The sequence below is a fragment of the Anolis carolinensis genome, unplaced genomic scaffold, assembly GCF_035594765.1.
Source record: "Anolis carolinensis isolate JA03-04 unplaced genomic scaffold, rAnoCar3.1.pri scaffold_9, whole genome shotgun sequence".
NCBI lineage: Eukaryota > Metazoa > Chordata > Lepidosauria > Squamata > Dactyloidae > Anolis > Anolis carolinensis.
In genome coordinates, this window is record NW_026943820.1 from 9274758 (window position 1) to 9346846 (window position 72089).

Here is a 72089-nt window from a genome sequence, read left to right on the forward strand (position 1 = left end):
ATCCACGAAAAGTGAACTGCAAAGTAGTGTGGAAACACTGTATTTCTATCCTTCACCTTAGTGCCTCCTTCCCCTGAGCTACTTCATTTATATCTTCTCCATTCTGTACTCTTAAAATGCCTCTCTTAAGGTTTAGTTACAAGCAGTAAGATTTTCAAGTTAAAATAAACCAGTACTATTGGTCCCAACCTTGTTGCTTTTGGGTTCCAACCAGTATTGAAACCAACACTGAATTTGTTACTGAATATTTCCCATACTCTCTACTGAATAGGCCAGGGATTGAACCTTGGGCCATCTGCATGCAAAACATGCACCTTATCACCGAGGGACAGCCTCCTGTTCTTCTTTTGAGAACTAAGATAAAGGCTGCTATCCGTGCCTATAGAGGACTTCTTCAAAACCCTACCCAACAGCCTAAGTAAACAGGAAGAAAACCATGTTCCTGTTGCACCAAAAACATCTGGACCAGAAGAAATAGAGAATATACTCCATATAAAATTTGACCTAAAACCGGAGTACTACCTCTTAGGAATTACAGATTTCCAGATGGATTTAAATACGGAAAGGCTTTTCACATACATGATCACAAGGAGGGTAAAAACATCAAAACATCCGGGCGTCCCTTGGGCAACGTCCTTGCAGACAGCCAATTTATTTTATTTATTTATTTACAGTATTTATATTCTGCCCTTCTCACCCCGAAGGGGACTCAGGGCGGATCACATTATACACACATAGGGCAAACATTCAATGCCCATAAACACATCAAACAAAGACCAAGACAGACAGACATAGAGGCAATTTAACCTTCTCCTGAGGGGATGTTCGATTCTGGCCACAGGGGGAGCAGCTGCTTCATCATCCACTCTGACGGCACTTCCTCATTCCAGGTCATAAATTAGTTAAACTTGCCTCCCCACTTTTATAAGTGGTACCTTATTTCCTACTTGATACCCTGTTTCCCTGAAAATAAGACATCCCCAGAAAATAAGACCTAGTAGAGGTTTTGCTGAATTGCTAAATATAAGGCATCCTCCGAAAGTAAGACCTAGTAAAGTTTTTGTTTGGAAGCATGCAGGATCGGTAAATGTACATACCATAGATTGTTGTACATGGAAATAAAGGTAGTAACAAGAAATAATAATAATAACTTTATTCTTGTATCCCACCTCAATCTCCCAGAAGGGACTCAGGGCAGCTTGCACAGGGATAAGCCCAACAACAACAGAAATTTACATACGAACAAAAATTTAAAACAGTAATTTTAAAAAAGTATAGCAATAAAATATAATATAGAAATTCTTGAAAAGATTCACATTTAGGTTATGCTGTTTTGTGATGACAACTACTGTACAGTAGATAATAAATTTTCATTTTTAAAAATTCAACCATAAATGTGAATTTGTCTTTGTGGAAAAATAAGACATCCCCTGAAAATAAGACCTAGCGCATCTTTGGGAGCAAAAATTAATATAAGACACTGGCTTATTTTCGGGAAAACGGGGTAGATGCAACTATCTTTTGGGTTGCTAGGTCAGCAACGAGCAGGGGCTATTTTTTTATTTTTAATTGACGGGTGCTCACCCCACCATGGGCTGGCCTCGAACTCATGACCTCATGGCTGCTCAACAGCCTGCGCCACAGCCCAGCCCCAATTCTCTCACTCCAGAAGCAACTCTGGTTGCTCCTGACACAAAAAAAATGTATATTTAAAATCATAAATAAAATATTTTTTAAAAAAACATCTGGACCAGTACAAAGGTTCTTTCTTTATTTGTTTTTTTTACACCTGCTTCCCAGGAAATGGAATGAGTGTCCACACTTAAGCACATTGCACAACATCACCTGTCTCTTGTTTAACTCCAGACAGGCACATATATAAAAAAAAGTCAAGGCAAAGCAGAGCAAGAAAGGGGATTGCACAGAGACGTCGCACCTGCTACTTTTAGAAAGAAAAACTCTATAGGAGACGCCTCTTGTTTATTTTGTAAGTGCCTTGGGGAAGGGGGGGGAATAACTCCATTGATGCAAACAATACTAGCGATGATTAAGCAGGCTTTTCACATGAAGATTCACTAAGGCAGGGGCAGGGCAGGGAGGGGGAGAAGAGGAGGCATGGAGGGAGGGAATGTGTTGCAGATGTCCTTACTAAAAACTGTAGGGCTAGGAACCACTCCAAAAGCTTTGGTGATCGCAAACACCTTCCTTTCGCGCTCCCTGTCCTATCCAGGGCTGCCCAGGCCTTGGCAAGTGGCCAAGTTCGCTCTCGGCTTGAAAAGAATTCTATAGCTAGGGGCTTATTTTTTAAAAAAAGAAGGGAGAAGCTGCCATGATTTAAAAGAGAATTGGCTACAGTAGGGATGATAATGCACGCCATTTCGTTAAAATGCAACTGGCATCGCGCGCTCCCTACAGCTCTTGAAAATGTGCTTACTCTTCAACTATTTACCGAGAAAAAAGAGGTTGGAACAAATCAAAATCACAAGATAGATGGGAGTTGGAGGGGGTTCAATATATATATACACACACATACACATACACAAAGGTTCTGCCATGAGCTGCACTTTCAAAATCGTACACACCACAAGAGTCCAAGTATGGAAAACTCCCCAACTCTAGCCTTGACTTCCTTTACTCCAATTAAAACCCAGACCAAGTGAATTAATAATCAAGGTCAATAGATTCTAAAGCCTCAATGAGCCTCGCGATTTAAGCATACGGTGAACCGTCGGCAGCCCGAGAACGCTCCTGTTTCCATATTGTCAGCTATTTTTGTCGCCCCAAATGTTGCAAATGTGAAGGCTTTCAAAGGCTTTGATATGGAGGTTTTGGAACATGGCCTCTCTCCAGCATGGGATTCTTCTGAAGGAAGAAAGCTATAGCCTGAAATTAAATTTAAATCAGACATGTTGCTTATGAAACACAGAGTAGTAATGCCATAGTAATGATCTGACACTCCACAGGCATCGGCAGGGAGTTTTAGCTATATATCAGAGAACCAACATAATAGTTGAAAAGCAGAAAGGAAAGAAAGAATGAAGTTCAAGCGAGTTCTTCCTCTAATAATTTAGCTATGGCCATTAGCATTGTAAGTCCAGAGCTTGGGAAAGTTGTTTTATTGGAACTACAGCCACTGGCGTGAAAATACTCAGAGCGGTTGTCTATGACAACAATCACATTAAGTTCTGATCTTTAGTCTGAAAGCATGAAAACGTCTACTACTGTGAAGATATGCGTAGTTTTATTTCATTCCATCTCTTTTTTTTCTTGGTTTATAAGAGAATTCCCCAGAGATTGCATGTACTGAATTATAAATACAGTAATGTCATTTCTTGTTACTTATTACCTTTGGAGAGGCAGCAAGGTTGGAAAGATGTTACATTCCAAAAGCAATGGAAAGGATGAGAGGTAATTTACTTCATATGAGCAGGAGCAACTGTTGATCATTGCTTTTGTAAGTCAGTAGTTGTTTTAAGGGCATTCCCAAGTAGATATTGATAAGTGTTACTAATATCTGTTTAATCCATCAATAGCTAGGAACAGGAGAATCACGTCAGAAGGCTAACTAGTACCAGGATGCACATGGCACCACATCACACCAAAGGTGATGTCAAGCTCCAATGCCAATTTGCCTGTTCAGATTTTGTTAGTAGAGTTGTGCATGGAATCCATTTCTCCCATTTCCTTCATTTCTTTCGGTTCTTTCTGTACGGTACAAAAATCTGCTTGTCATGAAAGAAAGTGGGAGCTGATTCTGGCTCCTTACCTGCTTTTCGTGAGCAGATCAGCCTCCTTGCCTTGGAAAGTGCATGTGGTGTGCAGGCCCAGAAAGCCAGTGCCTATAGCTGAGCACCTTCTCTAGAGTAGAAATAAACAGCAGGTAAGAAGAAGCCTTCTTCAAGCATGCAGGAAGGGGAGCCTGGAATCTCTTGAATGTAGTCTCCTGTCATACCCCAGCCACCTTTGGCTTCTGAACCTGATCCAGAAATGAACTATGACCAGGATGAAGCTTATTCTGACTTTTTACCTAGTCCACAGAGCTCTTTCCAATTACAGCTGCCACCTGTTGATAGCTCGGATGATTCCTTAATTGGGAGAGAAAGTGAAAATATTACTCCCATGGCTGAACCAGTTGTTCTTAGTTCCCCAGAGAATGTTTCCTTCAACAGAAGGGAGTTTCTGCATCGCCAGAGATCAGAGAAACAAGAATTCCGCAGGAGTAACTGCTTGGCATCCTGAGGGGATAATGGATAGAAGGTTTTCCCTTGGGAACCTTTAGGGAGTTTGGCTTTCCTTGTTTGTGATCAAATCTAAGTTCCATAAAAGTGTTTTGCACCGTGGACACTTCGCGGTGTCAACGTCGCTATTTCCTGAAAAAGGTTCACCGACTCTGGCTCCTGTTTCTTCCAAGCCAAGTTTCCAGATCCTGGCGGCCAAGTCGAGCTGCGACTCCTGAGTAGATCCGAATTAAGTCTACTTCCTTGCCTTGTTCCTGAACCACAGCTTCATCACGTTCCTGCCTTGATATCAAAGACTTCCTAGTGACTTTGGACTTTGTTATTCAGTCTTGCTTCCTTGTTTTTCCCTGCTCAAGGACTTTCCAACAGTTCTGAGCATGTTTCGGTTTCTGGACTTTGGACAATAATATTAGACATTTCCCTTCAATTCTTTGGACTAATGCATACCTTTTCATAAAGGACTATTATCTGCTCAACCTTTCCACCTATTCATTCATGGATTTATAATTGTTTTAATAAAGATATTATATGATTATTGGTCTCTGTCTGGTTTTCAGTGCTCACGCTGCCCTGGGGTACAACAACTCCCGATTTCAGGAGGCTCCCAAAAAAATGGATTGGGGCCCCCACCAAAAGTCATGACATGAAACGGGTCAAAGTTTACCCTGAATGCACAACCCTATTTGCGAGTCCTCCAAAAAATAGAGTCCAACATCCCTTTTCATTTTCTTTGCTGCAAGAGAGACAATTTCAGTGTGATACATGTAATGCAGAGTAGTTAATACAAGACTTAGAAAGATTGACATGACACTTATCTAAATGGATAGTGAGATTCCCTGATACTGCTGCTTGCTCTCCAGTTGATAGGAACTTCAGAAGCTCAGAGTCAGAAAACGACTTCATAAAAAACCCCAACTACACACCTCACCTTTGCCAATAGACATTCTATAAGGTAGTTTTTAGTTCTGTGCCAAGGGCATATCATTCAGACTTTTCCATTTCAGCAGAGAGAGAGAGACAGAAAAAAAACACTAACTGATAAGCTAAGATGATGAATGTTCCAGAGACTGCACAAATAAGTAAAAAATACCCTAGAGTTTTGGAACAGGAGGGGGGGGGACTCTTTCCTGACTTGAATTTTCCAAACTTTAGCTGTTCATGTTTAAAATTCTATTAAACTCAGTGTTATCTAGATTCTAATTCTGTATGTTGCAAATGGCCAAACCTTTGAGACTTGAAAACCTATTAAAGAAAGCTTGATTTATGCCCAAATTAAGTGTTGGCTAAACCACATTATCATGTGTTAAATTATTTCAGCTCATAAAGGTAATACTAATGAAAAATGGGAAGCTACAGAAACAGCCATAAACATTCATGATTTCTCATGAAGAAGTTGGGATTTGCAAAATGTTGGGTGCATCTACACTTCAGAGTGAATGAAATTCAATGCCACTTTAGTTGCCATGGCTCAATGCTATGGAATCATGGGAACTGCAGTTTGGTGAGGCGCCAGTAACCTTTCACAAAGAAGGTTAAACTACAATTCCCATGATTCCATAGCATGAAGCCATAGCAGAGAAAGTTGAAGGCACATAACAAGATAAGCAGCAGCAAAAGTCACCCAAAATATTGTAACCAGAATCCACTGTTTTTTGTGGTGGAGAACCTCTAGCACCCGAAGAATCTGCAATGGTAAAATCCAGACTTGGCTTAACTATTTGACTATAATAAATTAATAAGCTGGTCCTTCTATGTGTCTCATTTCATTGACCAGCTGCATCTGCAAAATTCCAGAAAACAACAGACTCCAAAGCTGATTTTCTCAGTTTTATTTTTCATGTTGTTCAAACACCAGCTAAAATTTATAGAGAGTTGACATAAACAGGTACACCTGTTCTTTAAGGTAAACTTTGTGATGACTAGTTTCAAAACCCATTAAAATGAACGAGCAGCAGGTTTTATTGGCTCTGCAAGTTGTTTCATGACTCTCTGGGTAAGAACATTGTCAAAAATACAGGTGAGGCTAAAATATCTATCCATCTACCCACTACTCTATCTATACTAAAAAGACACTGGGTACTTTAAATCCATAACTCCTTTGATCATTTAATGGAAAAATTCTTTGACCATGTTTTACATTTATTATATTCTACTTATGGCTAAATGGAGCCATGCCAAAAAGCAAACATTTCTGGATCAGAATTTATTAGAAAACTTGAAATGATCTCAGCAAATGTAGTAGTTCCTTACTTATGATGGGAAAAGTTAATTTCAGGTCTGTACTTGTTGGGGGAATCTTGAAGCGATAGTCCATAAAAATAAATTTCTCTGTTTTGGTATCTTCTAGACTTGTGCATGTATCTGTTTTAGCTGTTTTACTTCAGCCAAATCAGCTTCTTCGGCTCTACCAGGTGGCCGTAAGGGCAAGAGCCAAGCTGTCACATTTTTTTGTCCATAACAGGACCTCGTGGCAGCTGATCACGACTCTTATTTCGCTATTTGACATCACAGTTGCATCTTGGTTTTAGTGTATTTAATTACCTGTCCTCTAGAGTAGAAAGTAGAAACAGCTTTAAGGAAGCATTAAATTTGAAGCAGAAAGTTGTGAGGAGGGAAAAAATAGGCAGGGTCTGCAGTGCAAATCAAGAGAAAAGAGAGAGCCTTTTTAAGGAAGCCCAGAGGATAGCTCCAAGTCATTGCTCTTCCTTCCTAATGGGAGCCTCCTTAAAATGCCCCCCCCCCCGGAAATATTGACGCCAATGGCCCGAATCTAGGCATATTTTTTGGCTGTGGTCCGAAAACTCCATCGGGCAGCTCAAAACTTTTAATTTCCCTGCATTTCTCAGGAAGAGGAAATAGAAGAAGGCACGAAGCAGCATGGTGCCATGGAGCCCATCACTATCACCCGCAAAGCCCCAAGGGCTCCACGGAGCACAGATTGAGAACCCTTGATTTATTTATTTATTTATTTATTTACAGTATTTATATTCCACCCTTCTCACCCCGAAGGGGATTCAGGGCGGATCACACTGCACACATATAAGGCAAACATTCAATGCCATATAACATAGAACAGAGACAGAGACAGACGCATAGGCAATTTAAACCTTCTCCAGCTTCCAGCTTCCTGAGGGTATGCTTGATTCCGGCCACAGGGGGAGCAGCTGCTTCATTATCCACTGCGACGGCAACTTATTCATTCCAACGGCAGCTGGTTGATTTTTTTATGGTGTCGTAAATTACCCTCCCCACATATAAGTGGTACCTAAATTTCCTACTTGATAGATGCAACTATCTTTCGGGTTGCTTAGGTCAACAATGAGCAGGGGCTATTTTTTATTTTAATTGTCAAGTGCTCACCCCGACAAGGGCTGGCCTCGAACTCATGACCTCTTGGTCAGAGTGATTTATTGAAACTGGCTGCTAACCAGCCTGCACCACAGCCCGGCCCCCTGCACCTGCAGTGGTGTTCTTTCTAGAAGTCTCTAGGTTTACTGGCACGACTTCCAGGAGAAGCTCACCCAAGAGTTGTGTTGGAGAATGTAGATCTTCCTACAGAGACATTCTCATTAATAAATTAAAATAGCAATTTTTTTATTTTTGGTTTATCACTTTTGTAGGTGTCTTGTACCCTAACCCCAGTGAACTTGGGGGGAGGATTATATTGTACATGGCAAAGAAAGGGGCAGACGTAGCTACAGCCTGAATACGAAACTTTGGCAGGTTTCATCTAACCTGCAGTCCTGTAGTTTGTCACCTAACAGCTAAACTACATGGTCTCTGCCCACTGTGAGCATTGGCACCCTCTCTTTTAAGTCATGTTTATCATTTGTGCACAAACCCAGCACGATCTGTGTGCAAATCTTTGCAACTGGCCCACTGTATTCTTTCACCTAGTAGCACAGCTTTGCATTCTCCACCTTGCAGCTTGCTAAAAAGCATAAAGTGATGCAGAAATAACCAATTGCTTTGTTCGAGTTCCACCTGACCTTCTGTGCATAACTTTACCAGGATGTTTGCAAATCTCAATTGGAGTGTCGTGTTTTATTAAAATGCCCATATATCTCAATGGCTGTATCCGCATGGCAAGCTCAGCTTTCCATTATCCAGCAATATTGGAAATATTTGGGACAGTATTTTTTTAAGGATAGTTTTAACCTGTTATTTCTCCTGCCTTTAGAAGGGGAAGGTAATGTGATAAACCAGAAAAGTCTTTGGCAGAGATGGGAACATTTCATTGCTAATTAAATGTCCCACAGAATCCAGTTTGTTGTGGGCCTGCATATAAAAAAAACTTACCACTTAAAGCTCTCCAAGAAAAATAATGGTGACCACCTTCCTGGGTAAAATATTATGTATAAAAGACTTTATACCATAGCATCATGCAGAGGGTATGGAAGATGCAGATTTTATTGGATAATACTATTGAAGAGGGACATACCGAAATGACTGTCTATAAAATCTTTCAGATTTTATAGGTATTTTGATATAAAGCATGAACATTAGAAGGTTACTTTATGAACCTTCTAATGCTCATGTACTCCTTTCTGGAGAACTTAGAAAATTATTTGTGATGATATATTTTTTAGGATGCAGTTGTGTGAAATTTGAGGTATTAATTCCACTGGTATGGGGATTTTACTCTATTCCAAAACAAAAGACTCATAGGCTTTAATACTGGGGTGTGGTTAAAGTGACTCCACATTTTGCAACCAGTTTAGATGTTTACTCGAATATTCTCCAATACCCAATGGGGTCCTTTGTATGTAGAATCAACACCACACTACTATCACTGGTTGCTGGAAATGAAAAACAAATTCTATTCCTGCTTCCAGTCTGCCCAAGGGAGAACTATATTCATAGAATGTTTTGTGGCAAGTTATAACAGCAGAATACAAAAGTAAAACACACATAGTGTTGTGTAGCGAAACAAAATTAAGACATTCCCCCGAGCAATTAAAGAGCAACAGCAAACATTAACCGAGTTTGCAAGAAAAACAGCATTCCATTAAAAGCATTCCATTAAAAGCACACTCAGTTGCCCAAACTCTCGTGGCAGTGTTTGGTAAGGTGAAACTAGATATTGTGTGAAAGAGCAACATGCTGTTATGAAAGCCAAGGACAAAATCAACAGCACTGCTTCATTCTTCCTCTTTCTTCAGAAAGAGAAAAATACAAGAACCGAGGTAACGTCCAAAGGCTGGGTCTTGGTTACCGTCTGTCCCCAAACCAACCTCAGTGGCCAATTACTAGTACACAATATGACATTATAACATATATAATATGGGAGTTCCACTGTAACATAGAGTTAGGGGAATAATAAGAACTTCCAGATGGTAAGAGCTATTTGATAGTAGAATACCCTGCCTCGTAGTGTGGTTGAGTTTCCTTTTCTGGAGTTTTTTAAACAGGGCCCAGGTGGGAGTGCTTAGATTCTTGCCTAGCAGAATGGGGTTAAACCAGATGGCCCTTATGATCTTTTCCAATTCTAGGAGTCTGTGTATAACATGGGTTTCATGCCATACCATGCATTTACAGAGCAGTGAGTCTATAACATGCAATTAAATAAATACCCATAACCAGGAACTGACTCTATAATATAGAGGGTGAGATTCTACATTGTGTCTGCACAGTATAAATCTCTGCCTGGGTTACATTTTCCTGGGATTTAAACAGCAATACTCTAGACCAGGGGTCCCCAAACTACGGCCCACGGGCCATATGTGGCCCATCGAAACCATTTATCCGGCCCCCACGGCACAAAGGCAGAAGGGGGTTGGGCTAAATGGCCCAAGGGGTCTCTTCCAACTCTTATTATTATTATTATTATTATTATTATTATTATTATTATTATTAACATTGAGGCTGGGAGGCCATCTGTCAGGGGTGCTTTGCTTTTGCCTTTGGTGCACAAAGGGAGAAGGGGATTGGACTAACCTTCCAACCTTTATTCTTCTTCTTCTTCTTCTTCTTCTTATTATTATTATTATTATTATTATTATTATTATTATTAACAATGAGGCTGCTTTGCTTGTGTTTTTGGTGCACAAAGGCAGAAGGGGGTTGGGTTAATGGCCCAAGAGGTGTCTTCCAAACATTATTATTATTATTATTATTATTATTATTATTATTATTATTATTATTATTATTGCTCAGTGGCCAGCTATAGTCTGGCCCTCCAACTGTCAGGAATTGTGAACTGGCCCCCAGTCTAAAAAGTTTGGGGACCCCTGCTCTAGACTTCACAAATATAATTCTCAGCCCTTCCTTTCCTGAAAGCTTTAACTATATTTCCTCAAAGAGGCTTCCTTTTTAAAACACAGTTCTCAGCTGACTGAATTCCAAACTCCAACTCCTAACACACTGATTTCCAAAACCAACTGCTAACTGCTTGAATTATCTGTGTTGGATGGCAACATCGTGCAATTGAACAGTCCATCAATGGCATGGACTGCACAGCTCTTCTTCCCCAATCCCAAATTGAATGTAGACATTCCTCACCAGACAAATTCTCCAAACATTTCCAAAGAGAAATTTGCATATGTGTACGATACCAAAACTATTCTGTCTATAATGTTGTTCTCATGCACTTTCTGCCCCAAGAAATAGGAAACACCTCCCGTACTAACAGACATCACTTTGACTATACAAAATAATGCCTTCCACCACCCACAACCAAATCCACACAACACTCAATCCCAAAATGTAAAGGTAGCTAAACTCACTCTGCAATGAATTAGTCTCCTCACAAAAGAGAAACAAGATACTTAGGTTCACGTCTACACTAGATATGCTTGTTCAGTAGCTGAAATTGTTCACAATGTTTACTTTTTCTTTTATGTATAATTCTTTGGATTATATATTTATTTTCATGGGTGACTCATGAAGACTCTGATCATTGCTTTCTATTCCCAGTAAAGAAAAAAAATAGGCACATTTGCACTGTAGCATTAATGGCACACTTTATCTGCCTTGACTCAATGCTATGGAATGTAAAACTACAACTCACATTATTGGAATGTGAGCTGGAATGTGTCCAGAGAAGGGCAACTAAAATGATCACGGGTCTGGAGAACAAGCCCTATGAGGAGCCGCTTAAAGAGCTAGACATATTTAGCCTGCAGAAGAGAAGGCTGAGATGATAGCCATGTATAAATGTGTGAGGGGAAGTCATAGAGAGGAGGGAGCAATGTGTTGTCGAAGGCTTTCATGGCCGGGATCACAGGGTTGTTGTATGTCTTTTGGGCTGTGTGGCCATGTTCCAGAAGTATTCTCTCCTGACGTTTCACCCACATCTATGGCAGGCATCCTCAGAGGTTGTGAGGTATGGATAAACTAAGTAAGGAAAGGAAAGAATATATATCTGTGTAGAGTCCAGGGTGTGGCAAGAGTCCTTTGTCACTGGGAAGCCAGCATTAATGTTTCAGTTAATCACCCTAATTACCTCATGGTTTCTTCCTTTCTGTTGAAGTTGTCCACATGCTTATGGATTTCAATGGCTTCTCTGTGTAGTCTGACATGATAGTTGTTGGAGTGGTCCATCATTTCTGTGTTCTCAAATAATATCCTGTGTCCAGGCTGGTTGATCAAGTGCTCTGCTATGGCTGATTTCTCTGGTTGAATTAGTCTATTTGAGAACACAGAAATGCTGGACCATTCCAACAACTATCATGTCAGACTACACAGAGAAGCCATTGAAATCCACAAGCATGTGGACAACTTCAACAGAAAGGAAGAAACCATGAAAATGAACAAAATCTGGCTACCAGTATTACAAAACTCTAAAATCAAAACAGTAGATGGGAACCAACACTCTGAGGGCAGAGGGCAGCTAATGACTGAACAAAGGATGCCCCCAGGCAAGAGACAAAACCTTTCCAATGCTAATTAGGGTGATTAACTGAAACATTAATGCTGACTTCCCAGTGACAAAGGACTCTTGCCACACCCTGGACTCTACATAGATATATATTCTTTCCTTTCCTTACTTAGTTTATCCATACCTCACAACCTCTGAGGATGCCTGCCATAGATGTGGGCGAAACGTCAGGAGAGAATACCTCTGGAATATGGCCACACAGCCCGAAAGACATACAACAACCCAGGAGGGAGCAAGCTTGTTTTCTGCTGCTTCAAAGACTAGGACACAGAACAATGGCTTCAAACTACAGGAAAGAAGATTCCACCTGAACCATTAGGAAGAGCTTCTTAACTGTGAGACCTGTTCATCAGTGGAACTCTCTGCCCCAGAGTGTGGTGGAGGCTCCTTCTTGGGAGGCTTTTAAGCAGAGGCTGGATGGTCATCTGTTGGGGGTGCTATGAATATGATTTTCCTGCTTCTTGGTAGAGTGTTGGACAGGATGGCCCATGAGGTCTCGTCCAACTCTATGATTCTAAGGTTCTACTCCATTGCATTGAGCCATGTCAGTTAAAGTGATGCAAAACTGCATTGATTGTACAGTGCAGATACACCTTTAGTGATCAATTAGCTTGGTATTGAGCATGTTATAGTGGTTTGAGTGTTGGACTATGACTCTGTAGACCAGGGTTTGAATCATGGCCATGGAAACCCATTGGATGATCTTGTGCAAGTGTTATTCTATCAACCTCAAAGGAAGATTTTAGGAACTTAGGGCATATTTGCTGAATCAAGTGGGGAAGGTTGCCCTTTTCAGTGTCATTTACAGTGCATGTTGTTACTGTGCATTATTCAAGTGCGGGTTGGAGAAAGAATGGGAGTCAAGGAATGATCAACTACAAGAGAGGGACAAAGCCTTTACTTTGCACACATCAGGAGACAAAAAAGGGAGATCCCCACCCACTGGTAGCAGCTGGGATGGAAATGGCTGAGAGCAATAAAAAAAATCCATTTTACCATTTAGTACAGTTTGTCAGCCTTGAGAAAAGGGACCGGGTTTCAAAGCCATGGGCAATCTGGCAGCAATCTGTGGCTATGCAGTTGATAGGCCATTCCTCCCTCCCTCCTTCGTCTTGTCCTCCCTCCGTCTTTCTCTCTTCTTCTTTCTTTATTTACAACCCTTTTGATAAGCCTTCAGCGACTTATATAGGTTTGTCCTAGTTGTATCTCGTTTGACTGGATTAGAATACTTGATGACAGTTTGGAGAAGTTTGAGGCAGATGGTTCTTGACATTTTTCATGCCATCAGTTACAAACCACGCAAGGAAGCTCTTTCATCCTTTGTTTATCCTTCACTTAGAAGCCACTATAGTCGATCGTTAAACTTTCATTTTTCACAGTGCTGATTAAGGCATACCACAAGGCAGATGTTATTCAGTGCTGGGTGGCGTGTTGTTGTTTCTTTTTTTCCCCTTTCTTTTCCCCCTATTTTTCCCCTTCTCTTAACAATTTACATTTAGCACCAAAAGCTGGCTTTGTACTTGTTCCAGTGGATCAATTCACATTTCTAAAGCACCAAGGTCAGCCCCTGAGCGTTGCTCGGCTGTCGAACAACTAAATGTTTCATAAAGTTTGCTTTGTGCTTTTGGTTCCTGATAACAGGGACCCGTCCACCTTGTTTACATGTTTGCAACGGCCAACATGAATGCAAGTACTTCTTGTTACTCGCCAGCTGCAACGAGATGAGAGATATGGTGATTTTATACCCAGCGATATTTTTTTCCTTGTAAAAAAATGAATAGAAAAGAGGAGGAGAGAAATTACAGTTTTGGCAGATGACGCAAAAGGAGAAGGACATTATTTTTCCATATCAACGTTTCAAAAACGAGCAAATAATTACCATTCCTAGAAGCGGTTGGCCTTATTTACAAGACATCAAGCACTAGTGTTGAATGCATCGAAATGTATGTTTTCCTCTCTCCCATGTCCTCCTGGGACGGCGGAAGGCTCTATTTGTGATTAAGTAAATTATATATTTCTCCAAAGAAATCCAGATGTAAACAAAGAAGGCACAAAAGCTCAGCTAAGATACTGCAAACATGAAACAGGGAAATGAACACAATTTCGGTTTTGCTGTCAGCGTTCGGGTTCTGGTTTAATCCAGACTAGATGTTTTCATATGTATAACTAAAAGGCACTTCTGTATTTAAATGTCAATGTTCTTTGTTGTTGTTATGATTGCCGTTTTCCTTTCAGCTCCATTATCACAAATACTAAACTCATGTGATGAATGTTGCCCAGTTTAAAGTACAGTTACACTATAGAATTAATGCAGTTTGACCTCATGCGAACTGCCATGACTCACAGATGTGGAATATATTATGGATTGATGATAATAAATGGAAGCTCTTATATGTGCCCACAATCCAGCGTCACCCGCAGAACAATAACATGCCACTCAGGTTTGCAGAATAAAAATACAGGAACTTTACTGTTTCCAAGAGATCAAGAAAACAGTAGTACGAGGGTTATCCAGAAAGTAGATTACGTTTTGGAATTAAAAATGAACAAAGCATAGGAGAAAACATTTACCATATGCAGTTGAAAGCCACACCCAAATACCACTTCTCAACATAGTCGCCATTCAAATCTAGGCACTTATCATAGCGATGAATGAGCTTGGCAACTCCTTCCCCACAAAACTCTGCCGCTTGCGTCCTCAACGCAGCATTTTGGCAACAATGCGCAGCTGCGGAAGGGATGACCGGTTGGTTGAGGACGCAAGCGGCAGAATTTTGTGGGGAAGGAGTTGCCAAGCTCATTCATTGCTATGATAAGTGCCTAGATTTGAATAGTGATTATGTTGAGAAGTGGGTGTGGCTTTCAACTGCATATGGTAAATGTTTTCTCTTATACTTTGTTCATTTTTAATTCCAAAATGTAATCTACTTTCTGGATAACCCTCGTATTTACAATGGTCCCCCTGATCACTTACAGAAGTCCACAGTCATAAACAGTCCTTTCTCAGTCCATAAATCTGCTTCAGAGAAGAATACAGTCCTGATTCTTCAACAGCAGTACTCAGTCAGTACTGAAAAATTTGTCCAAACTGGTTCTGCAGTAGCAGAACAGAAAACAGTATCAAATCAATCCCCATATCTTTGCAGGCTCAGCCAAATCGGGTTCATGCACTTCATTTTCCAGTTAACACACACAGGCAGCACAGTGCTTTTGCAAACCATGACAGAATCCTAGGAGTAGTAATTTTACAAGGCCTTTCACCTTCTCTGCCAGTGAGCATTAGTGCCTCACCAAACTACAACTTCCATGATTCCATAGCATTGAGCCATGACAGTAAAAGTGGAGTCAAGCTGCATTAATACTACAGTGTAGATGTAATTTTAGTGTCAAAATACATGGAGCCACTGGTGGCGTAGTTGGTTAAAACTTTGTGCAGGCAGAACTGATGACTTGAAAGTTGAGTTGCTGACTTGAAGGTTGCTGGTTTGAATCCAACCTGGGGAGAGCGCAGATGAGCTCCCTCTATCAGCTCCAGCTCCATGCGGGGACATGAGAGAAGCCTCCCACAAGGATAGTAAATATCAAAACATCCGGGTGTCCCCTGGGCAACATCCTTGCATATGACTAATTTTCTCACACCAGAAGTGACTTGCAGTTTCTCAAGTTGTTCCTGACACAAAAAAGGTGTCAAAATGATGGCAATAAGAGGGAAAAACAAGAAAGGCCAAGGACCTGAATAAGATGGAGAGAGTATTTACAATTGTTTGATCCGGCACTGACTTCACTCCTACCTCAATGCTATCTATATTAAATAAGGAAAAGTCTATCCAAGGGTAATGAATTGATGCATTCTTACTGTTTGAATGGGAGGAGGGGATTGTACAGGTGGCAGGGACCAAAAAAAGAGAAAGTGATTGTGTTTAATTACTCTTGCCATATCTTGTGCTGTAGAGTCTCGGAGATAATCGTCAACACACTGCTGCAAAGCTTGCTGATATGAGCAACTGGGGTTGAGATAACATTTGAAATGATGAATAGGAAGATTCCTGTGCAGCTGTTCATGGAAGTTTTAAACAACAAAAGGAGGGCAGGAAGCACAACTCAGAATGTGAAATCCTATAAGATCTACACAGAGATATTTTTCATTAAGCATGCATTTACACTGTAGAGCAGGGGTCCCCAAACTAAGGCCCGGGGGCCGGATGCGGCCCTCCAAGGTCATTTACCTGGCCCACGCTTTCAGTTGTAGACTTAGGCTTGCCCAAAGTCTGAAATGACTTGAAGGCACACAACAACAATAATCCTAATTAACTTGACTGTCTCATTGGGCAGAAGCAGGCCCACACTTCCCATTGAAATCCTGATAGGTTTATGCTGGTTAAAATTGTTTTTATTTTTAAATATTGTATTTTTCATTCATTTACTAATTTTGTGCTATGATAATAATATAATATATTGTGTATACATATAATATTGATAATAATATTATAATGTAATACAATATAATATTTATTTATTTATTACAGTATTTCTACCCCGCCCTTCTCACCTAGTAGGGGACTCAGGGCGGCTAATAATACTACAATGTATTCATATTGTATTTTATATATTAAGCACCAAAACATCATGTTATATAACAAATTTGACAGAAAAAGTAGTTCAATACGCAGTAATATTATGTTGTAATTACTGCATTTACGAATTTAGCACCAAAATATCACAATGCATTGAAAACATTGACTAGAAAAATGTGTTGGATAATCCAGAACGTTGGATAAGTGAGACTCTACTGTATTAGCATAGCACAATATTAGCATTATATATTACTATATTTTACTATACCACTATACCATATTATTATTAGTAATATTACATTATATATATATATATATATATATATATATATATATATATATATAATGTAATATTACTAATAATAATATGGTATAGTGGTATAGTAAAATATAGTAATATATAATGCTAATATTGTGCTATGCTAATACAGTAGAGTCTCACTTATCCAACGTTCTGGATTATCCAACACATTTTTCTAGTCAATGTTTTCAATGCATTGTGATATTTTGGTGCTAAATTCGTAAATGCAGTAATTACAACATAATATTACTGCGTATTGAACTACTTTTTCTGTCAAATTTGTTATATAACATGATGTTTTGGTGCTTAATTTGTAAAATCATAACCTATTTTGATGTTTAATAGGCTTTTTCTTAATCTCTCCTTATTTTCCAACATATTCGCTTATCCAACGTTCTGCCAGCCCGTTTATGTTGGATAAGTGATACTCTACTGTAATATAATATATTGTATGTACATACAATTTGTAAGCTGCTCTAAGTTCCCTTCGGGGTGAGTATAAATGTAGAAAATAAATAAATAAATAAATGATTGTTGTTGGGGGGTTTTTTGCACTACAAATAAGACATGTGCAGTATGCATAGGATTTTTTTTTTTTTCAAATGATAATTCGGCCCCTCAACAATCTGAGGGACCATGAACCGGCCCTCCACTTTAAAAGTTTGAGGACCCCTGCTGTAGAGTTAATGCAGTTTGACACCAACGGCTCAATACTATAGAACAGGGGTCCTCAAACTTTTTAAGCAGAGGGCCAGTCCACAATCCTTCAAACTATTGAGGGGCCAAATTATCATTTGGAAAAAAAATACAAACAAATTCGTACGCACACTGCATATGTCTTATTTGTAGTGCAATACAACAATACCAATTAAAGAACAATACAATATTTAAAAATGAAAACAATTTTAACCAACATAAGCCTATCAGGATTTCAATGGGAAGTGTATGCCTGCTACTGGCCAATGAAATAGTCAGGTTAATTAGGATTGTTGTTGTTGTTGTTGTTGTGTGCCTTCAAGTCATTTCAGACTTTGGTTGAGCATAAATCTAAAATTAATTAATTATTTATTTACTACATTTATTTACTACATTTATATCCCACCCTTCTCACCCCGAAGGGGACTCGGAGCAGCTGTATGTACATACAATATATTATTAGCATAGCACAATATTAGCATTATATATTACTATATTGAACTATACCACTATATTGTAATATTATATGTAATATATAACATATAATAAACAGTGTTATATGGTATTATTATTACTATTATATTGTACAACATTATAATATTTTTATCAATAATATATGTATATACAATATATTATATTATTAAAACTGATATAATAATATTATATTATAAAACTGATGGCGGGGGCCAGGCAAATGACCTTGGAGGGCCGCATCCGGCCCCCGGGCCTTAGTTTGGGGACCCCTGCTATAGAATCATGAGATGTTACCGTTCTACAAGGTCCTTAATCTTCTCTGCCAAGGACTGCTGGTGTCCATGATTCCATAGCATTAAGCTATGGAGGTCAAAGCGGTGTCAAACTGCATTAATTCTACAGTGTAGATGCATCTTAAGTTTCATCAAATGTACTTGAAAGCAATAGCTTCAAGACTGAGGTCTTCATGAATTATTGATAGAACCACTAGGTTTCAAGGCAATGAGTTAATAAAAATCCCAAACCTTAAGACTGCATCAGTCAAACAAGTATGTGTTGACTATAAGAATGGATCAGCCAGGATTAGGAATCCAAAATAATTTTCTTGGAATCAACAAAAGTAGCCTTTTGCCATTTCCCAAAGGTCACTGAGCTGGCATGTTTATGAAGCTTGCAGGACATTTCAGTGAAAGGAAGTGCTCACAAAAGAAAGAAAGCATACAATATGATCAAACAGAACTAAATCAAGTGAATTAAATTAGCGAAATGTACAAAAACATGTTCAAATTCCTCTAATGGAAGAAATGTTTACATGGATAGGTTGGAAGTGGATAGAGATGAAAGGAAGTTGAATAATAGCAGTATAATTGTGTAGTGCTTTGGTTGTAATGTGGGTTGTATGCTGTATGTGTATGCATTAAATGTGTTGGTTAAATGTTTTCTTATGGCCGATGGGCTAGTCAATAAAAAAGTATTGTATTGTGTAGTGTGAAAATCTGGCAATTCAGAATCTCAACCCAAATCTTTGTTTTCCTCGTTGGTCAAGTAATAGCATATGGGTGGTTCTCTAAGCTTTTGTCAACATCATAGGTACCACAAAAATGAATTGTGTTGCCACTATGGTAGTGAAGTCTGTGCTTTGTTCTGCTTTGCTGTGGACTTTAATTTATGACAACAATAAGGAAATCCACAGCTATCACGGGATCTCTTGGGTTGTTGCTTAACCAGTATGCTTGAACAAATTGCAAAATCTGTGTAGGGGAGGTTATAATTCACACAGCTAGATTCATTCTTTCTAGCATGACTTTGTGACTTGATGACACAAGATCACATTTAGTTGACCTTTGAGATGTTTAGATTGGAATAGAAAAGGTTGAGAGGTAATGGATAGCCATCTTCAAATATCAGAGTGTTGAGTACAAGTTGGAACATAATTCTTTTCTCCTACTCCAGAGATTAGAACATAAATCAATGGGTCTAACAAATTATAAGAAGAGTGATTCCTCCAAAACATTAGAAAGAACTATTAGACAGTGACATAGACTTCCATGAATTCTCTATCTTGTAGGGGTCTTTTAGATGTATTTTCTTGCATGTTAGAAGATTAGACTCAATAGTCCTTGTGATCCCTTCCAATATTAACACTCTTGAGTTCTATAATTTTATGATTGTCCAAGAAACTAGTATCTTTCAGATCTTTGGGGCCAGATTTCCCACCAACCAAATTCATGCTAGATGATGTGTAGCTCAATGGATCTAGAGAATTGGGTTGAAGAAGGGCCATCTGAAAGCATTTCACATTCACATTATGAACCAAACACTGACCAGTATGGTTTGTCCAAATGACCTTCTTTACAAAACTAGTCTTCTCGGCACCAATTGTAAAAACAACTAAAGTAAAACTTCCCTCCCCACACTTTCCTGATAAAAATCAGTATTTCTCAGTTCATTTAATCTAAGATATTGAAAAGAACTGCCAATATTCAGGTAGGTGATTTCAAGCTCCAATGTCTATTGCTTTTTCTATGAAGAATTAGCTATGTTTGGAAAGGAACAAATGCATCCAGCTGAGATTTCTTTTAAACCTAAAAAGCACTGTCCCAGGTTTTCTGATTCCATTTTCCCCGAGATTATGATAAAAGCAGTGAGGAGTGAAGTTCATCTCAGATGCTGCTGTGGATTCACATCTTCCACCAGAGAGTTGGGAATCAAATGTTACAGCTGAACTCTTACATGTATTAATCCTGCTGAGTTTTGTAAAAGCCTGCTCCCTATGTAAGCACTTCAGAAAGATTATATGAGTTTTTAAAAGTATATAAAAACAGGGGTAGAAAACACCCAATTTTCTTGGACATGTGGTCCGGCAATCACACACCAACCGAATGGAAGGCAACATGCTTGTTATACAACCATTCATGCTCTAAAATCAGTAGATCTGGGAAGCTTTGAAGACTGGCTGGCAGTCCATGTTGAAGGCAATGTTGAGTTAGATCAGGACTTCATCAGACAGGAGGAAGAGAAGCGGGGGGAGCATTGGGAAGAGTTGGGTCTCATCTTACCCTGTTTCTCCTGTCTGTGTGTATTGGACCCAGGAATCATGTGACCCAGTCCCTGGGTCCAATCCACACAGGGCCCACACCTGGTAAGACCCAGATCTTACCATAAGATCCAAATCTTACCAGGTTTTTAATTAATTAAGTTTTACTTCAGCCGTCGTTTGGACGCCTCTGGTAAAACCGAGACAGGTCCCAGTTTTTGGGCCTGTCTGGATGGGATCCTTCACATTCTCCATGCCTGCTGGTAACCAACTCATGTTCATACTCCTTTATTGCTTATGCTCCTCTATAAGCTTATTGGAGGGTTACAGATTTATATAACAGACTTGGTAGCTTTGAAGAACCATGAGTAGAATGGGAAAATAGGAATCAACGAGTTTTACTGATGGTGTAGAAAATGATGCTTCATCTGGATCAGAGTTTCCTTCAGAATGATGATGCCAATCATCATTTATTTATTTATTTATTTATTTACAGTATTTATATTCCGCCCTTCTCACCCCGAAGGGGACTCAGGGCGGATCACATTATGCACACATAGGGCAAACATTCAATGCCCATAAACACCTAACAGAGACCAAGACAGAGACAGACGCAGAGGCAATTTAACCTTCTTCTGAGGGGATGTTCGATTCTGGCCACAGGGGGGAGCAGCTGCTTCATCATCCACTCTGATGGCACTTCCTCATTCCAGGTCATAAATTAGTTAAACTTGCCTCCCCACTTTTTTATAAGTGGTACCTTATTTCCTACTTGATAGATGCAACTATCTTTCTGGTTGCTAGGTCAGCAACGAGCAGGGGCTATTTTTTATTTTTAATTGACGGGTGCTCACTCCGCCACGGGCTGGCCTCAAACTCATGACCTCATGGTCAGAGTGATTTATTGCAGTTGCTCAACAGCCTGCTCCACAGCCCGGCCCAATAACCCATTACTCACTTTGGAGAGCCTCTACCCATCAATTTAGACTTGGTGGCAAAACTTCGGTCAACAACTCCCATAATCCTTGACCATTGGCCATATTGTCTAGAACTTTCTAAAGTGGAATTTCAAAATTCAAGCTGGGGTTCTCCATGCCTGGTGCAAATTTTATTGAGCTACACAAGCTGTCTTGGAATACAGTGTTCCCTCACTTATCGCTGGGGTTAGGTTTCGGGACTACCCGCAATAAGTGAAAATCTGCCAAGTAGGGACACTATATTTATTTTAATATTTATCCATTATTTTAGTAGTTATACACTATTTTAAGTCTTTATCAACCAATAGTGTGTTGATAAATCGCCTCCTTCTCCTCCCGTTGCCGCTTGGGCTCCTTTTCTCTTCCTTTGGCTTCTCCTTCCTCCCTTCCTTAGGCTGTAAATTGTAATTTTTTATGATTTATAATAGTCTTTTAGAGTTCATTGAAAAACCGCAAAACAGCGAATCCACGAAAAGTGAACCGTGAAGTAATGAGAGAACACTGTAATATGTAATGTTGTCACATTTGCTGTATAAAATGCAGTAAGGTTTTTCTGTTTAGTGAAAAGACAGGGAACTAAATCTCAGCAAGTCAGTATGAGGAGCCCATGAGGCAAGGCATTTTTCTTTAAAAGGTGCAGGTGTTTCAAAAATGACAAGGGTTCTACGCTGAAGCCTAACTAGACCTGTGTGTTTCCTTCATTACACTGATTGCTATTCATGAAATAGTAAAGTTGGGTACTTCACTTTCATGCTGACTGTCAATCCACTCCAAAACAGATCATTGGATTCAAGCAAAAACAATGCGCTGAATGCAAGCTATAACCATGGTGATAAATTTCTTCTATAAAAAGCAAGTTAGTTTCTGAGCCAGCTTCCCCCTGTGTGAGAGAGTAGAATTCATCTGCTCTGAAATGAAATCATCACTGGAAGGAGGCGAAAAACCCTATGGTTACAACCTTTGCTAAATTGTCTGCCAATAAACATATACAGTAATTTGTATTGTAAATGGGACTTTATAAACCTGTGTCATATCACTGGACCATCTACCTCCATGCTTTCTCTCCAATTACTTTCTACAAAACATAACTACTTCTCAGCTCTTTGGATAGAGAGTTGGCTTAGTTCCATTACAGTATAGATTCACACATAAAAATTGTGGAGGCACAGTCCCTCCCGTCCCTGAATCTTCCAACCTCCATAGGTGTGTTGGACCACAAATCTCATCATCCCCAGGTCAGCAAGCATTTTGATTCTATTCAAGCCAGTTTCGACATTTAAAACAAGGTTTGGCGAAAAGCAAACACAATATTTAATACTTAAAGCAATCTCCTAAAAGCAGTTAGGGAAATTTACTGAGTTGAAGATAGGTTGTCCTTGCCATTGGTGACAGTGTAACTGTATCTTATATTTGTCATTTTATTTGCTTAGAGACAATAGCAGGGAAATGTTTGTTTTCACAGAGCACTTTATACAGTCTTCAAAATATTATGTTACCCATGGAACTGTATTTACAAAGAGTGCAAACATTTCATCTCAGTACCTGTTACAGAGAGGGAAGAAAATGAACAATATGTGGTTTCTTTCTGTCTGCCTCTTCCGTAAACCATAGTAGATTCAGGTGCTGGCTAGGGCAATTCTGGAAATTGCATACCAAAAAACAGATATTTCCAAGCTCTTGGTGAGCATGTTTTAGAAAAAGGATGGGGAACCTGTGGCTCTCCAGAAAAAGCTGATCATGCTGTCAAAAATGGAGCCTTGGACACCCAGGTGTCTAAAGGGAAGCACAATTGGAAAGCAAGTAAAACTCTCTGCAACCCTTCCTTTCTTTCTTTCTTTCTTTCTTTCTTTCTTTCTTTCTTTCTTTCTTTCTTTCTTTCTTTCTTTCTTTCTTACTTATAATATTAAAGAAAGCTTGAATTAACAGCTGGGTGAATAGAGAGGTAAGACATCTGCTTGTGTGTAGATTGGGATCTCCATATATGCTCCTATGAGGTCCAGTGCATCTTGGAGAGATCTTTTTATAAATAAATAAATAAATAAATAAATAAATAAAACCTTCTACTTGATGTCCCCCGTCTTCCCTCCATCTTGACCTGTGTGAAAGGAAGGTGTGAGGGTAGTGGGGAAACATTTCCCAGGACTGACAGGTCTGTGTGTGGACTTGCTGTCAGGTCCTCGGATTTTTTGCCTCACTTTTAAAACCTGCATTTTGGTGCGGTCTGGAAGCACCCTTGGAGGTGGTTTTGCCAGTTCCGTCCTCTGAAATACATCCTACAGTATCTGATATTCATTGGCAGCCCTTCTAAGTAGTTACCAGTGTGCATCTACACTACAGAATGAATGCAGTTGGAGACCACTTTAACCACTGTGACTCAATGCTGTGGAATCATGGGAGCTGTAGTTTTACATTTTTAGCCTTCCCTGCCAAAAAAAATACTTAGCTTGACTAAGTATCTCTTTGTTTCTTTAGCAGAGTTGAAATTATAGTTTACTTTGGAGCTTCTCTTTCCCCAAGGAAATGTTATTATTTGGCTATTCAAAAACATAACCCAAGTCCTGCCGGACCAACAGTGACTTGTCTTGGCTTCTAGTGGCGTTACACTTGACTCACACACTCTTGCAATTTACAAGACTGTTTTGACTGAAGCTGCATGTGCCCACATGGACTATTTGCAATGCACACTATCTATTATGCAGAGGCAGAGGTCAAACACAGAGCAATTCTATACCTCTGAACAGAGGCATTGTGCTTGGCGGTGATGGGATGGGGAGGGAAGCTCAGCGCCACATCCAAATTACTGAAAGCTTTCTCAGGACAGGAGAAAAAGCTGTCAGATTAACAGCTGAATACAGAACATTCGACCATCATATATCCTTCTCATTCAAGTAACATGAAACCCTGGAAAGGTGGGAAGGGGGGAAATTGGGTTACAGAGAAGGGAGGGGGGAGACAAGGGCTGGAGTTGGAACTGTGTCAGATTTTTTAGAGCCATAAAAAGGACTTGTCAGTTCAGAACAAAGAAAAACCGGCCATTTATACTGCTCTGGCAGTGCCAGTGAAATGAAAAAAAGAAAGAAAAAGAAAATGGAGAGGGGAAACAGGGGCCTCTCTCTCTCTCTCTCTCTCTCTCTCTCTCTCTCTCTCTCTCTCTCTCTCTCATTCTCTCAAAGATATAGACAATTTCAAAAGCTTTCCATGTTTTTTAAAAATAGAGAATTTCAGCTATGGAGAGTTTACTTTTTTTGCACAGAGCTACAAATGCCAGTCAGATAATCAATTCTTCTGTGATTTGGTTCTGACAATTAATTCTGTGATTCCTCTGGATGAGCTGTAATCAATTCTAATTAATTAATTAGAATCAATTAATTTCTAATTAATTAATTAGGATCAATTCATTTTGATTCATTAATTAGAATCAATTAATTGTGTTTAATCAATTAGGATCAATTACTCCTCATTAGTTAATTGGTTGCATTCTATTGCAGTCTGGTGGATTAATTTAAGTTATTTAATTCGCTGATTTGTCAAACAAATTAAAATATGGGCCTGTATCCTTATGATATGGCTGTCGGTATTGCAATAGTGGTAGCTACTCCCTCGGATGCAACCTGGTTTTCATCAACATGAAAACATCCTCAGCATCAGCAACTATTGCATGTAACATCTTTTCCAAGCCTTTCTGCCAGAAACTGTGGATATTATAACTACTACCAGTCAGTGTAGACATAACTGAGCAATATGGACCAGTAGTTTGAACCAGAGTTCATCTACACCAGTGGTTCTCAGATGTTTTTGGCTTTCAACTCCCAGAAATACTAACAGCTGGTAAACTGGCTGAGATTTCTGGGAGTTGTAAGCCAAAAACATCTGGGGACCCAAGGCTGAGAACCACTGATCTACACTGTAGAATTAATGCAGGTTGCACATGTGGATCATTATGTTCCAGATCCTCTAGATCTCAGCCAATATATCTTGTTCCCAGTGCTCATGATAATGAAATGTTTTTCCTTCCAGGAGTCAAAGTATTGTGTCCCATCTGCTTAATAAACAAGTAACTTTTTTAAAAAATGTATCAGGTGATACCATCTTCTTTGTTTGCCAGGGAGGAAGCGATGGAGGGCTCGGGCTGTGGCGCAGGCTGGAGAGCAAGCCAGTTGCAACCAGCTGCAATGAATCACTCTAACCAGGAGGTCATGAGTTCGAGGCCTGCTCGGAGCCTATGTTTGTCTTGTCTTTGTTCTATGTTAAAAGGCATTGAATGTTTGCCTATATGTGTAATGTGAATCCGCCCTGAGTCCCCTTCAGGGTGAGAAGGGCGGAATATAAATGCTGTAAATAAATAATAAATAATGGAGTCAATAAAAAGTCAGCATTGATATTTACCTTACCATCAAGTGGAAATGAGGTGGACACCACTATTTTATAATTTATTTCGGGAATTTCTATGCCGCTTTTCTCCGAAAGGACCCAAGGTGACTCACAACATCAATAAAATAAGCAAATAACATAAAACATTCATTAAAATGAACTATAAAACAATAAAAGTTACATGGATGCACTGTTGTAAAGCTATTAGTTTGGGAAACGGAGGCTTAGCTCTTGATAGGATCAAAGAAGTTCTTTCTAAGTTACTTTTGAACCTTGAACCCTTTTTATTTTTGACTTCAGAAACAACAAAATCTTACATCTTTTTCTAAAATATGTGCTGTTTTGAGTAACTAATATTTTGTAGAAAACACAATACTAGTAACAGGCTGAAGAGCAGATTGCTATTGATTACCCAATTGATTGATCGACTAATTCATTGATTTCTTTGCAGCCCAGTTACCAAATATCTTTTGCTAGGAAAGAGATCCATTAGGCAACCAATCTGGATTTTAATTATTCCAGAAGTATACTTTTCTCTTCTAATTTGTTGGTCTTCCAAAGGAATAGACATAACCAGAATAAAATTTACAGCCATCTCTGGTTTCATTTAACGTTGCAAAAAATACTGATGGAATAACCAGCTTTCAGCTTGTGTCCATGCTCACGGGATGCATTGTTGCTTATGCTACATTTTCAGTGATTTGTGTGATCAACTGAATATGCATATAGCTCTTAATCTTCCCTGTTTCTGGCTTGCTAATGTATCCAAAGCACCTGCAACACGAGATCTCCCAATTCTCATGGGCTGCCAAACTCTTTGGCATTGGGCAAAACAACAACAGATGCACCCAGTTTCATCAACGTCACCATTACTGGGTATGAAAGAAAGAGCAGAAAATGATGTTTCTTTCCTTTATAGATTTCCTATCAGGTGGTGGAATTAGATGAAAAGCCAACATGTTTCCTAGAGTCCGAAGGAGCAGGAGCTCTCCGAGGTGAAAGTGGTAGTTAAAACCGTTTGTCTCAGCACCAAGCTAGAGACAACAGCCAATCGGAATTCTGGCTCCTGGCTGTCTCAGCCAATCAGCTGTCGACACATGCCCTTTCCAGTCAACTCACCACATCATGGTGCCTCTTTTACAAATCCTCAAGGAAGACCACAAAACAGATGGATTGACTCAATGAGTTTGAAAGATCTGAGCAGGGCAGTTGATGACTGAAGATCCCAGAGGTCTCTCATTCATAGCTTGACATCAACCTGATTGCATATACCCCCTCGATGGATTGTCACCTTGACGTGGTGAGGGGGCTTGCTTGTTCCAATGAACCTGCGGGCACAACCACTGGAGTCATGCACTCCCAGGAGTGGCCACAAGGGAGGATCCAGACCAAGAACAATCCGAAGACCCAAAGACCTCGACAGCGGAGCAGGCGGAGGATAACATGGTACATGTTAAACAGGCTGGTAAACAGCTGCTGCAATAAATCACTCTGACCATGAGGTCATGAGTTTGAGGCCAGCCCGTGGCGGGGTGAGCACACATCAATTAAAAATAAAATATAGCCCTTGCTCGTTGCTGACCTAGGAACCCGAAAGATAGTTGCATCTATCAAGTAGGAAATAAGGTACCACTTATAAAAGTGGGGAGGCAAGTTTAAATAATTTACAATGTTGGAATGAGGAAGTGAGGAAGTGACATCAGAGTGGATGAATAAGCAGCTGCTCCCCCCTGTGGCCAGAATTGAACATCCCGTCAGGAGAAGGTTAAATTGCCTCTGCATCTGTCTGTCTGTTGTCTCTGTCTCGGTTCAATGTGTTTATGGGCATTGAATGTTTGCCCAAATGTACATAATGTGATCCGCCCTGAGTCCCCTTCAGGGTGAGATGGGCGGAATATAAATGCTGTAAATGAATAAATACATGTTACAACGGCTGTGAAGGCGGAAGAAGGCTACAATAGACTGAGAAGCCACTCTCGTTGTGTTAATCACACCACTGCTGGGACCTCAATCTGTGAAGACTGTGTGTTGACCGGCCGTGCACCGACTTCCCCACATTAAAAAAAATCATGCACAGGCACCTTCGAAGAAATGGAGGACCATCATCCTTGAACTACGAGGGATCACCTAAGTAAGTAAGATTGCATATAATAAGAGATTTATATTTATGAAATATATAAATTGAAGCAAAAACAAATCTGATGATCTTGCAAAGGAAAACTAAGTAAAGGGCTTAAGAAATCCTCAAAATTTGGAGTGAACTCTCTGTCACCAGACTAACATGATCCTGATGATATCTCTCCAAAGCCCTGCCTTTGTAATGACTTATAAAGGGATTATGAAGAAAAATGCAAGTGGATAAAGGACCAGGACCTGCCTTTCAAGCAGAAATGAGTCAGCAGGAATGTATATATCTCAGGCACTGGAGGGAATGACTCAGTACCTCTATCGTTTAGAAAAGGTTAGCAACAAATGTGTAAACCTCCTACAACATTTAACACTTTTAGTCATGATGATGGAGGTGTTTGCTTACCCTTCTCCTGATGCGTCAGAGCTCCTCGGCAATTCTGCCTCTTCGACATGGCATATGGAAAGTTAGAATATCACCCTTTTTAACGGAGTGGGGGAGAGATACATATACTACATTTGTCTAGACATGTTGTATAGATCTACAACTCAAAGGAGCAGGAAAATGATACCTCTGAAGTAGGCATATAAATCCTTACATATTTCATCCTCATATTGGACAGATTTCGCCCTACTGCCAGAAACTCTGAAATGTCTTCCCCAGTTTTCTTTATCTTTTAAGACACCCTGAAACATTGTAGAATTTATTCTGCCTTGAAATACATGAGAGAGGTTTTGGATTTTGTAATTTTGTGTGGGTTCTTTTGGCATCAAAATCTGTTTTCTATGTAAAAAGAAAAAAGCTTCCTCTGCAAGAAACATTTTTCCATAAATACTTTACATATTTTTTCTATGCACAACCATTCTATGGAGAAAAATGTTTGCTGCAGAGAAAATTGTTTCTTTGCTCAAATATTACACTTGTTTTGAGATACAGAATAATTCCTTTGCAATTCACTGTGAATAGGTTAGACCAAATACCAGGGGTGTGCAATTTGGCAAAAAAAACCATACTGTTTTCAGTGTCTAGTTTTCGGCTGCCCCGATCCCTGTTCCATTATTAGGGAGCTTCTTGAATTCAGGAGGGGTTTCTGTTTTCATGCCAAAAAGATTCAATCCATTGCAACCAATGTGGAAACTTTAGAGCAGGGGTCCTCAAACTAAGGCCCGGGGGCCACATGCGGCCCATCGAAGCCATTTATCTGGCCCCCACGGCACAAAGGCAGAAGGGGATTGGGCTAAATGACCCAAGGGTTCTCTTCTTCTCTTCCAACTATTATTATTATTATTATTATTATTATTATTATTATTATTATTATTATTATTATTAACATTGAGGCTGGGAGGCCATCTGTCAAGGGTGCTTTGCTTGTGCTTTTGGTGCCCAAAAGCAGAAGGGGATTGGACTCAATGGCCCAAAGGGTCTCTTCCAATCCTCTTTTTTATTATTATTATTATTATTATTATTATTATTATTATTATTATTATCAACACAACGACGTTGTATGGCACAGCAAACAAGATAGATATGCTGGATTTCGTTTCGCAAAACCACAAGTCGAACACTTCCCAAGTGTCTAGGACTGTGTGATGTATTTTCTGATGATGTGTGCAGATCCCAGTAGGGTGGCCTTTTGCAGTTGGCAGATGGTGATTTTGTCAATGTCTATTGTTTCCAAATGCCGGCTGAGATCTTTTGGCACAGCACCCAGTGTGCCCATCACCACCGGGACCACCTGTACTGGTTTCTGCCAGAGTCTTTGAAGTTCAATCTTGAGGTCCTGATAGCGGCTGAGTTTTTCCTGTTGTTTTTCATCTATGCGACTGTCACCTGGGATGGCAACATCAATGATCCAAACCTTGTTCTTTTCCACAACTGTGATGTCTGGTGTGTTGTGTTCCAGAACTTTGTCAGTCTGGATTCGGAAGTCCCACAGTATCTTTGCGTGTTCATTTTCCATGACCTTTGCAGGTTTGTGATCCCACCAGTTCTTTGCTGCTGGGAGGTGGTACTTGAGGCATAAGTTCCAATGAATCATTTGGGCCACATAGTTGTGCCTCTGTTTGTAGTCTGTCTGTGCGATTTTCTTACAGCAGCTGAGGATATGATCAATGGTTTCGTCGGTTTCCTTGCACAGTCTGCATTTTGGGTCATCAGCTGATTTTTCAATCTTAGCCTTAATTGCATTTGTTCTGATGTCTTGCTCCTGGGCTGCAAGGATCAGGCCTTCTGTCTCCTTCTTCAGGGTCCCATTCGTGAGCCAGAGCCAGGTCTTCTCCTTATCAGCTTTTCCTTCAATTTTGTCAAGGAACTTTCCATGCAGTGTTTTGTTGTGCCAGCTGTCAGCTCTAGTTTGTAGTGCGGTTTTCTTGTACTGGTTTTTTGTCTGCTGTGTTTTGAGGAGTTTCTGATTTTTGACTTCAATCAAAGCAGGTTCTTCACTTTGCTTGACATATTCTGCCAGGGCATGTTCTTCTTCTTTGACTGCTTGCTTTACTTGTTATTATTATTATTATTATTATTGCTTGGTGGCCAACTATACTCCGGCCCTCCAACAGTCTGAAGGATCGTGAACTGGCCCCCAGTTTAAAAAGTTTGGGGACCCCTGCTTTAGAGGCTAATTTCTCTGTCATTTTTAGGCCTATCAACATGGCACTTGTCTCACTTATAGGTCGCATTTACTTCTGCAAGCCTGCCAACTTTAAGAAAGTTTTACCAATCCACTAATTTTTTTTGAAGTTTTTAAAGATTTACCATAATCTTTTAAAAAAACACAAGAGGGGCTTCTGGGAATTTAAGTCCCATGTGCAAGCTACAAGAGGGAAGAAGAATTGACACTTGTTAGCCAGGCTTCTGATTAGCTGATAAAAAGCGAGAAACACACACAGAGAAAAACTTCAACTCCCATCATGCCTCGGGAGGGAGCACAAGGCTCCTTCAATGCTTGCGTAGCAGAAAGTGCTGCTGGGAAAGCGAGTTCCTGTTTGCCTTAGGAGGGAGCATGGGGCTTTTTCAATGCTTGCATAGCACAAAGTGCTGCTGGGAAAGTGAGTTTTCATTGGTGTCAGAAGGGAGCACAAGGCTCCTTCAATGGTTATGTAGCACAAAGTGCTGCTGGGAAAGCGAGTTCCCATTTGCCTCAAGCGGCTCCATTGGCGGGACCTTCGGGAAGGGATGGAGGAAGCTGCTGGGGAAGAAAGTAAAGGAGGAGGAGTTTTCTTGGTTAGCAAGCCTGCTCTGCCCACACACCGCCGAGTCTGCCTCTAGTAGAGTGCAGCTCGCTCCGCCCCATTGGTTCCCTATTAGCCCTCATTAGCCAAAAAGATCCGGGTGCTATGATCTGTTCCAGGTAAGGCTGCCCCTCACCTGGCTCGTTTTTATGGATTCAGCAGCCAAATCCTCCAAACCATCCAGAGCCCCTTTTAATAAAATGGAAATGTGCACAGCCCTACCAAATACCCTATTTGAGATCATCCAATACTGGGAGAAAAGTGCTCAAGATTTTCACTCATCTGCTGTTTTTCCCAACTTAAAATTGGGAAAATAAGGACCACTTTATTTGACTTAACCTGTTCAAAGTGCATTGGCCTGGAAAGAAGCAAGAGAGAGAAGCAACATGATTCAGGTCCAGCTGAAGCTAGGTATCAACCCTAGATATCCTCTTCAGCTTTCTCTTGGATTGTTCCAAGGCCAAATATTTGGCTTGCTCCCCATCTAGTCATAACACTGATTAACACACATTTTGGTCCTTCAAATGTTAGACCTGTTTCTGGGTATATTTGATCTGCTGATTACAAAAAGGGCAAGTTTCCCTCTATGAGGTTTATTTTGAGATACAGAATACATGTCATATACCAGTCTTCATCTGTTCTTCCATGAGAAATAGTGATAACCATATCTAAGGAACTAGATCTGATGTGGTCTATCCAATGTAATTTTCTGAATCAACACGCCACAGAATCCCTAGGAACAGGCCTGAAAACCAAGATATCAAGATTTTTGTTTGTGTTTGTTGGGCTCTGAAATCGGAAGGAAACCCAAGTGGATTCCCACCCGAATCTCAGAACTCTACAAATGAGAGTACAGATCTCAGATGATCCTCAAGAGTAGCTTCCTTCCCCAGCTCCTTGAGCTTCAGAATGCTACAAGAAGAGGTTTCAAAACCTTACCCTAAACCAGTGGTTCTCAACCTGTAGGTCCCCAGGTGTTTTGGCCTACAACTCCCAGAAATCCCTGCCAATTTACCAGCTGTTAGGACAGTGATTCCCAAAGTGGGCACTACCGCCCCCTGGTGGGCGCTGCAGTGATCCAGGGGGGTGGTGATGGCACCTATTAAGACATGGGGCGGGACCAGGGGAGGGGCGTGGCTTCTTCCCAATAGCCCAAGACAGGGCTGAGAATCTATACCTCTCCTGAGGCGCTTGTTGGGACACAGAGGGCGGAGCTAGGGAAGGGGGAGGGGCCTCTTTCCAAGAGCCAGAGACAGGGCTGAGCCTCTATACCTCTCCTGAGAGGCCTTTTAGGACAAAAGGGTGGGGCTGGGGTGGAGTGGGGGCGGGACCTCTTCTCACGAGCGCGAGACAGGGCTGAGCCTCTGTATACCTCCCCTGAGGCGCTTGTTAGAACATGGGGGCGGGGTATAGAGGTTCAGCCCTGTCAGGCACTTGGGAAGAGGCCCCGCCCCCTCCTCTAGCCCCGCCCCCTGTATCCTGGCAGGCACTGCAGGACAGGGATAGAAGCTCAGCCCTGCCTCAGAGCTCGCAACTCCACCCATCCCAGTCCTGGCCGCCCATTTGTGGCCCCGCCCACCCCCCCTCCCCCTCCCAACCCTGCATCTTTGACTAGGGGAGAAAGAGCCATGCCCACCCCTATAAGCCATGCCCCCCCTTTCCAGGGGGCACTGAGTAATATTTTTTCTGGAAAGTGGACGGTAGGCTAAATAGTTTGGGAACCACTGTGTTAGGATTTCTGGGAGTTGAAGGCCTAAACATCTGGGAACCCACAGGTTGAGAACCACTGTTCTAAACCAAAAGGGTGCCAAAGTTCATCCCCAAAGAGTTACTTTCTCAACCCCAATAACAGCCAGGTGAAAGGCTATTTAATGACACCACCCAAAACTAATTGTCCAAGTCCTACAAACACAGTATAGGGAAAAGGAGAAGGTATGCTACCCAGCCCCAAACCAAACAGGCAAGAGGGTGGGCACTGTGAAAATCCACAGAGATATGTTGAGGGTCTGAACATGCCTTATATAGCTTCCACCTCCATCACTTTGTGCCAGACGTAAGACACACTGGTTTTGACCATGGATATCAAAGTCTGATCCTCCACCAGAGCCTCCGGTGGCTTAGGAGATAAAAGCCTCGTGACTTGAAGGTTGGGTTGCTGACCTGAAGGCTGCCAGGTTCTAATCCCACCCGGGGAGAGTGTGGATGAGCTCCTTCTATCAGCTCCAGCTCCATGCGGGGACATGAGAGAAGCCTCCCACAAGGATGGTAAAATATCAAAACATCCAGGTGTCCCTTGGGCAACGTCCTTGTAGACAGCCAATTCTCTCACTCCAGAAGCAGCTCCAGTTGCTCCTGACACGAAAGAAAAAAAAATCCTCCACTATAAGATATTCGCTTATCCAACGTTCTGCCGGCCCGTTTACTTTGGATAGGCGAGACTCTACTGTATTGTGCTATGTTAATAATATAATATTATATGTAAATATAACTTGTAAGCTGCCCTGAGTCCCCTTCGGGGTGAGAAGGATGGGATATAAATGTTGATAATAATAATAATAATAATAATAATAATAATAATAATAATAATAATAATAATGTAGAGTCTCACTTATCCAGGCTAGGCGGGCCGGCAGAACGTTGGATGGGCGAATATGTTGGATAATAAGGAGACACAGACATAGTTACTCCTCACCTTCACCTTGTTATAATGTTTTTATTTCTCTGTTTTATATTACTGTTTATACACATCTGTACTATGTATGTACCTAGGATGTTTATTTTTATATTTTAACTATGTTGACTGGGCTCGTCCTCTTGTAAGCCGCCCTGAGTCCCTTCGGGGAGATGGAAGCGGGGTACAAAAAGAAAGTTGTTGTTGTTGTTGTTGTTGTTGTTGTTGTTGTTGTTATAAGTAATTCACCATGAGACACCATGTAGGCATTCACTGACCTCTAGAATCAAACTGAGAAGAAAAAGCAGGACGAGAAGGGAATATCATTGAAACTGATGTGTGACAAATGTTAGAAGGCAGCAAGATAAAAAAAAATATATTTTGGGGGGAATTAAATACTCTTTCCTAGTTTTCCTTGGCTAATTACCATCCCTTCTTAGCAGTTTAAGTAACTACTCATTTAGATCAGTGAATGATTGCTCTGAGATTAGGGCATGGGGTAAATCTTTCTGCTGGGAATAATCTACTTATGCTACTGTTTATCCGAAGCAGTGATAAACATAGAGATTCGGCTTCCATATGTGTTCAGCAACAAGAGGAGGAGGACAACAACCACGGAAGGAATAATTAACAGCGTCTCTCACTTTCGCCAATAAATTATTAACTTCACTGGCAAATTCATGATTGCCATTAATACAAGACTTCAGGAGAGAAAAAACAACAACAGTCGTGGCATCACAATCCATTTAAATCAGTTGTGTTGAACATCCTTCTTGTCTCTTTAGGGCTGTTTAATATTATTGCCATTTGATCCATTGGGAATGGCATTTTGTGTCCCATTATTTGTAATTCACGGAAATTAATTATGCTTCTAATTAACAGCATGCAAACAAATTATTGCTCAAGGAGTTATTTATTCCACTGCAAGACATAAGCTTTTACTCGCTTATGTAGATGCATTTGAAACGAGCCTTTTGTTTTTAGAAAGAGCACCCTCCCCCCCCCCCCCCGCACCTCCCCTTCTTTGCCTCCCCCTCCCCTTCCCTCTCTTGTTATTCATCTCTTTCCCCGGGATTCTAAGGTTCATTAAAATTTGGTTCCAAAATACATCTCCAGGAGTCGGGAATTATTCATCTGGCAGTTATTCAATTATTTAATAAAAATGCAATATCAACAACTTTATATGTGCATTAAACCGGCATCCTGTACAGAGCGAAACAAAATGCAAGAAAAGTTTAATCTGAATTAATTCACTGATTCATCCCAACTATTCCAGTAATCAGTAAATTTGACATTTGCAAATTATGTCAAACTATTAACTTTGAAATAATTAAGGAATTTGGGGAAGGCTATATTGCAGACAAGTCTAACGAACACAACCTTTTTTCACAACATCCAGTGGTGTGTCATTTCCCCAAAACCCCATTGTTTCCATATTAGAGCAGATATATTATGACCTGAATATCCATGAGGCTATTATTTGTAGTTTTACCTACCAAATATGTTCTCTCTAGGAATGTTCTAGGTCTTCCAGGTATGCTTCTATGGTAAGAGTTTGCTGAACATTACCATGAAGTTTCCATTAAAGGGACTAGAAAATTCCTAGAGACAATGTCTGGAGATACAAGGGTCATATTATACATTTTATTTTTATTTTGGGGTAATATGATCTTGGACTAATCTAAGATATTACAATTTAGCAGGAAAAATCAAACACACAAATATAGGATGGGTAACACTAAGCTTGATAACAGTGTAGACCAGTGGTTCCCAACATTTGGGTCTCCAGGTGTTTTGGACTTCATCTCCCACAGTTCCTAACAGCTGGTAAGATGGCTGGGATTTCTGGGACTTGAGGTCCAAAACACCTGGAGGCCCAAAGGTTGGGAACCACTGGTGTATTTATTTATTTATTTACAGTATTTATATTCCGCCCTTCTCACCCCAAAGGGGACTCAGGGCGGATTACAATGAACACATATATGGCAAATATTCAATGCCAACAGACAAACAACATATATAGACAGACACAGAGGCATTTAACATTTTTTCCAGCTTCATGATTCTGGCCACAGGGGGAGCTGTTGCTTCACTGTCCACTAGTGGCTGTACTTCCTCATTCCTTTCCTCGTGTTTTGCTGGCAGTTTTATGATGTTGTAAATTAGTTAAATTAGCCTCCCGCATAAAGCGTACCTAAATTTCCCTAATTGACAGATGCAACTGTCTTTCAGGGCTGCATAGGTCAACAGCAAGCCGGGCTATTTAATGGTCGGGGGCTTAACCCGACCCGGGCTTCGAACTCATGACCTCTCGGTCAGTAGTGATTTATTGCAGCTGGTTACTAGCCAGCTGCGCCACAGCCCGTAGACCATAGATCAGTGGTTCTCAACCTGTGGGTCCCCAGATATTTTGACTTTCAACTCCCAATTCTTGTCTTAGTTTATTAAAAGAGAATATATGCATCCAAACTGAGGCTAGGACCTCTAAGTAGCAAAGAGCAAAGCACGTTGGTTTATTGATTTGAACCATGCCACCCATTTTTTCAGCTTTCATTTTTTTGCTTAAGGTATATTGCAGGAAAGATTTCCGCACCTTAAAATAAAATCCAATCTTTTCAATGGTTATTAGAAAAGCGTCCGAAGAAGGATGAATATCTCATCTTCACATAAAACAAAAAATAAAATAGATGGATTCTGGTGTACAGCCGTCTCCGTGGAAGAGTTACAACAGAATCAGAAAAGGGTTTTTTTTTAAAGGACCCACTCTGTTCTGATTTTGTAATTATCATGATCTGCTCTTATGATCCATCACTGCTGGAGCAGTAGCTGAAACCAGAATAAATCATCGTTATTTATATTCCAGCAAATCATTGGAGAAAGTATCACAAGGAGTTATAATTCACATTCACATCAGAACATAATTATACATGCATTGCATTACATTTTTAGCAGAGGGGCTAACAGGAGGGTAGTGATTCATTATCCAATGAGAGGAATCAAAACAAATGTGTGCATGTCTTTCGGCTCTCAGGATATTGGCAATGTCATTTCAGTTACTAGAATGAGCACACTGTGTAAAACTACCTGTAAATTAACCTAATACATTTTAATACATCTTTGGCATAAAAGTCTCTTAGGAAATGGCTTTTAAATTCATGAGCTTGTTAAAAACGCATCTGACATGCTTGAAGAACAGGCATTTACTGAGCTTCCTCTGTTTTACCTGGAATAATATCAGCTTTTTAGTTTGTTGGTGAGATATTATTGGTGGGTTTTGGTTTTATTTTGATTTGTTTTTCATTTCTTGAGATTAAAGGTCCACATCGTGGGGTGGGTAAATAAAGGCTGGTGCTAGAGGGAAAATGACATGTACATTTGGTGACCTAAAACAAGTGATGGGTGATACATTTAATTTCCTTCCTATTTATATCAGCTTCTCTAGTGTTTAATGTTAAACCAACTCTAACCAAATAGAGGGCATCACAGCTGTTGTAGTTCAGTCTGATGATGAAGGGGGATTTGGGTTTCAACAGGTTGACCAAGGAAATGTTGAAGGCTCTGAACTGTCAGAAATGCAGGCTGACCAAGGAAATGTTGAAGGCTCTGAATTGTTAGAAAGGCTGCAGGCTAGCAGGGAAGCTGAAGTTAGTGATAAGGGTGACCGTTCACAGGATTTTGAACATCAACAAAGTCCAGGTGGTTCTGGCAGTGAACCAGAGGAGTCTTCCTTAGATCGAGATACAAGGTTAAGTTTAAGGGTTCATCATCCCAGGCGTTCTCTGAGAATAGCTGAGAAATGTGTGGGAACTCAAGGACAGAGAAATGCTTTCTTAGCCTGTAAGCATTGTTAAATAGAAAGAAACAGGGAAAGATTTTCAGATGAAGCAACGTTGATTTTGGAAGCTTAACTCCTGCCTGTCTCTGCTTATGGAAAATGCTTAGTTCCTAAGTTTTCAATTGTATTTTGGAGTTCACGCTGCCTTGTTATTCAGGACTGAGTTGCTATATTCTACAGAGGCTTTGAACTATATTCTGCAGATTGCCTTTGCAATTGGATTACTGCTTTCTTTACTGCTTTTTATTAAGACTTTGCTATCTTTTATCAATAAACTGTAAAAACCAAGTCTGCTGTGGTGGAGTGTGTGTTAAGAGCAAGGTGAACCAGTGCTGAGATGCAAGAACAGCATGGTGGGCTCTCCTACTTTAAACAAAGGTTGGTTGAGCATCTTTCATGAGTGCTTTAGCTGCATGTTCTTTCATGGCAGGAGGTTGGCCTACTTGGTTCTTCCCACCTCTTCTAACTTTGTGAAATCTGTGGGGTTTCCATAATTCAATAGCTGATATGAAGGCATATATACATACATCATATATACAACTGAGTAAAGTCGTTTTCTGTTCTTCCAGAGGATAATATCCAAACCATTCAACTCAAGACATCTTAGAAGTTCTGCAATCCACATCCAAAGAAGAACACCATGAGAAAGAGGAGAATAATATGGTCACCTATTGACCAGAAAAGGAACAAATTGGTCAATTGACCTCATCCAGTCCAACTTCCTGTCAAGAAGCAGGAAAATCACATTCAAAGCACCCCCAACAGATAGCCATCCAGTCTCTGGAGCCTCCACTACTTCTTTCAAGCATCTCCTACTGATGGTGCTCCTACCTGGAATTGCCATCAGTCAGATGACCAAAGGCCTCTGCTTTCCAAATGGTACATCATAACAAGGAGGAGAGCAACTTGCACCAATATATCATCCCCAAAAGTAGCAAACTCTCAAGTACGATAGGAAAATAAGAACATATTTTAATATAAATATAAGTCAGTACATACGCTTTGGAAAGCGCCTTTCAAGGACAGAACTACAGGGGTTTGTTTTTATGGGCATTTCTTTTACATGTTGTCATTTTTCACCCATTTACACCCCTGTGGATCTGGCCCCAAATCTGTAGCTTTGAGATGCCTCCTCTCCCCCGCCTCCTTCACTCTCCTCTTCCGCCCCCTCCACCAACTTTCCTCTGATAAATAGCTCATTTTGCAATCACTATCATATAATTTAGCATGTTGACAGGTGCATAAACTACCCATGAGCTTTATATAAATATTAAACAGCTTTTTTTTCCTCCAAATGAAAGCCCTGAAATGAAACACGGTTCTTTCGGCTCGGTCTTAATAGCGATGCTCAAAAGGGAAAGTTGCTGGGGAAGAAAAGGAGGAGATTTCTCTAGTGGCAGAGGCACAGGGCAATTTGGCTAGATTGTATTTGGTCTCCATGACTATCACTGTCAGGTGTTATCAAGCTGCATCTGTGATGATGGAGCAGTACTGAGCTATAATTTCGACTTTCTGACTGTCTTTTCTGTTTCCTTTCTTCATAAGGAAATCAGATGAGTAATACCAGATCAAAATGAAGGCCCAGCTTGTCCAGTATTCTGCTAATCCAGTAGCCAACTGGGTTGGCCAGGAGAAGGATTTCAGTGCAAATGATCCATCCATCTCACTTGCCTCATTAATTCTTCCTCTTATATTATAGATGGCATGTTCTGTTCATAGCATGTGTATGTTCGTGAGTTTCAGGTTGTGTGCCTTCAGGTTGCCTGTGGACTTAAGATAAACCCGTTCATTTGATAGGGTTAACTTAAGCAAGGAATACACAGAAGTGATTCTGCCCATTTCATCTTCTGAAATATAGCTACAGTACCTGGGTCTTCTATCCAAGTACTTACCAGGGCTGATCCTACATAGTTTCCATGAACTGTTGGAACCTGGTGTGTTTAGGATATTTAGGTCCCATAGGGCATCATAATGTTAAAAAAGTGGACTACAAAAATAACTTAATTTGTTATATGTGCAAAAATATCATGTCTGAATTTTGTACGTAATCTGTATCAAACTGTGAAATTTCTCCCCTGTTCTGCAGTCATCAAGGTATAGATATTGCAATTGTTACCAAAAAATTTCTGATATTCTTCCCATCCTTAAGATTTACATGACTCAATAGCCATCTAGCAGGGGAATGTTGTTTTGGTGCTTGGGGAACAATAGGCTGCATGTGGAATATGTACTTGAGCAATCTCTGAAAAAAACCCAATAATTTATTTTATTTATTTTATTTACAGTATTTATATTCTGCCCTTCTCACCCCAAAGGGCAAATTACAATGTACAGTAGAGTCTCACTTATCCAACATAAATGGGCCGGCTGAACGTTGGATAAGCGAATATGTTGGATAATAAGGAGAGATTAAGGAAAAATCTATTAAACATCAAATTAGATTATGATTTCACAAATTAAGCAGCAAAACATCATGTTATACAACAAATTTGACAGAAAAAGTAGTTCAATGCACAGTAATGCTATGTAGTAATTACTGTATTTACGAATTTAGCACCAAAATATCACGAGGTATTGAAAACATTGACTACAAAAATGTGTTGGATAATCCAGAACGTTGGATAAGTGAGTGTTGGATAAGTGAGACTCTACTGTACATATATATGGCAAATATTCAATGCCATTAGACAAACAACATATAGACAGACACAGAGGCAGTTTAACATTTTCCAGCTTTCCAGCTTCATGAGGGTATGCTCGATTACAGCCACAGGGGGAGCTGTTGCTTCACTATCCACTAATGACACCGAGTGCTGTACTTCCTCATTCCTTCCACGAGCTGCTGGCAGTTTTATGGTATTGTAAATTAGTTAAATTACCCCCCTCCCCCCGCATAAAGCGTACCTAAATTTCCTAGTTGACAGATGCAACTGTCTTTCAGGCTGCTTAGGTGAACAACAAGCTAGGCTATTTAATGGTCGGGGGCTTAACCCAACCCGGGCTTCGAACTCATGACCTCTCGGTCAGTAGTGATTTATTGCAACTAGCACTAACCAGCTGCGCAACTAGCACAACCTTTTAAAGACTAGCATAGCTCTACGGAAATACCTTTGAATTTTGGAACATCTGCAGTCTAGAATGACACCACTTCAATCACCATGGATATAAGCTATGGAATCATGAGAGTTGTAGTTTTATAAGATCTTTAGCCTTCTCTGCCAAAGAAAACTGGTGCCTCACCAAGCTACAACTTCCAGGATTATGTAGGATTGAGCCATGGCTGTTAACGTGGTGTCAAACTTCATTTATTCTACAGCAGAGATGCAAGGCTATATGCAATGCAGCTCTTGAGTTTCTTCTCAGGTTTGGTTTGCTTACTGAAGATACTGGGAAGTCATTGAATCTTGAACCTTTTGCTTACAAAGGAAGTCCTCCATCACAGGTTTGACTTGGCATAAGATCGCTTGCTATATATGCTAGACTAAGAAAATATTTGTAGAGTTTGCACTCAGTTATGATTTTTTTACTCCCTTAAGAAAATGAAGGCACTCATAAAACAACATAAAACTCTAAAGCTAAGAAGTGGTGTTGAGTTATTTTTTTAAAATTCTTTCTCTCTAGAAAGAACTTCTGAATTTCATGGCCAGGTTTTATCATGGGTGATTTTCCTTCTATTTCATTCATCTCTGTTATAACATAAAATTTCATCAACTGTAAATGTCAAATCTCTTCTTTGTTATTTGCTAATGTCATAAAAAAAACCCGGTTTGTTTGCTTTGTTAAAGGGCTTACCGAGCACTGACTATTCTTTATTTGTATTTTACTACCAGAAATGGTTTTCTTTTTTCTCTTTTTCTTTTTTTAAGGTAAAATAATAATAATAAAAAAATCCCAACTGAAATGGGATTTAAACAACGGAGCGAAGTTTGCCATTATCATAAATGTGTGAAGTGCTTTGTGAATAATAAAATGGATCATGGATTCAGGATAATTCAAACTGAAATGTTATGTTCAGCATCAGAATTAGATTACATTAATGTAGTTCATTTGAAATGGTTTAAAGGCCGTCGGATATATGAGTAAGGAATCTGTATCATAAGTTAGAATAAATAGACTGCGGCATTTGTTTATAATGTTACTGCTAAACAAATCTATTATTACATTTCTGCATGCAGAATTATATTACTGGGGCTATTAAGGCAGCTTGCGTGTGAGTTACAAATGATAATTACAAACATTACCTGGATGTATATATTAATTTAAGCTGAAACAATGTTTAAGTAACCTCAGGTTATTTATATACCCAGATGTTCTAATTAGTTATGTTTAATTTAGTATGATTCATATTAGAGTGGGGTATGGGACAACAGCTATGGATGTAGTAGAAAGAGATTTGTCCTTGGATTGAAAAGTACATGAGATTCACACTCACTTTCATACACTCACATTCTGCTACAATTTTTCCTTCAGAAATTTACTCCTAGAATGGTCAAAGCTGTCCATTTCTCTTTGGTTCAGTTAGAAATTGAACAGACTATCCTTTTATACTATGGAATTATAAATAATAATAATAACATGCCCTGGCAGAATATGTAAAGCAAAGTGAAGAACCTGCTTTGATTGAAGTCAAAAATCAGAAACTCCTCAAAACACAGCAGACAAAAAACCAGTTCAAGAAAGCCACACTACAAACTAGAGCTGACAGCTGGCACAACAAAACATTGCATGGAAAGTTCTTTGACAAAATTGAAGGAAAAGCTGATAAGGAGAAGACCTGGCTCTGGCTCACGAATCGGACCCTGAAGAAGGAGACAGAAGGCCTGATCCTTGCAGCCCAGGAGCAAGACATCAGAACAAATGCAATTCAGGCCAAGATCGAAAAATCAGCTGATGACCCAAAATGCAGACTGTGCAAGGAAGCTGACGAAACCATTGATCATATCCTCAGCTGCTGTAAGAAAATTGCACAGACAGACTACAAACAGAGGCACAACTATGTGGCCCAAATGATTCATTGGAACTTATGCCTCAAGTACCACCTTCCAGCAGCAAAGAACTGGTGGGATCACAAACCTGCAAAAATATTGGAAAATGAGCACGCAAAGATACTGTGGGACTTCCGAATCCAGACTGACAAAGTTCTGGAACACAACACACCAGACATCACAGTTGTGGAAAAGAAAAAGGTTTGGATCATTGATGTTGCCATCCCAGATGACAGTCGCATTGACAAAAAACAACAGGATAAACTCAGCCGCTATCAGGACCTCAAGATTGAACTTCAAAGACTCTGGCAGAAACCAGTGCAGGTGGTCCTGGTGGTGATGGGCACATTGGGTGCCATGCCAAAAGATCTCAGCCGGCATTTGGAAACAATAGACATTGACAAAATTACGATCTGCCAGCTGCAAAAGGCCACCCTACTGGGATCTGCGCGCATCATCCGAAAATACATCACACAGTCCTAGACACTTGGGAAGTGTTCGACTTGTGATTTTGTGATATGAAATCCAGCATATCTATCTTGTTTGCTGTGTCATAATAAAATAATAATAATCATCATCATCATCATCATCATCATCATCATCTTTATTTATATCCTGCCACCATCTCCTATAGGGACCCGGAATGGTTTACAAAATAATACACAGTGGTGCCATACAATACATAAAATGCAATACAACAACATATAAAATCAATAACACATTAAATGAAACCTAACATATAAAATTGATAAAAAGCAACCACTATTAAACAAAATCAGTAAAATATGGCTACAGCCATTATTAAAGATCCAAACAATGATTTAGCAATTATAATTCTATGATCCCAAGTTCATTGCCCTGGCTTCATCCCATGGAAGCATGGAATTTGTGGTTTATTTAGAAGACCCATTCAGAGAGCTCTAATGCTTCACTAAACTCCAAAGCCTGGAGGACAGTTAAAGTGGACTCAAAATGCTATTATTGTGTAGTATCGACGGGCACCCAGTTAAACTACAACTCTGGAGCCTTGTGGTCTGTTTCAGACAAAAAAAGATGGAAGCAGAGCCTGTGCCATAATGGGCATCCAAATACACCAAATTAGCCAAAATAGTCGAACATCATGCACAACCCTATTGACCATGCCTGATATATACACATAGTATATTATATACAATATAATATATAAACATTTCCACAATAAACTTTTTCTTCAAAAAGGTGTTAGATCCCAGCCAGCCATGGCACCAGGCCCTGCAGTGTTTCAGAACTTGCACAGATAATTCTGAGGATTATACTGATATTTCACCCTCCACGGAGGGGCCTTTGCAGCTGCAGGTGCCCGAAGATATTGGCTCTGGAGACTTGCTAATTGGGGAAGATTCTTCTATTCCTCCCTCGCAGATAGAGCCAGATGTTGCGGAGACTCCTGGGAACAGGGTTTTTAATCATAGAGATTTTGTAACCAGGGAGAGAAGTGCAAAACAAGGGGTCCGGCAGAGCCAGACACTGGCAAATAGATGGGATAATGGTTAGTGTTCCCATGGGAAAGTTTTGGGAGTTTGTACTCCCTAAATTGTGAACAGTTCAGAATCTGTTAAAAGTGTTTCGCTGAGTAGATTTTCTTGCGGTGTCAACGTAGCTCTTCCTTGAGAGAGGTTCTCCATCTCCAGCTCTTGTTTGTTTCCAAGCCAAGTTTATCCAGTCCCAGTCGGACCATGCCGTGCCGCGACTCTCGAGTAGACCTTGACTTTACTCCAGTTGTTTCCTTGTTCCTTATTCAAGTTTGCCTCAGCTTTGACAACCTTGCTGCCTTGATTGCTATGAAGTATTTCCAGTGGGTTGAACTCTGTTTCTGCCAGCCTTGTTTCTCTGTTTCAACTCATGGACACTTTGGTTTCTTTGGAGAGCTATCGAGTTCTCATTGTGGATTATAATATTGGACCTTTTCCTTTACCCATTTGGAACTGCCATTGACTTTCTTAAAAGAACTATTCCTTACTCAGACTCTATACTTAATTTCCTTTGGATATATAATTGCTTTAATAAAAATATAGTGTGTTATATTGGCTGTTTTCTGGTTTTCGTGTGCTCATGCTGCCTTGGGGTGCAACAAAAGGGCTTCACTGCTGAAAAGGTTTACTGCTCTTCACTGACTATATAATGCAGTTTGAAACTGCATTATATTACAGTGTAAATGGGCCCTTAGAAGACAGCAATGGCAAATCTACTCTGAAATATTTTGTCAAAAAAACCCAACCATGACAGGTATAACCTAGGGTCACTATAAGAAACAACTTGAAGAGCCATAACAATTAAAGTTCCCTGTGTCCTTTGCTGTAGATTGCTTTAATGTTTGTTTGTATGATATATTAACTTTCAAAATATTGTGCTGCCTTTGTTTCTTCTTTTCCAGGCTGCGGCTTCTCTTTTTTGGATCCGTATTCTGCATCTTCTCTTTTGAAGTTGGGATACTTTCAGGTGACATTTTATTATTATTTTTCTTGTTTACTGTCTCTCCCCATTATCAACCAAATGCTTCTTGAGTTTATCTTTCAGTTCCGGTTCTGTCACCTTCTACACATTCTCAACTTTCAAGTTGTTTCTTCTTAACTGTCATCTCTTTCACTTTAAGGAAACACTTCTAAAAATAAACTACTTCTTCTTCCCCTTTCATCCACTATTTCTCCATCTCTTTTGTTGTGGCTTGACTCTGTTGTAATCGATCCGTCTTTTTTAGTGAGTAGTCTTGATATTATGATAGATACTTCCTTCTCTCTTGACTGATCCTTTTATTTTGGCAACTGTCAGTTGTTGTCATGATCAACGTTTTCTGTGTGTTCATTTAGAAGTAAGTCTCCTGGATTTCTAAAGTCTTATTTCCTAGTGAAATGGTTGCATCTTAATCTTGTGGTCTTACCGAAATCTATTTAAACATAACTCCAGTTGAGTTTAATGAGGCCTATTGTCAGGTAAATGTGTCCAGGAGTGCAAAATAATTCTTTCATTTGTTGATTGTTGCTATGTCCTTCTTCTAGCTTGGCATTGTCAATCAAGTCAATGGTGATGATGATCATAATTTATATAATGTACACTATTATAATTTATAAGTATACACAGTAAAACAAGCAAAGACATACAATCTAAAACATGCATGTTTATGAATTCACAAAGAGGGAAGGATATATTACAAATCAGAAAACTATAAAAACAAAACAAAACAGGCTATCCAAATATGAACAATACGTGCAATCTGAACATACAGAAATTTTCCTTATGTCCATCTTTAAGCTTACAAATATCTTCAAACAGAGGTTAGATGGGAAAATTTCAGGAATCTTTTATTATATGACGAGGGGTTGAACCAGATAGCCTTTGTGGCCCATTCCAACTTTTAGATTATATTGTTGTAGGTTATTTCAACAGGGTGCACTTGTCAAATACCAAGAAAAATACAATCAGGAAATAAGGACTGTGGATCAGGTTAACACATATTTAGATATTGGTCAAAGGAATGACCAAAGGACACATTCAGGGATGTTAATATACTAGACTATAGCTACTCTATCAGTGTAGTGGTGCATTCGTGTTAGGTTTTTGTCTCAGCTTTAAGGAGCTATCCAAGGTAGTGGGACTATTTTAGAGCGAGGGTTCAGTAGTATTTTGGACACCTACTTGAGATGCATATTAAAACTTGGAGGGGATTCATTATCTCATTGATATGGAATCCAGAAATCCATTGGTACAGTATGATCCCCATATCTGTGTGAATGGTAATATGGTTTTACCACCCCACATCTGACAACATATGGCCTCCTTAGAAATGTTCTAAGTCCTTCAGGTAATTATATGATATTCCTCCACCAAAATTCATCATAGAGTCACACTGGAGAACCTAGAAAATTCCTAGAGAGAACTAAAATAATAAGATGATATACCAATAATGGGAAGACATCTCAATGGTGGGAAGACAACAGGTTGCCTATGGCTTCATTATTGATCACCTGGGAAGCATCTCTGTGTTGCTGATTTATTGTTTCTTCTTGGATCTACAAAAATGCCACAAAGGATCTTGAGAAGACATGCTAGAAGAGAAAATGGCAGCTTCATTAGCTCTCATCTGCTGCCATAGTCTGTAGAGGTCTCATTGCTGATTGTTGCTGCTACTGCAAAAGATTATTTCCAATATGTTGGCATTGCGATAGATGCCACAAGGGCTAAGTAAGTAAGGGAATATTTGGGAACTGCACCTGAATGTGATTCTTTTTTCAAGAAAAGGAATAAGATAAATGCTTGTGGGAGCGTTTCACTATAAAACAGCTTCCTTTCAGGCCCTTGACTTTTATCCATAAAATTGCTTGGAACTGGTATGAGGAAAAGCAATCAAAGCATGGAGAAATTAGACCATTCGAATGGTCTAATTCTATTCTGGAAGGGCTTACAGAGCAGAAACAAAGCCCAACCATGCATGACAAGTGTGAGGATATGGTAAAACACAAAAAGGAAAAGTCCACTTCTAGGCAAGAGATGTGCACAAACTATTGCTCACAGGAGGTTCATGCTCTGATGGGGAGTTTCTTTTGGAGTGACAAGATGTCACTCAGTCCATGTGACATTTTTCGACCTTTCCAAGGTGACCATATTGAATGCATGTCCAACTATACTATTCCAAGAAAGTTGTGAATATGCCCCATTATTCTCCAACCAGGAGTTATGATTTAGAGATGGAGAACATACAAACCTATATTTTTGTTGGTTACATTTATATCCGACCCAATATCTAAAAATCTAATGTGGCTTATAATAAAATGTATTACAACAATAAAAAAATTGGTCAAGATTCTACACCTTAAAAGCGCATACATATCGAAAAGCATCTTGAATTCCATATTGAAACAAGGTGAGTATGAGTCAATTAAATATTGTATATTGTTAGTGTGGAATTGGTGACTTTCTTGGAATAACTCTCTTCATTGGAAGACCTCATGGTTGTTTTCTAGCAGGGAAGTCTTTCGGAAGATGGGGGAGAGGTGAAGAGTAAAGCAAAGAAAGTAAAGAGATGTAGGTGTGGAAATCCTACTTAAATTTCACAAGGCATTCACCCAATCTTATTCTCTGGGTGTTGTGTATATAATCTTAATAACACACCAATTTAATCAAGTCAGCTACAGTACCTTAGCTATCATTTAATTGACTGTGGTTTATATCGTGCATATTTAATAGTTAGATGATTGAAAATTTAATGATTTTAGTCACTTAGCTAAGAAAGACAAATATTAACAACTGTTACACCATCAACTCAAATTAAACAGGATAACTTAAATTCCAGGGACATTTCAAATATCTCAAAACACAAGGTCTGCCTTTAAAACAATTCTGTCTTGAATCATAATCTTTTTTAAAAAAAAATCCTATGCTTCCTAAAGTCTATTTTCTCTATTCTTGTCCATTAGTTCTTCCCCTTTTTCAATTGCCATCCCCAATTTCCTCTGTCTGTTGCCAGTGTTTATCCAAAAGACTGCAACATGTCACTTGGCATTTCATATGCTTTTAAAAATTCTCCTCATCCCCTTCCTTCTTCCACTTGTTTCCTTTGGTAACTTTAAATCACTTTACCTTCCCCGCAGTGCAAAGGTCATGATCTTACCAGGACCTTTGACTCCAGCCTCCTTCCCAGATTTGATACAAAGCTCTGTTGATATGGTATGAAGTCCTGTTAAAACTAAAGGTAATTGACAGGACTTGGGGAATATGAGGCTAGCTGTACAAGTGGCTATCATTTGTTTCCCATTCATCTGCATCATCATCCCATCAAATTCATGTTCCTGGGATTCTTTGAGGCACTGATTCAGAAAATTACACTGGACAAACTGCATAAGCTCTAGTTTTTAGATATGATTATCGTGGTTTCTATGGGCAAGCAGATGGTGGCTGGTATATAGCATATGTTTTGTATCTTAAAAACTAAAGTTGATACATAGGGCAACTGATGCCATTTTTGGAACCAGCAGATCTAACATTTGAGGCATCAAAATGTGTGTTGGCCAGTGTAATCTGAAGTCACTTCTTCCTCTTCCCAGGACTGTTTATGGACAACGGTCATGTCTTTGTGTGATATATGATGTTATTTTATGTGATGTGTTTAATAATGTTTAATGTTTTATTAGGGGAGGGTCAACTTTGATGTTTATGCTGTTTTTTATCAAGGGCATTGAATTGTTGCCAACACTGTGAACCGCCCTGAGTCTCCTTCAGGGTTGAGAAGGTCGGTATATAAATACCGCAAATAAATATGGGAAGGCTTCCTTTAGGTCAGGGGTCCTCAAATTTTTTAAGCCGAGGGCCGGTCCACAATCCTTCAGACTGTTGAGGGGCCAGATTATCATTTGAAAAAAAAATACAAACAAATTCCGATGCACACTGCATATGTCTTATTTGTAGTGCAAAAACAACAACAACAGCAGCAACAACAACAATGAAAGAACAATACCATATTTAAAAATAAAAACAATTTTAACCAACGTACATTTATCAGGATTTCAATAGGAAGTGTGGTCCTGCTTCTGGTCAATGATATAGTCAAGTTAATTAGGGTTGTTGTTGTTGTTGTTGTTGTTGTTGTTGTTGTGTGCCTTCAAGTCATTTCAGATTTTGGGTGAGCCTAAGTCTAAAATATATTTATTATTTATTTACTGCATTTATTTACTACATTTGTATCACACCCTTCTCACCCCAAAGGGGACTCAGAGTGGCTTACAAATTATATGAACATAAAATATATTTTATTATTAGCATAGCACAATATTAGCATTATATATTACTATATTGAACTATACCACAATACTGTAATATTATTAGTAATATTATATGTAATATAGAATATATAATTAATATTATTATATGGTATTATTATTAGTGTTATATTGTATTACATTATAATATTATTATCAATATTATATGTATATACAATATATTATATTATAAAACTGAGGGTGGGGGCCAGGTAAATGACCTCGGAGGGCCGCATCCAGCCCCTGGGCCTTAGTTTGGGGACCCCTGCTTTAGGTAGTACATGGCATGGATGGCATTCTTGGTTGACTACAAACTGCAAGAGTATTGTTGTTATTGTTGTTGTGTGCATTTAAGTCATTTCTAGCGTATAGCAAATCTAAAGGGTTTTCTTGGCAAGATTTTTTCAGATGGTCATTGCCTTCCTCTGAGACGGAGAGAGTTTTGCTTGCCCAAGGTCATCCAGTGGTTTTCCATGGCCATGTTGGGATCCAAAACTGGAGTTGCAGTCCATTGCTCACACCACTCCACACTGGACCATATTGCTGAACTATTGAAACATCTCTTCTTGGTCTGATCCAACAAGGCAGCCATGTTCATAGAGCCTTACATTCTCTAGTGGTGATATCCTTCATGCCATTAATTCATAACACTTTAGGTATTCTTGGGCCCTGCTGTAGATTTTAGACCTAGCTATGATCTTGTTGAGTGGGTAAACCAAGAACTGTTATAAAACACGTGGCACAATAGCATTCCCGGTTTACCCACTCACCAAGATCACCAACCAGTCTTAACTATTTACTGCCCTAACCCTCAGCAGTTTACCATATTCCTGAATCTCATTGTCGTGCTTTCCCTGTAATTTCTTAATAGCCGCACCATTAAGTCCTGATGCTCACTATGTATTTTATTAATGTTATTTTATTGTTATTGTTTTAATTAATTTGATGGGGAAGTTCTGGTTCCGTCCGCTACTGTTAAAAGCCTTGGGGTTGTGTTGGACTCATCGCTGACAATGGAGGCCCAGATCACTGCCATAAGTAAGCAGGCCTTTTTTCATCTTCACCAGGCTAGGAAATTGGCATCCTACCTCTCGACAGAAGCATTGGCAACGGTAATCCATGCAACAGTCGCCACTAGGTTGGATTATTGTAACGCCTTATACGCTGGCCTTCCGAAGACAAAAACCCAGAAGATCCGAATGGTCCAAAATGCGGCGGCCAGGCATAAGACCCCATATTACACCAATTCTGAAACAACTGCATTGGCTACTAATAGAACATCGGATCTCCTACATGATACTGATCCTGACATTTACAGCTCGAAATGGCCAAGGACCATTATATCTTAGGGACCCCCTCATTCCTTTCTTTCATCAATGGTCACCTCGATCCTCCGAGGAAAATCTCCTATACGTACTGGGCCCTAGGGAGGTATGCCTGGAAGCTACAAGGCGTAGAGCCTTTTCGATCTGTACTCCAATTCTGTGGAACTCATTGCCTCCATATGTTAGAGCAATGTCGGAATTGCGACCTTTTGTAAAAGCGCTCAAGACTTGGCTGTTTGGTTGTGCATTTAAGTAAATCATATCTAATTTGCCAAATAGTCACTGTTGAATGTTTTTATGTTGAATGTTTTTATGTTGAATGTTTTTTTATATTGTGGAATGATATTTTAAATGTAAGTCGCTCGGAGCACTCTGGTGGAGAGTGACTAATTAAGAAATAAAGTGAAGTGAAGCGAAAGTGAAGTGAATTATATATGTTGTTATATTGTTTTATCTGTTGATCGGGCTCGGTCCCCATGTCGACCACTCTGAGTTGCCTCAGGGAGATGGAAGTAGGTTATAAATAAAATTTTATTTTTATTATAGTTTTACTAGCTGTGCCCGGCCACGCGTTGCTGTGGCAAAGTGGTGGTGGTATTGGTTAAAAATTGTTGTGCAATTTTTATTTCACGTTATTTGCAATTTTCTATTAATTTTTTTGTAAGTTATATTTTTATTTATTATATTGTATTATTTTCTTGTATTATTTTAAGTTATTTTCTGTTATTATAGTATTTTATTGTATTAATTTTTAGTGTTTTTTATTATTTTTTATTGGGTTGCTAGGAGACCAAGTTGGAGGAGCTTAGCCTTCTAACTGGCAGCAATTGGATAAAAGCAATTATTCCTCTCTCTCTAATTAGGACTTTATTTTTCTTTTCTTTTTGTTGTATCAACCTAGAGGCGTGGATGATGGGTTGTGTTGTCAAATTTCGAGGTTGGGGGGCCTGTAGTTTTGTTGTTTTGTGGGTCGCCGTGATGCCATCACTCTTTTATATATATAGATTAAAGACCCCCCTTGCTTGGTTTCAGAGAAACACAGTAACATCAGGGTGGGAGTAAGGTGTAGAAATTCCGTATCTGTATCTTGTTCCACCTGGAGCACCAGGCAAGTACAGAAACATTGAATTGGAAATGCTTTGCCCCATAATTCAATCTCAAGACAGTTTCACATCCACCTTTTTTTTTAAAAAAAAGCTTCATTTAAGTCTGAATACAATTCAAGTAATGATGTAGTTAAAGAAGCTTCAAGACATGATAGAAATGGAGTTCATTACATGCAGAGTTAGACACTCTTGGGAAGTATTTTTAGAATGATGGGATCTAATTAGTCTATTGTTTAATGAAGTAAATTGAAGGAGATGGATTATATAACCAGCCTCAGCCACAGCATTGGTTACTGATTCAAAGTAAGGTTTCAGTAATTTAGTACGGTTGGATATGGGTGCAGAGAGCACCATTCTATTGTTGCAGACAATTATCTCAAACTCACAGTCTATACTGTTTCCCCAAATTTGCTTGCCAAACAAATAATGGACTTCAACAAGAAGCAGGGAGAGTCTCTGTGAGTTTACAGTTGTTTTAGTTTGATTTTACCCACATCCAAACTCTTTCTTGAAATATCCCCAGGTTTTCCTCCCTACTCCCTTCCCATATTCTTCCTCCTCCATTTCATATTGATAATAATAATAATAATAAAACTTTATTTATACCCCGCCACCATCTCCCCAATGGGGACTCGGGGCGGCTTACATGGGGCCATGCCCAGACACCATACAATATAACAAAATAAAACAACATATCATAACACAATATAACAGTGCAAAATAATCATATACATTACAGCACAAATCAGAGAAAACAGTAAAAAACAGGGCGGGCCACATGAACACTTAATTAAAAACTCGGGAGAGAGAGACATAGGAATAGGGGGAAACAGGGAAATAAAATGGTGGAGCAGTCTAAAGGATAAAAACCAAGGGGAATGGCCAGAGCAATATATTACATTTACTCCCCAAAGGCACATCGGAAAAGCCATGTTTTTAGATCTTTCTTAAAGGCTAACAAGGTGGGGGCTTGCCTAATCTCAGTGGGCAAAGAATTCCACAGTCGGGGGGCCACAGCAGAAAAAGCCCTCTCCCTCGTTCCCACAAGACGGGCCTGGGACAGAGGCAGTGGCGAAAGGAAGGCCTCCCCGGATGAACGAAGGGAACGAGCAGGTTTATGGTAGGAGATACGGTCCCTAAGGTAGGTGGGTCCCAAACCGTTTAGGGCTTTATAGATGATGGTCTGCACCTTGAATTGGGACCGGAAAGTGAACGGCAGCCAGTGGAGCTCTTTAAACAGGGGAGTAGATCGTTCCCTGTAGCTCGCCCCTGTTATTAATCTGGCTGCCGAGCGCTGGACCAATTGTAATTTCCGGGCCGTCTTCAAGGGAAGCCCCACGTAGAGCGCATTACAGTAGTCCAGTCTAGAGGTAACTAAGGCATGCACCACCGTGGTCAAGTCAGACTTCACGAGGTATGGTCGCAGTTGGCGCACAAGTTTGAGTTGTGCGAAAGCCCTCCCGGCCACCGCTGACACCTGAGCCTCAAGCGTCAACGCTGAATCCAGGAGGACCCCCAAACTGCGGACCTGTGATTTCAGGGGGAGTGCAACCCCGTCCAGCACAGGTTGCCACCCAATACCCCGATCAGATGGGCGACTGACCAGGAGGGCCTCTGTCTTGTCAGGATTGATCCTCAGCTTGTTCCTCCTCATCCAGTCCGCCACAGCGGCCAGGCACTGGTTCAGAATCCGAGGGGCTTCCTTGGAGTTAGATGGAAATGAGTAGTGGATTTGCGTGTCATCTGCGTAGAGATGGCAACGCCCTCCAAAACTCCGGATGACCTCTCCCAACGGTTTCATGTAGATGTTAAATAGCATGGGGGATAAAATAGACCCTTGCGGGACCCCACAGGTCAATGGCCAGGGGTCCGAGCAGGTGTCCCCCAGCTTCACCATCTGGGAACGACCCTCCAGGAAGGACCGGAGCCACTGCAGAACCGTGCCACCGAGCCCCATCCCGGCGAGCCTCCCCAGAAGGATACCATGGTCGATGGTATCGAAAGCCGCTGAGATGTCCAAGAGAACCAGCAGGGTCACACTCCCCCTGTCCAGCTCCCTGCGGAGGTCATCCACCAAGGCGACCAGAGCCGTCTCGGTACTGTGCCCAGGCCTGAAGCCAGACTGCGAGCAGTCCAGAAAATCAGTGTCATCGAGAAATTCCTGGAGCTGCGTGGCAACCACCCGCTCCAGAACCTTGCCCAAAAACGGGAGGTTGGAGATTGGTCTGTAGTTGTTACAAATAGATGGGTCAAGCGAAGGCTTTTTTAGTAGTGGTTTTACTACCGCCTGCTTAAAGTAGGATGGCACCGACCCCTGAACCAAAGAAGCATTTATTATGGTCACAAACCAATCCAACAACCCATCTTTGGCCAGCTTGACCAGCCAAGAGGGACAAGGATCCAGAGCGCAGGTGGTCGCCCTCACAGACCCAAGAATCCCCTCCACGTCATCAGGAAGAACAAGCCGGAAAGAATCCCATAAGATCGAACAGACAGGTACCTCGGTTACCTCCGCTGAGACCACAATTGAGCTGGAGTCTAGCTCAAGGCGTATCTGAGCAACTTTGCCTGCAAAGTGGTGCGCGAAATCGCTGCACCCAGTTGCCAAGTCATCGGGAAGCCCCTGGACCTCAGGAGGCCGCAGGAGCTCCCCCACAACTCGGAACAACTCCGATGGCCTGTTGGCTGCAGACGCTATGCGGGCAGTCGTGAAAACTTTCCTGGCTGCTCGCAGAGCCACGGAGTACGCCTTAATAGCGGCTTTAGCCCGTGCTTGGTCGGACACGTCCCGAGATTTCCTCCAGATGCACTCTAGTCCCCTCCTCCTACGCTTCATCACAGCCAACTCCTCGGTAAACCAAGGAGTCGACGCGACTCTACGCAGTGAGAGGGGACGTTCGGGAGCGATCGTTTCCAATGCCCTTGATAGCTCACTATTATAGCGATCAACCAGGACATCGACAGGATCGCCAGTCTCCAGGACAGGAAGATCCCCAAGAGACCTCAGAAGTCCATCCGGATCCATCAGTCTCCTGGGGCGGACCATCTTAATGGGTCCACCACCCCTGCGGAGGTTAGAAGGCACGGCGATACTTAAACAGATCAGATGATGGTCAGACCATGACAATGGAAGAATGTTTTGCTCTTCCACTCTGACTGTTCCACCGTCCACAACAAAAACAAGGTCCAAGGTGTGTCCTGCCTGATGTGTGGGCCCTGATATAACTTGAGACAGCCCCATGGTTGTCATGACAACCATGAAATCCTGAGCTGCACCTGTCAATGTGGACTCGGCATGAATGTTAAAGTCTCCCAAAACTATCAGTTGTTGGGAGACAAGGGCCGCATTGGAGACCACTTCTGCTAGCTCGGACAGAGAGACTGCTGGGTCGCGGGGTGGACGGTACACCAACAGAATCCCCAAGCTGTCTCGGGCTCCCACCTTCAGGAAGACACACTCGAACCTCGGGGATTGTGGAACGGCGCACCTGATCAGGGCGATGGACTGCCGAAAGATCACCGCAACTCCTCCTCCCCGCCCCCCAACTCTGGCCTGTTGATGCACCCCGAAACCAGGAGGACACAGCTGGGTAAGATTCACACCTCCCAGCTCATCCAGCCATGTCTCGGTAATGCATGCCAGATCTGCCCTCTCATCCAGGATCAAATCCTGGATGACAGCTGTTTTACCATTGACAGATCTGGCGTTCAAAAGCAGGACCTTAAGGTTGGGGGGTCTGTCCTGAAGACTACCACACCTAATCCTCTCCAGGGTCGCAAAAACTCTGTTGCGCTTCTTCCTGGGTTGGTGGTGACCGTGCTTTCTCCTCCCCCATATCACCTCAATGGAGCCACCTCCAGTCAAGCCTTATTGATCACATATAATGTCTAGGCAGGCATTAATTGATTTTCAACAGTTTCCCCCAAGCCTTTGACAAAGTATGTCCTTTCTGGGCATTTTCTAGGTCCTCCAAGTGATTCTATGCTCTTTCGAGATCTTTCCAGTATTGTGCATGGAATGGCTCGCAATCATGATCCCATATTGTTATATTCTTCCATTTTTTTTCATGATGATCAATAATAACCCCAGTGATTGAAGTTATGGTTTCATCTGCATCTACTGGATCTCCAGATGGTTTGCCCAACAATTTCTTCGTAGCCAATAGAATTTTGTCTTGTATAACCAATGGTTGGGACTGTAATGGTTGGGATTCTGGTGTTTTTTTCTGTGGTGTTTTTCTCAACTCTGCCAATGTTACTAAGCATGGAATTCCACTGCAGGTCAACTGTCCCAAAATTGAATATCTTAAGATGTCAAACATGTAGGTGAATATTCAGCCTCAACATCCTGATCAGGCTTCTGAAGAGAATTCTAGAAATCTCACTCAGTCTAGTCTACTTTTTCTATCTATCCATTCTATCCATTTTTAATTAATTGTTCTTTTTCTGATAGCAGGAGAAAATGGTACCCTTCCAAAACAATATTTAGAATGTAAAATCTATATATTCAAATTAGATTGGCTACATGGAACCATAATGCCATTATGCCAACTATGAGTTGCTAATCAGCTGGCATCATATTACCAACCAGAAGCAAACTATAAAATAATGTACATGGTGCAAACAGACATGAACATGATACATTTAGAAGAAAAAATAAACATTTTGGGGCCTCCAAAGCCAAACTTTCATTAAAAATATATATTCAGCCCTAAAAATATAGTCCACCGCTAGTTTATTTTTCCAGCAGAAATGGACAATATGTATTTCAAGAAAACGTTTTGTCATTTATTATGTCATAAGCAAAAAAGAGTAAAATAAACTGTTTATTATCACGCATAAAATGCTTTTGATCAGCCAACTGAAAAACTAATTTCATTTTCTCATTACACTGCCTTAGGCATCCTTTAACGTCAATTTTTATTACAGACAAAGCTGGGGAAATTAAAATGATCAGTTACAGTGGAGGGAAAAACATTCATTTCAGAATTTCAAAAAAAGGCAGAATAACAAGTAGCAAACCCATCAGTCTTTGTAATTACAATTAATTTTGCAGCAACTGAGGGTTAGATCTTATGAGCTCTGAAATGTTGTGTTATTATTTTTTAAGCAGAACCTCACTGGCACAGTAGTAAATGGAGAAGCACCTGGGCAGCATAAAACTAGGAAATGTTATTGCCATTCTCTCCTCCCCTCACCCACCATCATTCCACAGTCATAAAAGACAAGCAAGAATGGAATTCCTATTTTCCTCCAGAAAAGTACACTTAGAGCAATCTAAGGGGAAAACAGTAATGTCAACCCATTGAATCCATGCCACTATGTTTCCTATTCCTATCTCCATGCGTGGATGTGAAAGATGGAGAGAGAAGAAAGTTGATAGGACAAAGACCAACTCATTCAATAGGTGGTGGTGGGGAAAAGTCTACAGCAGTAGTTATCAACCTGGGATCCCCAGATGTTTTTGGCTTACAACAGAAACCCCAGCCAATTTACCAGCTGTTAGGATTTCTGGGAATTGAAGGTCAAATTTCCTGCTTCTTGGCAGGGGGTTGGACTGGATGGCCCATGAGGTCTCTTCCAACTCTACTATTCTATGATTCTATGATTCTATGATTCAAAACATCTGTGTTGAGAACCACAGGTCTACAGATACTGTAGACTACAAAAAAATACCCAACTTCGAAGTTATTATGGCTAAACCGAGACTGTCCTACTTTGGCCATATCACGAGAAGAGATTGCTCATTACGAAATGTAATAATCATGCTTAGTAAGGTAGAAAGCAGTAGGAAAATAATAAGATCACATTCCAAATGGAGGGACTCAATCAATAAAGCCTGAATAGAAATGTTGATGATAATGTGACTTCAATGCTTCTCATTCATGGCTCAAAGTTGTCTTCATGGTAGTTAACAAGACCTACTAATCGTTTGTATAGACCAGGGATTCTCAAACTTTTTCAGCCACTGAGTCCTCTTTGAAGCAAAAGTTTCTCATGAAGCCCCAAGAAATGTTTATATATTATATTACATACTATGTTATAATTAATCTATATATATCAGACATGGGTAAACTTTCGAATAACAATTTCAACCAACGTAAACATAGATTTTAAGTGAAAGACCCCATGGACCATCCAGTCCAATCCCCTTCTGCTATGTAGGAAAAGCACAATCCAAACACCCTCATGTGATGGGAGGGAAAGCTTGGAGGAGGAGGAGGAGGAGGAGGAGGAGGAAGAAGAAGAAGAAGGAGAAGAAGAAGAAGAAGAAGAAGAAGAAGAAGAAGAAGAAGAAGAAGAAGAAGAAGAAGAAGAGGAGGAGGAGGAAGAGGAGGAAAGCATGGAGTCTCTCAGTATGCTTCCTGGAACTCCAAGGGCTCCGCGGAGCACACTTTGAGAACTGTTGGTATAGACTATCTAATGTTTTTCATACCAATCATATACTTTTTGGAGTTGAAAGTGACTTTGGATATCCAATGTTCTGCTCAATGCAAGAGTTTTTCATCAACAACATTCTTCTCAGATGACTAGCAAGCCTTCTCGCATCTCTTGAAAAGGAAGAGCTCTGTTGAGGCAGCCTTCTGGACTTGGGAGTCTTGGTGAGGTTGTATCTTCTTCATAAGAACATTAGAAACACCATTATAGGTCAGATCAAAGGTTTACATCTTCCATCATTCTACTCACCATATCTGACCATGAGAATGAAACAAAAAAGGAGATCTGTTTTCCAAAGACAGGACTCCAAAATATCTTTGACTTACCTGGTAAATACTGACAGTTGGAATACCAACTGTGATTCATCAATACAACAAAAACAAAATCCATAAACCAATAGGACCCTTATTGAGCAATCAAAATACACAAAATGCATCAAAAAAACTTTCAAAGATTAATTGGCTTTCTTGATGTAAAGACAGAAAGGTTTCTAATCATGCAAGAAAGATTTCATTATCTATTTTGTGTGTTTTGGTTGGCCAGTGAAGGTAGCACAATTTCATCAGTTTGGGATTTTGTTGTATTTCGCTGCATGGCCATCACAACATCCCCTGAATATGTTTCTTGATATCTGTTCAGTCATCACCATTTCTATCCATATAGCAGTTTTCATGGCAACATTAGCCATCTATTTTCTGTGACATTTGACTTCAGTCAAATAATTGTTTCCTCTAGCTATGCACTACACGTTCCCTATCCATTGCTATCCCTTTAGTTGTGCCTATAACAGCAACCTGTGCTTGACTTTTGATGAGATTTAAATATGTAAAATGAAAGTGAGGTATTAATTATCATTACCTTCTGTGTAAAATGACTCAAGGGAGACGTATGAGCAAATGAATTAATTTATAATGGCCTAATGAATTAGGATTGGCATTTTGACACATAATGTTTTAAAAGAAGAATTAAAATACTTGACTGAGGAAAGACAAAACTGCTTTTTTGATATTCTAGGCTTTCAGTTGTCAGCCTCTAATTGCCATCTCATGAAAATAATTCTAAGAAATCACAAGTTTTATTTTTATATTGTGACACATTCCTTACTAAATGGCAATATTTAGTATCTTGTCTAACAAGGTGTGACTTTAAGGGCCATAGCTTAGTGATTGTCTATTTTATAGGATTCCCAGGATCACTGCTGATGCTTCCTATGCTGGAAGCAAAGGGAGAAAGCTAGGCAACTACGAGGGTTGAATGAAAAGTAATGCCGCCACCTTCGTTACTTGGGTTTGGATGGGAATATTTTAATAAATCAAACGCAGAAATAATCCTTAGAATGTGCTCTTTAAATACCACTATTCACTTTTCCACATAATCACTAGACAATTAGATGCTATTCTGCCAACGATGAACAAGTTTTCTAAGGGCGTCATGGAAGAAGTCGACACTCTGTTTCTGCAACCAGCATCTCACAGTGCCCATCACGCACAGATATTTCAATAGCCAATCAAAGCAATAATTTGACCCACACGTTCTTGTGAAATGATGATGATGCTTGAAATTTCTCTCAAAGTGATACAACAATTGTCCTGAATCAATTTGTCAAGCTTTTGCTTGTGAAACTCGGTGGTTGCTGTCACAGGACGTCCAACTCTTTGTTTGTCACACAAGTCAGATGTTCCCACCTCAACATCTTTAAATTTACTTGCCCAACGACACACAGTACGCACATCAACACAATCACCATAAACAACTTGCATTCTCTGATGAATCTCCTTTGGGGTGACACCTTCTGCTATCAAGAATTCAATGACTGCACGTTGCTTAAGTCGCATTGACCAACTGTCTGCGCAGGGTTCCATACTTCACACTTTAACAACACAACCATTCAATGCTAAGGCTTCCCGCCAAATGGAACTGTAGAGGAGAGTCTACTAAACAAGCCAGGACCTGCCGCAGACCAATACTGCCATCTGTTGAGGAGTTACGAAGGTGGAGGCATTACTTTTCATTCAACCCTCGTATATTTTCAGATCCTGAAAATTTGAAGAATTCATACTTTATGCCAAATCACAAGCTGATAATTCTAACTCTCTATTCCTTTCTTCTCATAATGGGAGATTGAGACTATTGGCAACTTAAGTCAATGGAGCAATAACTTCATTGCATTCATTCAGATGAACTTCAAATGAGAGATTTATTTGGGAGGGTAGGTTTCAGTACTTTAGATAGATCATTTGAAGTCTGGAACCCAGTTAGACCTCACCATCCCACTGACATTGGAAATCATTGGGTATATCTTCTATTAATGAGTTCAAAGTTTTAATCAATCAAGACCTTTGGGCTGAAGACCAGGCCTCATTGTAGGGAATATCATAATTTCCAATAATCAGTGATTGATTAAAACTTTGAACTCATTAATAGAAGATATACCCAATGAAGTTTGGTCTAAGACAGTGGTTCTCAACCTGTGGTTCCCCAGATGTTTTGGCCTTCAACTCCCAGAAATCCTAACAGCTGGTAAATTGGATGGTATTTCTGAGAGTTGTAGGCCAAAACACCTGAGGACCCACAGGTTGAGAACCACTGGTCTAAGATATCATACAAGAAACATGCATCAAATGTCCTTCCTTACCCCCCTCCCCCAAATACAATAGATCTTTATCTCCTTGTAGCAAACCCCAGCCAGAATCTATTGATATGTTCAGTTCTCTTCTTTTCAACTAATATTAATTCCAGCCAACAGCTAACAATTGTAGTTACTGAGTACTCAGTTTCCATTGCAGATAATATGTTATTTGTAATAAGTTAGTCCCAAGTTCATTCAAACATATTATTAATAATGTGTTCCTCCCAATCTCCGAACAGGAAACATCCTTTGGCATTGGTGGCATCTTGATTTAATGCTGGTAGATACGTACATTTGTTAAAACATGACTAAGCCCTTCTTAATTATTCTTTTATTTCAGACGATGCATGGCCACCATTGATTCCTATGTCAGTTGTTGACACAGCAGTCATAGCAGGAATCTTTCATGGTAATGGGGTCTCCTTAAAAAAATCAGTGAAAATATACACAATTAAGCTTCTTCATCAAGACGTGATGCATCTTACATTAAGGATTATAGATCAAGGGGGCACATGCCAAATTATGAGAAAGCACACAACTGGGATGTGGTTGTCTTGATCTGTTGTTAAAGGTGTTATTCAAAATGTAAAAAGCTAACACAGTACTCTATAAGAGAGTAGCAAAATAAACCTGATTGCTTACTTACTGTATATACTCAAGTATAAGTCAAGTTTTTCAGCCCTTTTTTTAAGACTGAAAAAGCCCCCCTCGGCTTATACTCGGGTGAGGGTCCTGCTTGGCTTATATTTGGGTCAGCTTATACTTGATAATATATGGTACATTTATTATTTTTATCTATTATTATTGGTATTATTACATTTATTATTTTTCTCTATTATTGTTGCTACTATTATATTTATTTTACTCTATTTTTATTATTAATAATACATTTATTATTTCATTCTGATCTTATTATTATTATTGCATTTATTATTTTACTCTATTTATTATTCCTTGTATTATTTTACTCTATTATTATTAAAAGGATACATAAGCACATTTACATTGAAGAAGATGAGAATAATGATTTGATCAGAGTTGGACAGTCTTATCTTAAATTTGAGCTTTATGTACATATTCAAAAACATTTAACCTACTGGTGCCTCAATTAATGTAATTTTATTGGAATCTATTTTTATTTCTGAAATTTACCACCCTCGGCTTATACTGGAGTCAATGTTTTCCCAGGTTTTTTTTGTGGTAAAATTAGGTGCCTCGGCTTATATTCGGGTTGGCTTATACTCGAGTATATACGGTATTTACTTTTTTCTTATTTATTATCTCATCTTTCTCCACAACTAGGATTCAAGGCAGCTTACAAGAATATACAGTTTAAAATCTGTATAAAAAGTACAAATTCCAGAAACCTTGAACAATAATATTAAAAAAATTCATATACCCACCCAGAAATATCATAAAGTTGACCTATAAAATGCTTAGAGAGAATATATTGTGTAGGACGTAGATAAATGAAAACATGGATACTGGTCCCGTGGATACAAGAGTCATATTATGTCAAACACCATTAAACTAAAACTACATTTTAAATATTGAAAAAGTTATAAGTGCAGCATCTACCACTGAATATCTTTTCCTTAGTAACTTGTCAACTGTCCAATCCCATATGGATATTTTTAGCTTAATATTTTGAAAATGATCAGACTCCATCCCCTAAATCTTGAGAGCTCAAGGCCAAAAGAAGAGTATTAAATCTGTCAGTTTTCTCTTTCCACATTCAGATTCTGATAAACTCTGTCCCATTGTGAAATGAAATTGAATTCTCATCCACCCCTCTTCAGAAAGTAGAATGGAGTTTAAACATATGGCAACCATTCTCCTTAACCCAAATCAGTATTCCCTGAATACGTCTCCTCTCATTTTCATGCGAACTCTCCTGGGATCCACACACTTTATATCACTGGGATAATTAATGCAATCGTCTGACCATTCTCCTGCCTTGTATAGAGGAGAGCAATAGGTCACAGGGCAATCGAGTGAAATTAGATTTCAGCCGAACACATGTCTTGACCTTTTCCTTAAAGCCAATCTATTTACTTCATAACAGAGCTCATCTTGTACCAACCAATGTAACCAGAACCAGAGTAAAGGTTAAGACATCTGTGAATCCGAAGCTCTCCTGTTTCCATTTCAGAGATCGCATTGTTTCATTATACTAGGAGAAGGAAAAAAAAAACCTTTGTGATTTTGAGCATTAATTGCCTTGGGAATAACTTATGAGGAATGAACTTACCTCTTTCTAGGAACACCATGCATGAGATGGCACAGAGGGTTTTGATGGCTTGTCAAAAGGATGGTCATGATCTAAATTATTCTTGTTATCATTTGCTGACAAGTAGACTTCAGCTTATAGTAATGACATGATGGACAAACTTCCAAGAAACTCAGATCTGTTTGCAAACCAGCTGATCCAAGGTTTGGGTAAAGAGCTGGGTATGTTGAGCCTGCAGAAGGGAAGGTTGAGAGGAGACATGAGAGCTTGTATAAATATTTGGATATAAGGAAGGGGGAGCAGGCCTGTTTTCTTCTGCACAGGAGACTACGACTCAGAGACATGGGTTCAAATGACAGAAAGGGAGATTCCTCCTGAACACGAGGAAGAACTTCATGATTGTAAGAAGAGCTGTTCAACAGTGGAACTCTCTGCCTCGGGGTGTGATGGAAGCTCCTTCCTTGGCTGTTTTTAAACAGAGGCTGGATATATATTGTGTTGTTTATTCATTCAGTTGCCTCTTCATGACCTCATGGAGCAGCCCATGCCAGAGCTCCCTGTTGGCCATCACCACTCCCAGTTCCTTCAAGGTCAAGCCAGTCACTTCAAGGATACCATGCATCCATCCATCCATCTTGCCCTTGGTCAGCCCCTCATCCTTTTTCCTTCCATTTTCCCCAGCATCATTCTCTTCTCCAAGCTTTTCTGTCTTCTCATTATGTGGCCAAAGTACAAAGAATGTCCACCTCCAGTTTTCAACAGCTGGATGAAGAACACCTTGTAGCAGTCTACACATGACATTACAAAGGTCAAAGATGTCCTCAAAGGACGTGAAACCATCAAGTTCATCTGAGTCTTCAACAATAGAGATGATTCAGAAGTATTTTCATGTTATGCTCCTGTTCATACAACCCTGAGAACCATTAATTCTCAGAGCTTTTGATGTCAGGATCTAACTTCAACTTTCTAGTTTTTATCAGCATCTTATGGAATCTGATATTTGGACTAAAATCCAGTGCATATTCACTGTCCCATTGTTATTCAAGTCCCCACTAAAATTATAGGATTGCATTATATGACAACAACAAGACCTCAGCCTTGAGAAACTAACTTCTGTAAAGGCCCCAAAATTCATGTGCAACATGTCAATGATCTATTTCAGTGGAATTGTAGCTCAGGGACAGGTGTCTTGCTCTTTATACAAAAGGTCCAACTGTCAATCTCTGGAATCTCCAGATTGATATGGAAAAGGGTCCCCTCTAAAATGTTAGGGGGCTAATGCCAGTGTAGACAAGGGCTGAAGAACAAATGACCTATTAAGAGTTATTGGACACTGAGTTCTATTGGCCACAATTAGCCTAATGGGGGAATGGGAATTATAGTTCATCCGCATCTGGAGACTCACTGCCCAACACAGATGTGAACCTATTGTCCTACACTGTAAAAAGCATCTTCCTATGTTATATCTACATACAACAATAAAGAGGCAACAGCAACAGCTACCTTCAGATCTTGAAGGAGGAAGTCAAAATAAGACAGAACAATCTGTACAGAATAATCTTTTTGTGAAGCATGGATGGGAAGACACTCTCTCTAGTCACATGCCATTAATCAGAAATGACAGTCTTTATTCATGTATATTTGACTGGAGCTGCATAATTTTAGACTCCACTGGACCTGGATAAATGACCCCTAAGTACGGTACTTTTTCAAAATTGACAATGATTGATGATCGAGCAGGAAATTATGAACACAGAAACAGCCGATCAGAGTAAACATGAAAAATAAGACAGGCCCTTTAGTATTGAAAACGGCTGCTCATTTTCACTTTTCAAACTCTCTGCATCTTATTTTCCCCTCTCTTCCATTCTGCTCATCAGGGTTGTTTTTTTTTTAATGGTTACATTCTGCCTCAAGTGCCCTCATCATAAACTTTGAGATTGCTGAAAGATCCATTCACATAAATGACATTGATTTCATGTTTGCCTGCTAACAAAAAAGGGAGGAGGGGGGGTCTCTTGACTTTGGGAGAGAGAGATTGCACAGGGGAGGGAGCTGGGAAATTATGTTGCATTCAAAGGCAATGACTCACAAAGAGCATGGAACAATGTATTAGCTTTCACAAATTAACTGGGGTAAAATGCTCTATCCACTCACAGACAACATTAGGGGATGTTTGTAGCACTTCCATAGGGCACAGTAAAGCTCATCTGTGTTCCTCCCAGCTAGTGGCCAGAGGCAGTCCAACCGCCGGGCAATCTAGACATTTGCCTGTGGCACCATCGTCCTGGGGGCGCCATCGAGGCCCCCAGGAGGGTGGCGCCACCTCCCGCTTCCTTCACCTTTGGGATGGTCCACTGTGGCCTGGGTCTTGCCGCCGCGGCCTGGGTCTTGTCGCCATGCGGCCTGCCACGCCTCCTGGCCCCGCCTCCCAGCCAGCGCAGCCTGGCCACGCCTCCCACACAGCCTGGCCCTTCCCACCACAGCCTGGGGCTTCCCACTGTGGCCTGGGCCTTGCCGCCATGGCCTGAGCCTTGCTGCCATGCAGCCCGTGCGGCCTGGCTTCACCATGCACCCCGCACCGCTTGGACCCACCCCCTGTGCTGCGCTGCATGGCCCCACCCCCTGCACCGCGGGGGGGGGGGTGCAAAAAATTACCGTTGCCTACTTCATTAAAATACCTAAGGATGGCTCTGCTAGTGGCCACCATGTTTTCCCCAAAATGTCCTGCAAGGACACTGAATCATGGTACAATATAGGAATCTGCCATCAAGTTGCTTCCAACTTATGGAGATTATAAATATTACAGGAGTTGATTGGCAAGATTTATTCTGAAGAGGTTTACTGAGGATGGAAGAGCATGACTTGTCCAAGACCACCTAATGCAGTGGATCTCAACCTGTGCGCCCCAAGGTGTTTTGGCCTACAACTCCCAGAAATCCGTGCCAGTTTACCAATTGATAGAGTTTCTAGGAGTTGAAGGCCAAAACATCTGGGGACCCACAGGTTGAGAATCACTGACTTAATGGATTTCCATGGTTGAATGGGGATTTGAAATCTGATCCTAGCCCAGCCTGGACAGCATTATGCCACACTGGCTCCCTGTAGGAGGAGAAAATAGTGAGGATGCCTGCCGTAGATGTGGGACCTCACAACCATTGTGTAGTTTTGAAGATGCTTGTTGTTGTTCGTGTCTCTGTTTTTCGTCTTGAGGCAAATCACACTTGATAATTAATTTTTTGGGAAATTCTAATGGAAGGCAAAAGGTATTATTGGGATCCCTCCCAGAGGCAAGGAAAGCATGTTTATATGAGCAATCTTGAAGTGAACCACAGAGACAACTATAAAACCAACTCCTTGAGTTTTCTATCTTTGAACCACCGTCTTGAACAGTGGATAAATAAGGCTTTCAGAGACTAGGAATTGGTATTGATCCTTTGACAAACAATTGTGTACTTGCTGTAATGGATGAGCTGGGGCCATGAAAATGGAGCCATTACTAGGAGAGAGAGGAGGGAAACGTGTCTTAAGTGTTCTTTTCCTCCATTGTAGCCTTTGCCAGAAAAATAAAAGTAACCTCCCATTTTAACCAGCAGGTCTGTGCACAGAGGTTAGAAAGGCAGAGTAACTAGCTGCCAAGTTAATGGGGAAAATGGGAGTCTCATCATTGAAATTAAGGGCTCTTTTTATTTATTGCCACAAAGAACTGTTTTCCTGCTATTCTTAGGTCCCTTGATTTTTTTTGTGGCCAAGCTGAATTTTGTACAAAAGAAGATGAATTTTGTGAATAGTTGCTTTTCTCCATGATCTTGGAAACTTTGACTTTTATGGACTACAGCTCTCCAAATTTGCAATACTGATCATCCTGGGGTTGTGGGATTCATGAAGTAGCAGACAAAAAATGTAACTTTTCAGTGTTCTTTTTTGTAATGGGGAAATAAGATTGCATCTGCACTGTAGTGTTATCACACCACTTAAACCATCAAGATCGGTGGTTCTTATCCTGCGGGTCCCCAAATATTTTGGCCTTCAACTCTCAGAAATCCTAACAGCTGGTAAATTGGCTGGGATTTCTGGGAGTTGTAGACCAAAACACTTGGGGATCCACAGGTTGAGAACCACTGGCCAAGATGAAAAGCAAGCACTCTTCATAAAACTACAACTCCAATTATTCCATTGCATTGAGCCATGGCAATTAAGATGGTGTTAATCTGAATTAATTCTATGATATAGAGGCACCATTGATGTCCCCTCCTGAAAATTACACACACATCCCAATCCCTGAAAATGTGTTTATTTCTACTATTAATTTAAGTTTCTACTAATGTATGGCAGCTTTAGGGGCCCCCAGTGGCACAGTGTGTTAAAGCGCTGAGCTGCTGAACTTGCAAACCAAAAGGTCCCAGGTTCAAATCCTGGGAGCGGAATGAGCGCCCGCTGTTAGCCCCAGCTCCTACCAACCTAGCAGTTTGAAAACATGCAAATGTGAGTAGATCAATAGGTACCGCTCTGGCGGGAAGGTAAGGGCGCTCCATGCAGTCATGCCGGCCACATGACCTGGAGATGGACAACGCCGGCTCTTCGGCTTAGAAATGGAGATGAGCACCAACCCCCAGAGTCGGTCACAACTGGACTTAACCTCAGGGCAAACCTTTACCTTTTATGGCAGCTTTGCACATTTTATAGATAGAAAACTGGAATGAAACTGATTTTGATAACTATTTTAACGTAACCATTGCCTTACCAATATGCAGGATAATGCAGAACGAAAATAATAATTACTGAAATAGAGCACACTGACCACATCTATCAGAAACATATTTATTGCTAATATAACCTTGTTCAAACCAGCAATCATTAGGAGGAAGTAGCAGCAGTAATAATAATTTGAAGTTATTTCTCATCAAATTAATATATTCAAACAAAGGCACATTTTTGTCCTACAGCGAATAAACGATATAGTGTTCCCGTTAGGCTGGAAATAGTCTGTGCCCTCCTGCAATTTTTGGTTGATTGCCTTTGTCAATGAATGAAGCCTTTTAATATAATTAAATTACAAATGCTTGGTTCGGAGTATGCAGCATCTGTTTTCAACAAAAAAGGAAAAAAATCTTCTGAACCTAGTGTCATTCCCGGGTCACAAAAGAGACAAGGCCTGAGGCCCTATTAATATCCTTCTGCAACTTGGAGAGATTGTCCACCTGCTTGCTTGTTAAGATAAAGATAACTGTGCTGTTTATCTAATCTTTGACCCTCTAATTGTCCAGAGCATCCAGTCCAAGGCTGAAAGAAAGAATCCTTCCCCTCCCAGGCCTCTGCGGTTATCTGTAGCAGGAATGATCCACTCCCCGAAGTCCCTGTTTTTGGCCTCCTGATGGTAAAAAAAAGCCTAGATGGTCAACCCACAGTTAGTAAAGAGTTTCTCAAATTAAGGAATCAGGTCAGATTGGATTTTTTGACTTTTTGGATAATCCAGATTTATTGGTCTGAAAAGACTAATAAACTAGAAGTGAGGAACCATTCGCCTTAAGACTTGGTCCAACCTTTCTAGTATTCTTGGTTGGCCTGAAGTCTCTTCTCCAAGACTCCATCATTGCATGGTTTCCCAGATTTTGTACGCTTTTCTCCATTCTAAAGGGTTGAAAGCTTTCACAGAAGGCCTCATGACTGACTTGATTTGGTTAAAACATGGCAGTTGTTTGTGTCTCAAGTTTTCTTGTTTGGCTTCTCCCCCAATTAGAAGAATGACACATACTGTAGGCTATATTTCAAAGAAAGGACCTGACAAAACCACTTCTTGAATATTCCTTGTCTAGGAAAACCCTATGAAATTCATGGGGTCACCATAAGTTGACAAGCAATTTGAAGGCACATACAGTGAGAAGATGGCTCCTGAGAACTTCCTTGAATTGTATTTGGCTCTGAAGATAAAAGAGGACCCTTGCCTTTGCAATAGACTTATCTGCAAGCTGTCGTGTAGACTAAAGGATGTGAGATTAGTATTTCCATCTGGTGTTCCATTTTTTTATTTTTTTAAATGGTAGGTGATGGGTGTGAGATGGTACCTGAGATCCATAAAAATGTTGCCACCTACCAATCTGACCTGGCATAAGACAATTTCTACAATTTCTGTGATAGGATCTGCCATGTCCTTTTGTTTATATTTGAGAAATAGGATAGTTTGGTGGCACCTCTGAGTGATTGTGTCCCTTCAGAAAGCTCTCAGGAAGGTGTGTAAGGGAGAAAGTATGATATAATTAAATTAAATTAATTAATAAGCCATGGAAGTGACTTTGGAAGATGACTCAGAAATTACACCAACCGCTGGTGCCACCTGCCTTCAAAAGGAGGAGGACGGGGATGTCACAGGGACTCCTAGCTCATTGCTTTGGATTATAGCATGTCACGTCAGATTATCTCACAGCCTAACTAAACTGACCTGTCACACTATAACCCAAGGTAGGCTGATATGGAATGGCATTACATGATGTAGTGTGTCAGCCATTCAAACAATTTATTTGCTCCTAAATGAACTGAAGGCTATCCATCCCAATGCAGAGTTGCTTGTTTCTTCCCGCTACTGCCCCATTTTCGGTCTGGTAATTACGAAATCGCCAATATTTGTAGAGGTTAAATAAGATCTTCTTAAACCAAAACTTGATTTCTTTGTTCACCTGCCTCTTTCTTCCTTCCACTAGCAAATTTCCAACAAATGATCTCAATATGGAGAATTCCATATAAAAACATGTCTTGATGGTAATTCACCCTTTTGGGGAAGCGGTCAATTCAGGACATCAAAGCTGATTAAGACTTGCAAAAGAAGCCTACAGTCCCAGAGTACACTTCAGTCGACTATGAACAGTGCTGCTGCTCAGTCGTTTGGTCGTCTCCGACTCTTTGTGACCTCATGGACCAGTCCACGCCAGAGCTCTCTGTCGGCCATCACCACCCCCAGTTCCTTCAAGGTCAAGCCAGTCACTTCAAGGATATCATCCATCCATCTTGCCCTTGGTCGGTCTCTCTTCCTTTTTCCTTCCATTTCCCCCAGCATCGTGATCTTCTCCAAGCTTTCCTGTCTCCTCATGATGTGGCCAAAATACTTCAACTTTGTTTCTAATATCCTTCCCTCCAGTGAGCAGCCGGGCATTATTTCCTGGAGGATGGACTGGTTGGATCTTCTTGCGGTCCAAGGCACTCTCAGGATTTTCCTCCAGTACCACAGTTCAAAAGTGTCTCTCTTCCTTCGCTCAGCCTTCCTTATGGTCCAGCTCTCGCATCCATAGGTTACTATGGGGAATACCATTGCTTTGACTATGTGGACCTTCGTGGCCAGTGTGATGCTCTTCACTATTTTGTCAAGGTTGGCCATTGCTCTCCTCCCAAGAAGTAAACATCTTCTGATTTCCTGGCTGCAGTCTGCATCTGCAGTGATCTTCACGCTTAGAAATATAAAGTCTGTCACTGCCTCCATGTTTTCTCCCTCTATTTGCCAGTTGTCAATCAGTCTGGTTGCCATGATCTTGGTTTTCTTGATGTTTAACTACAACCCGGCTTTTGCACTTTCTTCTTTCACCTTGGTGAGAAGGCTCCTCAGCTCCTCCTCACTTTCAGCCATCAGAGTGGTATCATCTGCATACCTAAGGTTGTTAATGTTTCTTCCAGAAATTTTAACTCCGGCCTTGGATTCCTCAAGCCCCGCATGTCGCATGATGTGTTCTGCGTACAAGTAGAATAGGGAGGGTGAGAGTATACAGCCCTGCCGCACTCCTTTTCCAATCTTGAACCAGTCTGTTGTTCCGTGATCTGTTCTTACTGTGGCTACTTGGTCTTTATACAGATTTCTCAGGAGACAGACAAGGTGACTTGGTATCCCCATACCACGAAGAACATGCCATAGTTTATTATGATCCACATAGTCGAAGGCTTTAGAATAGTCAATAAAGCAGAAGTAGATGTTTTTCTAAAACTCCCTGGCTTCCTCCATTATCCAGCATCCGGATATTGGCAATTTGGTCTCTCGTTCCTCTGCCTTTTCTGAACCCAGCTTGGACATCTGGCAACTCTCACTCCATGTATTTCTGGAGTCTGCCTTGCAGGATCTTGAGCATTACCTTACTAGCATGTGAAATAAGTGCCACTGTACAGAAGTTTGAGCATTCTTTAGCGTTTCCCTTTTTTGGTATGGGGATATAAATTGATCTTTTTCCAATCTGATGGCCAATCTTGTGTTTTCCATATTTGCTGGCATATGGCATGCATCACCTTGACAGCATCACCTTCCAAGGTTTTAAACAGCTCAGCTGGGATCCCATCGTCTCCTGCTGCCTTGTTGTTAGCAATGCTTCTTAAGGCCCATTCAACCTCACTCCTCGGGATGTCTGGTTCTAATTCACTCACCACACCATCAAAGCTATCCTCTATATTAGATGTATTTAAACTGGATTAACTAGAAAAAATAACAAGATTTCTTGATTTGGGGCTTCTATTCTCATTCTCTCCCCACAGCTATATCCTTGGGGTACATGTGTTTATGAGTTTGTGTCAACAGTGGGATCCTGGCAAGGAACCCTACAACTTGAACAACAACCTTGCTAACACATTGTGATGTGTATGTGTATAACTACCACCACCTGGAAATATTTCTCAACTCTCAAAAACTCTGGGTTCGAACAAAATCA

The 72089-nt window shown here is 40.4% G+C and overlaps 1 long non-coding RNA gene across 1 annotated transcript; it reads left to right on the forward strand.

Annotated features, from left to right (window-relative positions):
- The first annotated feature begins 24438 nt into the window (after positions 1-24438).
- Positions 24439-26043, forward strand: LOC134293595 (uncharacterized). Its single transcript, XR_010000539.1, has 2 exons — positions 24439-24584; positions 25781-26043. It is a non-coding gene; the product is annotated as an uncharacterized LOC134293595 (long non-coding RNA).
- The last annotated feature ends 46046 nt before the right edge of the window (positions 26044-72089 follow it).